The sequence below is a fragment of the Pseudophryne corroboree genome, chromosome 7 (genome assembly GCF_028390025.1).
Source record: "Pseudophryne corroboree isolate aPseCor3 chromosome 7, aPseCor3.hap2, whole genome shotgun sequence".
Lineage (NCBI taxonomy): Eukaryota > Metazoa > Chordata > Amphibia > Anura > Myobatrachidae > Pseudophryne > Pseudophryne corroboree.
The window spans coordinates 227,364,157-227,436,245 of record NC_086450.1 but is presented as its reverse complement, the minus strand read 5'-3'; positions in this window follow the sequence as shown (position 1 = coordinate 227,436,245).

Genomic DNA, 72,089 nt, shown 5'->3' with positions numbered 1-72,089 from the left:
ATAGTGCTTGAATCCTGCTACCGAGACCATCTGAACGATATTCCCATACCACCCCCTTAGTGGGTTATATATATGGGGGCTAAGTGAACAAAAGTACCCATATTTGGGGTATATTGTTACCCAAATCTCATTCGAACCAGGGTTAACTATTGATAATGAGACGGTGCCCTTGGTTGCTTTAGTGTTCCCTGACTCCCCTGGGGATAACGGAGAACTCCCGGTTATTGTAGGGACCAATACTAATATGTTTCGAAATTTGATACGATGGTGTGAACGGCAGGACCACCCTGTTCTGAGTGCCTCTACCGGAATGCCTAAAGGAAGCAACTATACTTGTGCTCGAGTGGAATTGATTCCTGGGCAGTCCGGTGGTCTGGGGGACAAGCCCATTAATGTTACTGCTACTCCAGTTTTGGACTTGGAACCCTGCTTTATAGGGAGTGATATTGGCCTTGACTTAAAGGAACAGTTACTCCTGCAATTACAACGGAGGGCTGGGGTCTTTACCAGGGGAGATTGGGATCTGGGTACTCCTTGGGGGTAGAACATCACATTAAGCTGGACAATGATACCACATTTTGTGAGAGGTCCAGGAGATTGGCTCCCGCCGATTTCGAGGATGTACGGTAACATCGCCATCATTTGCTAGAAAACCATGTCATCGCCGATTCCGAGAGTCCGTATGCCTCCCCGATAGTGGTCGCAAGGAAAAAGAACGTCGAGATCAGGTTGTGCATTGACTACCGGACCTTAAATAACAGGACCATCCCGGATCAGTACACTGTACCCCGAATTGATGAGGCCCTTGATTGTTTGCAGGGTAGCCAGTGGTTCTCCACACTTGACCTGGTGCGGGTATTACCAGATCCCCATGAATTCCGCTGATCGACAGAAAACGGCTTTTATATGCCCCATAGGGTTTTATGAATTCCTTAAGATGCCCCGGCCACGTTCCAACGTATGATGGAAAAGACAGTGGGAGACAAGGGGTATAGAGAAGTAATAGTCTACCTCGACGACATCGTAGTGTTCGGGAAAACGCTGGAAGAGCATAACACCAGGCTGCTAAAAGTGTTGGATAGGTTGCAAGCAAGGGGATTGAAGTTATCGGTGGATAAGTGTAGGTTTTGTCAACAGACCGTCAAGTATCTAGGACACATTGTCAGTAGAGACGGAGATGCAACAGATCCGGCGAAATTAGAGGTAGTTGATAACTGGCCTCGCCCCAAAAATCTTAAGGCGTTGCGGTCCTTTCTTGGCTTCTGTGGGTATTACCGCAAGTTTGTCCCACATTACGCCCGAATTGCCAGCCCCTTGACGGAATTAACCCGGGGATATCCTCCCCCTCGACAGAAGGAACCACAACCGCAGGTGCAGAGAGATCGTGAATATTATCTACCCCAGCAGCCGTTTGGAGAGCGGTGGAGTAGTCACTGTGAAGACGCTTTGCTACAACTAAATCAATGCTTGACTAGTTCACCCGTATTGGCCTATGCTGACCCAACGCTTCCTTATGAGCTCCATGTAGATGCCTCATTGGAGGGACTGGGGGGGGGGGGGGGTGCTTTATCAGAGACATGCTAATTCTCTAAAGACCATATCATATGTCAGCCGTGGGTTGTCAAGTAGTGAAAATAAGTACCCGGTGCATAAGATAGAATTCTTGGCCCTTAAATGGGCTATCGTAGAGAAATTCCACGACTATCTTTATGGTGCATCATTTATAGTACAAAACTGACAATAACCCCCTCACCTATATCCAAACCACTGCTAAGTTGGATGCAATGGGACATAGATGGTTAGCTGCATTATCTATTTATGATTTCACTGTAAGATATCGGTCGGGGATTAATCATCAAGATGCTGATGCGCTGTCCCGGATACCTCATACTAATGTAAGCTCTGAGGAAGAAAAGTGGATAGAGATACCAGCAGTTGCCGTGCATGGACCCTGTCGTCAGATTCATATCGGGTCAAGGCTGATGAATGCTTCGGTGAGTTCGTTAGGAGTGTCAGCCCGGGCTCTACCGTTGAAGTTTTTTTGGCTGAAGCGTACTGATCTGGGAGGAATGGATCCGGTGGAGAGTAAGCAGATGGCAAAAGATCAGTGGAACGATCCTACCATTTATCCGGTATTACAGCGCATGGTCAAGCATACGCCTAATTGGGAGCCAACAGAACCGCCTTTCTCAAGGGCACCTAGGATGTTATGGAGACAGCGAGGTAAGTTAACCCTGCGGAAAGGTTTACAATATCGGCTAACCAAGTCGCCTAACAGAATAAAGAAGAAACTACAGTTAGTCTTACCTGCTAAATTTAAGAGGGTGGTACTAGAATCATTGCATGATAGCCAAGGGCACCTTGGATATGATAAGACCCAAGGGTTGATAGCCGATAGATTCTATTGGCCTTTAATGAATGTTGATATTGCCCAATACTGTCAAACATGTGGAAGTTGTATCGTCCGGAAGACTCTACCTACGGCATCGGCTCCTTTAGTTAATATTAGTAGTACCGGACCGTTAGATTTAACTTGTATTGACTTCTTAGCACTACAAGGGCCTACGGGCAGGGATGGCCATATATTAGTTATTACAGTTCATTTTACCCGATATGCCCAAGCGTAATGTAACAAGAAACCAAACCGCGGCCATGGTCGCCAAGGTATTATGGGAGAAGTTCTTTGTCCATTATGGCCTCCCTGCTAGGATTCATTCGGATCAGGGAAGGGAATTTGAAAGCCACTTGATAAAGGAGTTATGCTTGTGTGGTGGAATTAGGAAATCCCGAAACACCCCCTATCACCCGCAAGGGGACCAACAGCCAGAACGGTTCAACCGCATGTTACTAAACATGATAGGAACGCTGAGTCCTAGTCGGAAATCGCGGTGGAATGAATACATATCCCATTTGGTACATGCCTATAACTGTACCAAGAATGAGGCTACTGGATATTCCCCCTATCTTCTCATGTTTGGCAGTGAAGCCAGACTGCTAATTGATGTGTGCCTTGGGCCAAAGACAGACACTCCATCCATGGTTTCACATACACAATATGTAAAACGTCTTCGCCAACATTTACAGGAGGCTTTCCACCTAGCACAAACGACTGCAGATAAATTAGGGTATAAGAATAAAACTCGGTATGATCTGAGAGTTAAAGAAAATAAATTGTTGCCCATAGGTCAGGAAGTGCAATTGGAGGGGTTAAATGATGATGTTATTCCCCTTGGCACGGACTCCCCTATGCCCCCAGCAACGCTCTTGGATTCAAACGAAACCCCTGGAGTAGATGATACTGGGTCGTCATCGGAGTATGGGCCCAGATGTTATTATCAAGAAGATGGGGAGGTTGATGTCGCAAAAGAGGAACCGGAACCAGCTGGAATAGGACAGGTCCCCCAGCCGGTTGAGGACTATGAACATGGTAGTGATGACGATGAACCATCTGGTGGTTGGTGGAACCCTGAAGGGGATTGGGGGAGTGATGGAAGTGAAAGTTTCCCTCGACCAGCTACAGATATTGGTTGTGAGGTGAGCAATCCCCGCTCCATACCTGAGGTTGAGATAACTAGGCCGAGACGGGATCGAAGACCTCCTAGGGTTCTTACATATGATCAATTAGGCCATCCCTCCTACATTCCCTTAGTGATTCACCCCAGTATAGTGCGGTCATGGCCATACTTTGAGTACAAACCTGGTTGTTATCAGAGAGCGTGGTAAGAAACTGGAATAGGTGGTGATGTCCACTATCACGTTACCACGTGAAGTGTACACACCAGGGGGAGAGTGTAGCTCTCTAGTACACGATGTCCACTTTAGTACCCCGTGGTATAGATATAAAATATATATATATTAGTTTGCAGGTGTACATATATGAGATGCATGTATATATTGTAACACTGTAGGGGTGCAAGGTGCCTTTTCCTGGGGAATATGGCAGCACGCAGCAGCTGAGGAACAACACAAGTCCAGTTTCTGGTACAACTGACCCCGGCCAGTTTTATTGAAACAGAAAATAAAACAAACCCCAAAATAAAAATACCTTGCCTGTCCGGCACTAACTAAACATAAGATGTTCCTAACTGTCACTAAACAAAACACAGAGTTCTTCAGTACATACTGTATAGCTTACTTGCATCAGAAAGCGTGTCTCTCACACACAGACCCTGCAGCCTTCCCAGGCAGTCTGCCCACACTAATCAGGTTAGAAGCACTATATCACTCTTACACAGCTGAAACCCTGATTAGCCCTCTGTGAGGCCAAAGACCCGAACTGGGCCCAATGTCTAGAACTCGCCTTATCTCTCTCTCAGAGCCTTTACCCAGCTTTTACAGCAAACTGAAAAGGTTCAGACAAAACAAAAAGCATTTTTCCTAGAAGTTAACATTTTCTAAAACATGTAAGACAAGAACCTGGGACAAATATACCTGCCCTCAAACACTATCCCAGTGTTCTTGTCACATATCCCCCTCCCCTGTTTCGACCTAGGGGCCGGAACACTTGTAGCCCCCAAACAGAAGATGCGAGACAATGCATCTGCGTTGGCCAATTGTGTTCCCGGTCTATGTTCGACAGTAAACTTAAAGTCCTGCAACGCTAGAAACCATCTAGTTACACGAGCATTCTTGCCTCTATTTACATACATCCATTTTAAAGGGGCATGGTCTGTCACTAGTCTGAATTGTCTACCCAAGAGGTAATATCTCAAGGTATCTAGTGCCCACTTAATGGCCAAAGCCTCCTTTTCCACAATGGCATACCTTTTTTCATGCTCATTGAGTTTCCTACTCAAATAAATGATAGGGTGTTCGTCCCCATCTCTGGTTTGGGACAGCACAGCACCTATCCCTACCTCTGAGGCATCTGTCTGTACCACAAATTCTTTTGAAAAATCTGGTGTTATCAACACCGGTTGTGAACACAAAGCCACTTTTAACGCTTGGAACGCCTTTTCTGCATCAGGGTTCCATTTCACCACATTTGACTGCTTCCCTTTGGTAAGGTCTGACAACGGCACCGCTGTGGTCGCAAAATTAGGAATAAACCGTCTATAGTACCCAGTAATTCCCAAAAAAGCCCTTACCTGTTTTTTATTCACTGGACGAGGCCAGTTTTGAATAGCATCAACTTTATTCAATTGGGGCCTAATCAGACCTCTGCCTATGGTGAAGCCCAAGTATTTGACCTCCTCCATTGCGAGGCAGCACTTCTTTGGGTTAGCAGTTAACCCTGCCTCTCTGATTGAGTCCAGTACTGCTTGTACTTTAACCAAATGTGACCCCCAGTCTGTACTGTGAATTACCACATCATCCAAATAGGCAGCTGCATATTTTCTATGGGGCCTCAAAATTTTATCCATCGCCCGTTGAAAGGTTGCTGGAGCCCCATGCAACCCAAAGGGTAACATCTTATACTGGTACAGCCCCTCCGGAACCGAAAAGGCTGTTTTTTCTTTGGCGCTATCAGATAAAGGTATTTGCCAGTAACCTTTGGTCAGGTCCAATGTGGTGAGAAACCTGGCTGTTCCCAGCCTTTCTACAAGCTCATCCACACGGGGCATGGGGTATGCGTCAAACTTGGACACCTCATTTAACTTACGAAAGTCATTACAGAAGCGTATGCTACCGTCGGGCTTCGGGATGAGCACTATGGGACTGGACCACTCACTGTTAGACTCCTCTATGACTCCAAGTTCTAACATGGTTTTAACTTCCTTAGAAATAGCTTCTCGCTGAGCTTCAGGAATCCTATATGGCTTTAAATGAACCCTGACCCCTGGTTCTGTGACAATGTCATGTTTTATTATGGTCGTTCGGCCAGGCAGCTCTGAAAATACCTCCCTATTTTGGATGAGAAATTCTTTAACCTGATTGTTCTGATCAGCTGATAATGTCTCTGACACCTTCACTGCGGGAAGCAACCGGGGTGAAGACACCGAAGGGCAAGGCTCCGCTGACAGAGACAACCTATCTTTCCAGGGTTTGATTAAGTTAACATGGTAGATCTGTTCGGGTTTTCTCTTTCCCGGCTGGTATACTTTGTAATTAACCTCATTCACTTTTTCCCTAATCTCAAATGGACCCTGCCATTTAGCTAGGAATTTGCTTTCCACAGTGGGTACCAAAACAAGAACTCTATCTCCAGGAGCAAATTCCCGTATCTTGGCACTCCGGTTATAGACCCTCTGTTGAGCACTTTGGGCCTGTTCCATGTGCTCTCTGACAACAGGTACCACGGCTGCAATCCTATCCTGCATTTGTGTTACATGCTCAATAACGCTTCTATAAGGAGTGGGCTGTCCTTCCCACGTCTCTTTGGCAACATCCAACAGCCCTCTGGGGTGTCTACCATACAACAAATCAAATGGAGAAAACCCCGTAGAGGACTGAGGAACTTCTCTGATGGCCATTAACAAGTAGGGCAACAAACAATCCCAGTTTTTCCCATCTCTCTCAACAACCTTTTTTAACATACTTTTTAATGTTTTATTAAACCTTTCCACCAACCCGTCAGTTTGGGGATGGTAGATGGACGTCCTGAGGTGAGTGACCTTAAATAACTTGCACAATTCTTTCATGATCCTTGACATAAATGGAGTACCTTGGTCAGTCAAAATTTCTTTTGGTATTCCCACTCTACTAAATACCTGCACCAGCTCCCTAGCTATCGCCTTGGTTGTGATAGTGCGTAAAGGGACAGCCTCAGGATATCGAGTGGCATAGTCCATAATTACCAGGATATACTGATGGCCCCGAGCAGACTTTAACAAGGGCCCCACGAGATCCATGGCTATTCTGTCAAACGGGACCTCTATAATAGGCATGGGAACTAGTGGGCTCCTGAAATGGGGTCTAGGGGCATGATACTGGCATTCAGGACAGGAAGAACAATATTCAGACACTTCTTTATAAACCCCTGGCCAAAAGAACCTTTGTAAAACTCTTTCAGTGGTTTTTTCTGCCCCTAAATGTCCTGCGGTAACGTGACTATGAGCTAAATCTAGTACCGTTCTCCGATAAGGCTGGGGAACTACCAGCTGTTCCACCACATCCTCACCCCTTTTGACAATGTGGTACAAGAGCTCATTACAGATGGCCATGTGGGGATACGTAACCCTGTCACCTGGTACCACAGGTTCCCCATTAACAATCTTAACATTCTCTCTAGCCTTTATTAAGGTAGGATCCTTTAACTGTTCAGACGCAAACAGATCCTTCTTTACCTCCAGGTCAGGCACGCTTTCAGTTCTAACTACTATGTCTCTGTTCCCGGCAAGAGGGTCCTCACTGGACTCCCCATCTGTCACTTCCCCTGCCAAACTAGCAAAAGGCAAAGTGCCAGAAAGTTCCGAAGACCCACGTACATCCATAAAATCACCGGTATTATCAACTGGCTTTTTACTTCTCACATCTGTTGATAACCGTGATTCCCACAGTTTCCAAAAATGAGGAAAATCCCTCCCTATTATGGCCTCATGCACCAAGGTAGGGACCAGTCCCACTTTAACCATTGCTGACCCACAACAAGTTTCTATATTCACCTCAGCAGTGGCATAATGTTGGGTATCCCCATGTATGCAAGTTACCCCAATAGGTATTTGCTGGACCTTTAAGGGGTTCACTAACCCAGCTTTCACGAGGGTAACTAAACTTCCTGAATCTAGCAAGGCCTCTACCCGGTTACCTTCTAAGAACACATCACACATTTGTTTTTCCAGCTCAGGTGAAGGTACCACAGTACAGGCTAACCTAGCAAAGAAAGACATTCTGCGACATTCAAAGGCAGCATCACATTGCATGGGTTCTTGCGTGACTGGGCAATTGGCAATAACATGACCTGGCATACCACACCTAAAACATTTAACCACACGATTATCAACCCACTTGGGCAGCATAGACCGTTCTAGCCCCATTGGCCTGTTTCCAGGGCCAGTGTTTACAGTCTCTCCAGCCTTGCGTTCTCTTAACCGCCCAGCAACGTTTTCCCACGGAACAGTCTTACCAGTCTTTACTGAAGGGCGCTGTCGAGGATCTATGGGTTGCTGGGTGGTCATCAGTAGTTCCTCTGCTGCCAAATACCTCTCTACCATGTCCACTAATTGGTCAGCAGTACCCGGGTTTCCATGGCTCACCCACTTGCGCAGGACCATGGGCAAAGATCTCAAGTAGCGGTCCATGACGACTCTTTCCACCATCTGGGGACCAGTTAATGTCTCTGGCTGCAGCCATTTTTTTGTTAGCTGAATAAGGTCGTGCATCTGGGAGCGCGGAGGCTTCTCCATGGCGTACAGCCAACGGTGCACCCGTTGTGCTCGTACTGACAGCGTGACTCCCAGGCGGGTCAGGATCTCAGTCTTTAGTTTATCATAGTCCCGAGCCTCAGCAGGGCTTAAATCAAAGTAAGCTTTTTGGGGCTCACCTGACAGGAAAGGTGCCAGCAGACTGGCCCACTGTGCTTTCGGCCAGTTCTCACGCTCGGCAGTCCTTTCAAACGTGGTCAGATAGGCCTCCACATCATCAGCCTCTGTCATTTTCTGCAGGAAGTGACTGGCTCGTATAGAACTAGAGCTGGTTGGAGCACTGACGGCCACATCTCCAACCCGAGCTGCAAGTCTCTGCACCACTTCTGCTAAGGCCTCTCTATCCTGACGCTGTTGCCTGTAAAGTTCATCAACAACTGCCTGCTGTTGTCTCTTATTTTCCTCCATTGCCACATGCTGCTGTCTGTTGGCCTCCTGCTGTAGTCTCCAATTTTCCTCCATTGCCACCTGCTGCTGTCGGTTGGCCTCCTGCTGAGCCGCTGTAGCTTGCAGCAAGGCTTTAAGCAGATCCTCCATGTCAACAGATTTTTCAGGCGGCTTTGCAGCTGCTTTCACCCAGGACATATATCAAACCCTCAGGGGTGAGTCTCAGTAACTTCACACTGGGCTGTATCTGCATAAACCACCGTTTTCTGCAGGCCTCACAAAGCTGCTGCTTTCACTTATGCGCAGAACGGCCTGCTCGCATTCTCCACCAAGTTGTAACACTGTAGGGGTGCAAGGTGCCTTTTCCTGGGGAATATGGCAGCACGCAGCAGCTGAGGAACAACACAAGTCCAGTTTCTGGTACAACTGACCCCGGCCAGTTTTATTGAAACAGAAAATAAAACAAACCCCAAAATAAAAATACCTTGCCTGTCCGGCACTAACTAAACATAAGATGTTCCTAACTGTCACTAAACAAAACACAGAGTTCTTCAGTACATACTGTATAGCTTACTTGCATCAGAAAGCGTGTCTCTCACACACAGACCCTGCAGCCTTCCCAGGCAGTCTGCCCACACTAATCAGGTTAGAAGCACTATATCACTCTTACACAGCTGAAACCCTGATTAGCCCTCTGTGAGGCCAAAGACCCGAACTGGGCCCAATGTCTAGAACTCGCCTTATCTCTCTCTCAGAGCCTTTACCCAGCTTTTACAGCAAACTGAAAAGGTTCAGACAAAACAAAAAGCATTTTTCCTAGAAGTTAACATTTTCTAAAACATGTAAGACAAGAACCTGGGACAAATATACCTGCCCTCAAACACTATCCCAGTGTTCTTGTCACAATATATATTTATAAGCATATATATATATTAACTGTGCATATGTATTGTATGGACTATATTAACACTGGGGAGCCAACTTGCACGAGCAGGCTGGAGAGACTCATGGAAGGAGCCCCCGCGCCAGCCAGGAGGGTGTGTGATCGCGGGCTGCAGGAAGAAAAAAACGGTTGGAGCGGTTGCAGGGGATGGTTAGCCATGCAGCCGCGGGAGAGGAGAAGTCGGAGTTTACGTGGAGAGAGAGAGGGACACTGGCGTGGTGCTTGAGATCAGAGCTGGGAGAAGAAATCCTGCAGAGCCGAGGGAGCGCCGCTGATACAAGCGATTCCAGACCTGAAGTAGTGGTTGGAGGATGGCTGAAGGCGGGGCAGGCTCCTGATTCCCCTCAGTTGGCCCGGCTGGAGTGTTGGCTGGCCGGATCCGCCCCTAAAAGGAGACTCATCGCTGCCGAGCGCAGCTGGGATCCACTGGCCAGCAGGAGAACAGACTAAAATACACAGGCAGTCAGCGCAGCTCCAGGGGAGCTGAACAGTCAGCTTAAATGGTGAGTGCCAACTCCTCACCCTCACATCAGCTCAGGGAGGCAGAGACAATTTAAGTGCACATACCCATCATCTCAGGGAGGCAGAGACAGTCTCAGTGTATCAGCAGCATCCCCATCACCTCCGAGAGGCAGAAACAGTTAAGTGCATCAGCAGCATCCCCCATCCACTCAGGGAGGTGGAGACAGTCTACATGCGCCCAGTGCATACCCATCCGTTCAGGGAGGTAGAGACAGTATAAGTTCGTCAGCGGAATACCCCCGTGGCCGAGTGACACCAAAGTCATCCCCCCATCCAATCTGTCAGCCAGCGCCAGCTACTATTAGGACAATACGGACATCATGCAGTCACACCTAGGAGGATGGATCGATTGTAGCGATTGATCAGGTGCAGAGTATCGTAGACTCCACGCTTTCCCCTTCTTGGGTGTTTTAATATCCTGCCTATAGTACTCCAGGGGCTGAGCCTGTATTCCCCAGAGAAGAGGATCAGAGAGCAGTTAGTGTAGCAATTGCTAGCAGGCTCAAGGCACCGATACCCCACAGTGAAGGGACTGCTAAATTAAGAGGAGCGTCACGTGGTAGTAATTGAAGCCATCTGACAGGGATAACAGGATAGTCATCCTTCTACACAGAATACCGACCCTTTTAAACTGCCAGCTACTCAGTTATTAACTTTACCACACAATGCTAAACCTAGACCCGCAATTATATATATAATCACTTTAAGGAGATTAGAGGCTAATGTGACTAACATCCACCCGGGGCATCAATATTACTCTAGGTCTCTCTCTGGAACTAACTTCATATTAGAGACTACTCACCATCGGGAATCTATTCATAGCCTCTTCTACTACGGGCCCCAGCTGTACACCAACGTGTTACGAACCTCCAGTATTCGGAGGTAATACCCTTGCATTGGACTACCTTGTGTAAGGCATACGTTCAAGCAGCCTAATGTGACCCCAGTATGAGTAAGGCTCTGTTATAGCACTAATTTTTTTATTTATAACCGGTTCCCTTAATTTTTTTTTGTACTGCATACACGGGAAAGTGTGTAGGGGTGGAAACTGTAGTAAAGTCACTGCTTATTATTTTCTGTAATTATCTGTAATGTGTTGTTACGTTGTACCCTACCCATTCTAACTTAACCTTGTGTGACTAACATTGTGTTTGGTGGTATAATAAATACTTACCGGAATACCTAACGTCCAGTGGAATACCTTGATAGGGAATCAGAAAACACCAGTGAACCATCGGAGGAGACAAGGTATGTGTTAACCTAATCCAAGAGTGAAGGGTAACCTTAGTTACTCTTTACTGGCTTTCCCAAGCAAGCCCTGAACTTGACTAGCGCTTGGGTGGAGGCACGCCTAATACAGCCCAACTAGTAACACACTTAATAGGGCCTAGAGAGGAAGAAAAGGTTACAAATGTAAACTAATAAAAGGTAAAAATGTGTTTTAAATGTACCGTATGTGCAGTACTGAGTTGTGACTGCAGGTCCCACACTGCAGTGCTGCAGTGGGTTAAAGCCTGATGCAGATAAAAGATAAAATGCATTGCCTTTCTTCCTGGTGGTCTAGGGGAATCCGGAGCTCTCTGTGGACTGTTGGGTCCCCTGACCACCTCCCATGGCCAGGAGACTCTGCCTGGGGATCCTGTCTGACCATTTTGGAGCTTGGATTCAGGCTAGAGATTTTGAACTTGGTCCCTTAACAGATTACTGGAAGTCATTTTGGAGGGAACATTTGTCCCTCCCCAGGCAAGTCAGCACCTGGGCTGTTCCTAACACCCCAGTTGGACCAAGGCACAGAGGAGTGACCACTCCCCACTGCCCATAGGGGACAATGTTAAATGTTCACATGCACTTAACTTGATTGAGTAAAAACAACAGGGCAGAACTACCTCCTGTAGTTTTGTGTGTTGGATTAAGATAAAAAGAAATCCTGCGTGCCTCAGAAAATATATACTTTCAGTGACATAAAGAAGTATTGAACTGCTGTAACGTCTTGTATGCTGTATACCCTTAGAAAAAGTGGAGGAGTCTTTTTAAGACTATTTGAGCAATAAATATCTTGCCTTCAAGATGACTACCTTTATCTTGAGACCAGCAGGAATGTGATCCACCCAGTCCTGTTCCGGGCTGAGCTCTGCGTCTCCAAGCTCTGCCCTCTGTCAGCTACCATGCAGGGCCTGGTGCAGGTCAGTGACCAGTAGGGATCAACCAACACCAGTCAGGAGATGTGGCAGTAGCGTATCTATGCATGCACAGCAGCAAGCGGTTTCAGGTGTCCATGGTAGGAGCCTGAGTGGAAATAGGCGGTTCCAGGTGCAGGTGGGAGGGGCCTGGTAGTGACAGCAAAATACCTGCCCACAGCGTACTGGGTGGAATTAGTAATAGGCGGTTACAGATTGGAGGAGGGAATCTTCTATTGATTCAGGTCCTATGAGACCCAAAACCAATCTGTGATCACTTTGCACATCCAGTCACAGTCCCCAAAAGGTAGCCTGTTTGTACTTTAAGTAGAAATTGAGGGGCAGATTTATTAAGCTCGGTGAAGTGATAAAGTGGATGGTGATAAAGGACCAGCCAGTCAGCTCCTAACTGTCATTTTTCAAACCCAGCCTGTGACATGGCAGTTAGGATCTGATTGGCTGGTCCTTTATCACCTTCCACTTTACCACTTCACCGACCTTAATAAATCTGCCCCTCAGTCTTGAAACTGACCAGTATCTTATGCCGGTAAGTAAAGTATTGCACTCAGAGCTCTATAAGTGGTATTCCCATAAGTCTTTCATCCTGAAAATGTGTGCCTTATTTGTAGGTCCCCATTTCCTTTCTGTAGCGTATTATATTAATGGCGTGCAAAGTCACATTCTTGTGCACAACAACATGTAGATGAGATACATTCAATTTGAAGTCTGTCGGGATCCCGGCGATCGGGATACCGATGCCGGAATCCCAACAGCTGACAATGCCGCCAGCCGGTATCCCGGCAAAACAGCACTATTCCCACTCGTGGGTGTCCACGACACCCATAAAGTGGGAATAGATCCTGTGGCAAGCGCAGTGAGCCACCGAGCACGCATCATGGTGAGCACAGCGATCCCGCAAGGGGGCTCTTTGCGCACACCGGCATTCTGGCAGCGGGATGCCGCTGTCAGGATATTGACAGCCGGCATCCCGGCCACCAGTAAATCATACTGAATCCCAGTAGATGACTGATATATACTTTTACATTACCACAAAGTTTGTAAAGCTCATATAAATTGTTCCATAACTTGAAAGAATGGGATAAAAATACACAAGAATGGGCTGTTTCCTGGTGGGGTTCGACTTGGAAGTCAGTTAAATTTGGGGGAACTTGCTGTGTCACAAACTCTGTGTACATTTTTCACTGGCAAGTTAATCTAACAAGAGTTGGTCACTCACTGGACATTCCTCTCCCAGATGATGAAGCAGAGATCTATTGAGTACTGAAGCGTCATTCACCCTCTTAATTCCCCTCCATCCAGCTGCATCTCCACTGGAGAAGTGTGACTGTATTTTGTATACAACACTTGAATTTGTTGCTATCTAGTTATCTTATTCTCATAGCTATGCGAATAAGATGCATTTTTGTGGAAAATAATGCACAGATGGCCAGCGTTAGTAAGTGCCCTCACAACTAGGCACGACTAGAAGGGCAATTTAACGTGACTGCTGCAACGCACATCTGTAAGTATACAATCAAAGAATATGGGCCTATTACATAGTATATTTTTTTTCAGCCAAACCTGGAGTAATTGTACTTTGAAAAAGACATATCAAAGATAATGCAACAGATCTGATGACACAAACGACACACAACAGATATGAAATCATTGTCTTCATTATGAAAGCACAGCTTTATTTTGCAGATGAACAAGTATTCACAAATACTCATTATATAAGTTTCTGTAACTATAGGACTATCTTTTCCATATAAAGTTAAATATAATCACACAAATATAGGTCTTTACCAGTTTGTTTACGTGACATGATTAAGACTAAAACAAGATGTGATAAATGGAAAATAAGCTTACTGATTTGTACAGCTGCTGGCAATCTATAAAGGAGATACCCACTAGCATTAAGAAACAAAAAATACCCATTTGTAAGATGTACACACACATACAGAGTAATGTGTGCTATAAAGCACACATTACTCTGCTATGACGTGCTCTTTCTAGAATAGATATTGGCCTGCCACACATCTTACTGACTTAAGTCGTCTCTTGACTCTATTATCATTATGATCCTTTATAACATGATAACCATTTAATCAGAAGTCATTTAACTGATCAGTTTGCCTTTGTGCAGAGGCGTAGCGTGGAGACATGACACCCGGAGCATGGCCATGTCACGGCGCCCCACCCACCACCACCACCACACATACATACATACATACATACAGTGGCGTCATCAGGCGGGTGCGGGGGGTGCGGCCCGCACCCGGGTGTGACACCTGGAGGGGGTGACACCAAATGTCAGCTCCCCTGTAGTGACAGGAGCCAGGTGCTGCAGTGTGAAATTCCGCTACAGCACCCGGCTCCTGTCATAGCAGAGGAGCCGACAGCACACTGAGACCGTCTCTGGGGGAAGCCCAGCATCTCCGGAGATGCTGGGCACGCCCCCAGAGTGACGATACCAGTATTCCCGCGAAGCCACGCCCCCTAGCTGTAAGGCCACGCCCCCTTTTTGCCGCGATCGCGGCAGTACATCAGGGGTGCACACCTGGTGACGCCTCTGCATACATACTTATATACATAGATTCACACACATTTAGGCACAAACATACATAAACACACACACATATACACAGATATATATCACATATACACAGATATATACACACACACACATAAATACACAAATATACACACAGATATACATAAACACACATATACACAGATATATACACACACAGATTTACACAGACATACATAAACACACACATACACAGATATTCACACACTTTATATATACACACACACACCCACATGAACACACAAATATACACACATACATAAACACACACATACACAGATATACACACACTTATACACACACACACACACACACACACACACACACACACACACACACACACACACCTACACACAAATATACACACAGATATACACAGACATACATAAACACACACATATACACAGATATATATATATACACACACACACACACACACACACACACACACACACACTGTATACAAAGATATATACACATAAACACACATATGCACACAGACATACTGTATACACACTTTTACACACACAAACACAGACATATACACATAAACATACAGTATACACAGACATAAACACATACACACACATATACATACAGTATACACACATTAATTCTCACCAAGTGGGCAGCAGCTCCTCATTCTAGCCTGGAGGGGCGGAGCTTCTAGGTGATTGACAGGTTGGGCCTCCGTGGGTAGAAGGAAAGGACTGAGGAAAGGAAAGGGGCGGACACCACACTGCCTGCATGTTCCAGATCACTGAATGCAGATACCCGACAGCCAGGAAGCTTCTTCTGACAAGCCTCCAAACCTCCCCACTTCCCTAACAACACACCACACTACACTGCACTGGACTCTCTGCACTGCAATCAGTGACATAGAACATGCAGGCAGTGTGGTGGCCACCCCTTCCATCTCTTCTAATCATCTCCTCCTACCTCGAGATCCCGGCTCTCAGCTGTGTTACAGGGAGTCGGCGCCTTCTGTCCCCAGCGGCACCTGGAGCTTGAGCTCCACTTGCTCCACCCTCCCTACGCCCCTGTCTTTGTGGAAAGAAGTGGAATGTATAAACCCCATGCAGACTGCACATTGAGAGGAATCACATTAAGAGGCACTCCAAGGCATCAACAACAAACTCTGCACCAGTGACTGCACTATATGATGAAATATTGGCCCTCATTCCGAGTTGATCGCTAAGAGTCATCGCATCGCAAATGTACGAAATGTAAGTATCTGCGCATGCGCAAATGCATGATTACGCATGCGCGACGACATACGTACGACAACTGTGCAAAATTACTTAGGAAAAAAAAAGCCGTAACTGCCAAACGAAAACGAGGAGTGGCGTGGGCGTGGCGGAGGCGAGACTTCGCAATGCTCCGACATGGGCGTGAAAGTGGGCGTACTGTGTGGGAGTATGCAACTAGCACTGGGCGTGGTTTTCGCAAATAAACATTGTCGCTGTTAAAACTAACATAGGAAACCGTAGCAACATTCACGCAGCAGCAGAGTAGGTCTGCAGTTACTCTACATTTGCAAAGTACTGGTACAAGTGTGTATGCAGTAATTAGCAGTTAATTGGAGAGCACATTCATCTGATGTCCAATTACTTGTTAATTACTGAGCACATGAAAGTTACCAACCACCAATTGACTGAACACACATTACATGTTTATTCTACTCACATATTAATCTCACACACTGTCAAATAAGGTTGTTATTTGTGTTAACCTTGGTGTGTAAGCATTTTGTAGAAATGTTTTAATGTGTGTTAGACTACTAAATACAAACAAGTTACATTTTTAGATAAAGTTAGAGAATTCTGCTACATTCTTATCAATTAACCAACACCCACATAATGCAGCATACACTATGATTTAGTTTTAAAAGTCACAATAATATATGTTTATAATATCTGTCAATGTTTTCAATGATGTCATGTTGACCAAAGATATTTAATCAAGTTGTCGTGTCTGTTTTATTAATATGGACATTAAAGTGTGGTGCAAAGCATACCTTTTTTTTTAAATTATTTATAATTTTAAGGAGAATTAGCAGATTGGTCATCAAGTGTCTATATGTTGACCTAATCTTTTGGTAACTAAGATTTTGCTAATGCATTACCTTCAAGAAATTGCACACATTTGTAATAATTTTTTTTTATTACGGTAATAATATTACACAACATTTAAACATGGCTCCACATGAGTCTCACAGGCAGAGATAGACCAAGCACCAAGCAGATGGCACTGACAATAATTATATAGCAGAACTCAGTACTCTGCAAATTTCTGCTTCTGACAAAAGTATCTTTTAAATGCATAAATTAAACATATTACACACCCTGCCACACACAAATTTGATACCAAATGAAAAAGAATTAGTATCCACCACACAAACACAACAATACACAGCACACTAGTGAGAGGAAGATGGCTCTGTTGTTTGTTCAAAGAAACTCACAGGCTACAATTCCTCCAAACAGAAAAAAGACATTTCACTAAGAGGGAGTGATCCATTCTGGCCACACAAGCCAACTCCAAAATAACATAGAGGCAACTACAAAAACATGGGTGCTGCCCATCTGGAGAGACATCACTTTCTTCTTTTTCTCCCCGCCTGAGGCTGATCTTCTTTGCTTGGTCTGCGGAGTGACCTTCGTTGGGCCTGCCCAGTGGCCTGTTCTTCCTGGGCAGGGGCAGGGGAGGGAGCCGATGTGGTTGGCTCTCTGCCACTGTGGGCAAGGGAGACAGCGATGGCCTGGAGCCCTTGCAAGATGTTATTTGCAAGGCTTTGGTTTGAGGAGGCCAGTTGTTCTTGGGCCTGCCTGATCTCTGCCAGACCTTGGCAGAGTTGAGCAACACCTTGCTCAACACAGGTTCGGATCTCAGTGAGCCGGACAGCTATCTGGCTTACCTCCCGGATGACCCCGTCTTGAAATGTGTTTAGGCTCTCACCATACCTAGCAATTTCAAGCAGGATCTCCGGGATAGCAGAGGGTTGGGTGGGGGGGCCAGTAGGAACCTGCATAGGTGGGTTTTGTTGGCCCACACTGCCAGACCCACTAGGTCCCTCCACCTCAGCCTCAACCACATAACCGGCCTGTGACTCAAACTGTTCACCACCCTGTGCTGTGTTTTGTGCCAAGCAAATAGAAGAATGTGTGGGGAAAAAGTTGGAGTATAAATTAGTAAAAGATTCTAAATACAGTTCAAATTACAGACAAATAAATGTGTAAACTTACCTTCCAAGTCATGTCCCGTCAGAATCTCAGGCAGGTCCGTGTCCATATGAGACACCCCTTGGCCCTCCTCATAACTGACACAGTCCATCGCCATCTCCTCCAAGTCAGTATACTCCACAGCGACAGGTGGTCCACCCCCTGTAGCCCTTGAGGCATTCCACTCCGCAGCCCTCTTTGCCTTCAGGCGGGATTTGAAGTCGGCCCACCTACATATGTATTGTGAAAGAGGGACAAAGTTGAGTATTATTATTGGTTGTAGAAAATATATAGCACACATGTTCTGCTTGTGTTTGCTAGACAGAACATGATATGTAACTATATTTTTTGATCAACTTAGCACAGAAAATGGATTGTCAAGATGCACTTACCGTCGTCTCACTTCCTGTGATGTTCTGACGACAGAGCCAACTTCATTCACAGATTTTGTGATGTCTCTCCAGATGCGTTCTTTTGAAGCAGCACCCATGTTTTTTGGCCCTCTATGTATTTTGGCCATGGCCTGCGTGACCAAGACACGCAACTCCCTCTTAGTGAATGCAGGCTGTCTTTTTTTCCGTCTGGAGGTAGCCTGTGAGGTTTCTTCTGGTTGGTCATCTCCATCTTCCTCCTCACTAGCAGCTTCTGTCTGCTGTGTTTGTGTGGCTAAAGTCAATTCTCCCTCAGTTTGCTCACTATGTGTGTGTGGCAGGGTATCCCCACTCAATTGTTGAGGTTCAGAAGCAGAAATTTGCAGAGTACTAGGTCCTGCCTCAACATCCGCAGAGGCGGATTCTAACAAGCGCCTTTGCCACTCTAAGCGTTGTTTCTGCAATGCCATCTGCTGCTCTGCAATGCGGTCTATCTCTGCTGCGATTTGCTCACGAGAAGCCATGTTTGTGATGACGTGTGTACGCCGAGGTGTGTGCGCTTATATACCTACGTGCGAATCGTTAATTCACACAGGTGTACACTATTAATCTGGTGAATGATTGCACTGCTTATTTAAGGGCCGAGTTTGCACGCTGTGAGTGTAGGTAGTTTGGAGTTTCATTTGTTTGTTGGCTTGTGCGTGAAGGTGCTAGTGGAATTTGCAGAGTGAGTAATTGTCAAGCATACCTTTGTCCTTTCGTTTGCGTTTGGAATATAGACAGTGTTGCATTTTTTATGCAATTTTTCGTTTGTGAGTATTGTGGAAATGTTATTGTTAATTTTTGGAAGTCAAAGTGTTTTATTAATGTTTTTTTGTTTAATTATTTAATCCCATATATATTTGGCAAGTCCATTTGTGAAAATAAACCTGTGCTTATTATTTGTGACTATCATTTGTGTTCTCTTGTAGGTGCTTGTTTTTGGGTCATATAACCCTTTGATATTTCTTTGGATTGGTGTGCTAGGGAACACCAAGTTTTCCTTTCTTTTTGAGCAGGTAAGTGTCCTTGGCCTGTATTGGTGGCTGTTTGTTTTAATGGTCTGTATGTTATTTGTGACTATCATTTGTGTTCTCTTGTAGGTGCTTGTTTTTGGGTCATATAACCCTTTGATATTTCTTTGGATTGGTGTGCTAGGGAACACCAAGTTTTCCTTTCTTTTTGAGCAGGTAAGTGTCCTTGGCCTGTATTGGTGGCTGTTTGTTTTAATGGTCTGTATGTTATTTGTGACTATCATTTGTGTTCTCTTGTAGGTGCTTGTTTTTGGGTCATATAACCCTTTGATATTTCTTTGGATTGGTGTGCTAGGGAACACCAAGTTTTCCTTTCTTTTTGAGCAGGTAAGTGTCCTTGGCCTGTGTTGGTGCCTGTTTGTGTTTTTTAAAATTGTTGAGCTTATGTTTTTTTTCCTTTTGGCTAAACCAAATTTTTTTTTACCAGGATTGATCTGCAAAGTAGTGTTTGTCTTTCCTGGTCTAGCTACTAAATGCCTATTATTTTTTGTTTGTGGTTTTTTATTGGTGTTTGTGAAGTTTTTTATGCAGAGAAATGTACCCAAAATTTTTTTTTGGGAATTGTAAAAATAACATATGTATTTTTAATTAAATTTGTTCTTTATTTTTTATTTGCAAAATTGTTTTACATTTTGGACATGAATTCAACACAGAAAAAATGTACGCTCCTGCAGTAAGTTGACACCACATTTGTAAAAACATTTTATTGTAGTATATTTGTCAAACTTTAGTTTTGTATTCTTCATCTTTGTTTTTTTTTTTTTTTTAAAGTGTGTGATGTCAATATATATTGCAGCAGAAGCCCTACCTCCCCAACCCACGCCAGCACTCCCACCCCAACCGCAAGCCCCACAACCACAGCCGGCTCCTCATCAACCAAGGCAACGGAGGCGTGCTAGGCCACCAATTTTCCGAACCCGTGTCCTACTTTTTGGGATGCCAGATGATGTGGTGGTGCGTAGATACCGGCTGCCACCACATCTAATCCTAGACACTCTCTCCATAATAGAGAGTGATCTGGAGTCTGAAATTCGGTATCCTACAGCAATACCACCATTGACACAATTCCTTGCAGTGTTACATTTTTTGGCTACAGCCTCATATCAGCATGTTGTGGGAGACCTGGTTGGCATGTCGCAGGGCCAGTTCAGTAAGGTCCTGCGGCGTGTCTGCCAGGCTTTCCTAAAGCGGGTGAAGCAGTTCATTGATATGCCTTTGGATGTTGGTGCCCTAGATGTGGTGAAGCGGCAATTTGCGGAAGGTGGTAGTCGCTTCCCACATGTTATTGGGGTTGTGGATGGCACACATGTTGCTATTCAGCCACCAAGACATAATGAAGAAATTTATAGAAACAGGAAACTGTTTCATTCTCTGAATGTAATGGTTGTTTGTGGGCCATCCCTCCAGATCCTTTCCCTGAATGCAAAGTTTACTGGAAGTTCCCATGATGCATATGTCATTAGACAATCAGGGATATGGCAGAGATTAAGATCAAGTCAACGAGCAGACATGTGGTTATTGGGTGAGTTTTTGCTTTAATTTTTTAAACAAACAAAAATAACTTGACAAATATACTATTTTGAAATATTGGATTATCTACCAACAGGAGACCGTGGATATCCTTGCACCCCCTGGCTCATGACTCCTTACCGTAATCCCAGGCCAGGACCACAGATGGCATTTAACTCCGCGCTTACTGCCACTAGGCAGCTGGTGGAGCGCACAATTGGTGTCCTTAAAGGGCGGTTTCGTGTGCTCCACCGCACTGGTGGCGACATCATGTATTCGCCGGAGATGGCAAGTAAAATAGTGGTCCTGTGCGCAATACTACATAATATCGCGGTAAGGAGTAGTGTAGAGCTTCCTCAGGCAGAGGAATTGCCTGATGAGGAGCCAGGGGTTGGTCCACGCTTCGGTGGGGGGAGTGTGACACGGAGGGGGAGCCAAGTGAGGGCAAGAATTGTTGCAGAATATTTCAGGTATAGTGTTTTTATATTTTATATTTGCACAAATAATACAACACAGTATGCTTATGTTTTTTAAACCATGATTGCATTTTGTATGATCTTGTAAAGTGATTGGGTAAGGCTTTTGTTGTGTTGGAATGGGTAATTGTTTTTTTTAACAAAAACCAAAAACACGTTAAGCTTACAATGTTTATTTAGAAATTTAAATACTGTAATGTTAATAAATAGTGTCCTTATTTATTTTATATCCTCAAATCCTGATTATGTAACCAAACACACAAACAAATGATACTCAATGTTTCACACTTTGTGACTGTCCAGCTGAATGATCACACGAACTGTGGTGAGTACACAGATATGTATAGTAATTTTATCTAAAGTCTGTGTCTCTGTGTGTGTTTTGTTTTCTTAAATTTGTGTTCAAAACATTTTCGCTTCTGCTAATGCGAATTTCCGCTCGTGCCAAATAACACTCTGCTCTTCACAGCATTGCAAAGATCAATAAAGTTATTAGAAATGACAACATAGATTTTTGACCAATCACATGCTAACAGACACTATAAATATATGCCCAAATAAGGAAAACGCCATTGCCATGATGCGTGCAGCACCGTTCACCAGGCGGGAGCTCCGCGTGCTGGTTGCGGTGATGGACCGCCGCGTAGGCCGCGTTGGGCGCTTCATCCCCAATCGGGTGAAGCGCGAGGCCTACGCGGAGGTCCGCCGCCTGCTGCGGACTCGCGTCCGCAGCAGGCGGACAATCATCCAGCTTGAAAGGAGGTGGAGTGATCTCCGTAGGCGGACTCCCGATTTGTTGGCGGAGATCCGCCAGCAAATTCGTGCGCTGCATACACGAAGTAAGTTACCTTACATAAGTTTTTAGTCCTAAATTGTGCTAATGTGTGATTTTCCAAGTTTTGGGCTTCCGGAATTTATGTAACAATTGTTCAATACAATGAGCACTGCAGGGGAAGCATATGTAACATGTGCAGAGAGAGTAAGTTTTGGGTGGGGTGTGTTAAATCAGGTACAAAAATTTGCATTGCTAAAATAAAGCAGCATGTATTTACCCAGCCCATAATTTAAAAAACATACAAAATCTAACTCTCTCGGCACATGTTATATCTGCCACCCCTGCACTGCACATGCTTTTGGCCAATTGCAAACTAAATTCCTGCTGTAATCCCCTTGGATTTGCAGACATTTTACAGTAAGTGGTAGGCTAATTGCAACCTGCAGTGCCCTTTTATGGAAATTAGGACACTGTGTGTGGTTAGGTAAAACAGTACTGACTGTAGCAAAGTAACACCAAACAAGTGCATGTTTACAAAAAATAAGAAGCAGGCAGGAAAATATTCCAAAATACTTGATCAGTGCTGGCTATCTAATAAGGTGCCTTGAATAGTAATCTGGTGATGTTGCCTAGACCAATCACTATGACTCAATTGCCTAGATTAAGGAATGAGCTTCAAAGTAAAAGTTTGGACTCATTTTTTTTGCTGTGGCCAACATGAAGAGGATCTTAACATGTTTGCTTTTCTTTGAAACAAAACAAAGAATTTAACAATGAACAGAACATTGAGAAAACAAATTGATTACTATGTAATTTCTCATGTTTAAACAATTTGTACAATATTATCATTCTAGGACAACAACAACGGCAAAACTCCCCACCCCCTTCCCCTTCTCACTCCCCCTCCCCTTCTCACTCCCCCTCTCCTTCTCACTCCCCCTCCCCTTCACAGTCCCCCTCAGCTTCCCAGTCCCCCTCAGCTTCCCAGTCCCCCTCAGCTTCCCAGTCCACCTCAGCTTCCCAGTCCACCTCATCTTCCCAGTCCCCCTCATCTTCCCAGGCCCCATCAGCTTCCCTGGCCCACTCCACTTTCCATTCCCCTTCTCACCACACCTCTCCATCTCTTTCTGGGACCCCTTCTCCTCCTTCCCATACCCCTTCTCCTTCAAATTCAACATCCCAATCTGAACCCCCCTCACCCTCTATTGCTTTAACTTTTTCTCCGCCCCCCTCGCCCTCTCAATCAGACCCCCCCTCTGAAATTGGCAAACAAATCCAGCCTCCTTCCCCCATCCAGCCTCCTGCCCCAATCCCTCCTCCTTCCCCAATCCCTCCTCCTTCCCCAATCCCTCCTCCTTCCCCCATCCAGCCGCCTTCCCCCATCCAGCCAACATCCCCACCCAGTGAATGGGCAGAGGAAGCCCCTGCAGACCGTTCCGGGAGTCTGGATGTTGCCGTGGAAAGTAAGTTTATTTTAATTTATAAAAAAATGATTACCCACTTACACTTACAATGCCAAAACATGCAGTGTTGTAGTGTTTGAATTCTTGGACCCTGGACAAATATTTGAAAATTTCAGCATGGTGTACATGTTGCCTTTACATATTTGTGAGTGTCATTATATGTACAGTGTGTATGTGTGCAATGTTTTGTGTGTCCACTCTAGGTTGACACTCATTAGGTAGCCAGGGTTGGCAGGACAACAGGGTTTATATGTGTTATTTTGTATGGTAAACAGTTAGACCTGAGTGGACTTTAGTATGTTGTTGGGCTTTTACACTTGGGCCTGTGTAGTCTGAATATTTACACTTACAAATCACATGCTTCACTTTGTTATGCAGCCTAATGACACACTGATTTGTTGTGTGAAAGTGACATTCTCAAAATTACTAATTGTTCTAGTCAAACCGGTTTGCACTTATTTAGTAAGGGCAGCTTTCATGGAGTGTGGGAATGCTATGATATGTTGGCCTTCTGAAGATGTTGATATGCAGTGTGAGGAGGCAGGACCAAACCCCTTTAAAATAATCTAAAAACATAAAAAAGGTAATGAATGCCAACATGGTGTAACAGTGACGAAGATAGAACATAACTTTAACATGGGATGTCGCCCATAACAACCAATACAAAAAATCTTTAGAATTGTGGAACCACTTCTACAAGATATTAATTATTTTTTGGCTTGTTTGCTATGGGCAACGCTACTTCTTAAAATGAACTCACGTAGTAGCAAATGTAGCCCATGGTCTTTAAAATTGGACTAAGTAACCAAAAAAGACTGAGCAGGCTTGCCTTTTTTTAAGCTAATGATTGTACCATAAAACAGTCATGATGTATCAACTTTGCCATTAAGCAGGCCTGTCCAAACTGCGCAACTGCAACTGTTGATAAACTACACATCCCAGCATGCCCTTACACAGGTTTGGCATTCCCTGGCCCCAAAACTGAGTCAACGCATGCTGGTATATGTAGTTTCACACAAGCAGGAGGAATGCAGTTTGGACCTCAGGCATTCCCAACCACGGTCCTCAAGGCACACTAACAGTGCAGGTTTTTGTGATATCCAGGCTTCAGTGCAGGTGACTTAATTAGTAGCTCAGTTATTTTGACTTAACCATCTGTGCTGCAGCCTGGATATCACTAAAACCTGCACTGTTGGTGTGCCTTGAGGACCGTGGTTGGGAATGCCTGTTGGACCTGCATGCATTAAAGTGTGCTTTGTGCCTTGCTTGGATAATAAGCAATGTGAGTAAGTTATTAATGTTTATGTTATCTCTTAATTTCAGATGTTGCCGTTGGAGATCCAACATCAATACAGTACATTTGTACACATATGAGGCAGCATCTCCAGGCCTTGTTGGAACTTGTTGGGGACCTGGAAAAGTTATGTTAAATTTTATTTAGACAACAAAAAACAAAACAAAAAACAAACAAAACAAAAACAAAAAAACTTTGTTAAAAAAATAAAAAAAAACATTCTTATACTTTTGCGGCTCCTTATTATTTATTAATGCAATAAAGGAACACCAGATTGCATAACAAACATTTCTTACCTTAAACATTTCAAACATCTAACGTAACTTATTTTAAAAGACCAACTAAAACATGTTATTGGCAAAATAAACATGCAAACACCTTCATTCACAAACAAAAACTCAACTTTAATAAATTCAGAAAACACATTAGAACAAGCACATTGCAAACATCTATATTTATATTAAACATGTTAATAAAAGGAGGCTCTTTTATGGCTACAAAGTGTTCTTCAGGTATTTAAACAAATACTTAATTGATCATGAACATTTCCATTCATTCAATAATTGTATTTGTGATTGATGAGGGCTTGTGGACTTTTAATTGGAAGGTGTTAGTCCACGAAATAGTAAAAAAACAAATTCTGCTGCGTTTCTCTGCAAAAGTGAGCACTTTAACAGAAAAATGTGTAAATCTACTACAACTTAGTATTTTTACGAATAAGTATGTGTTAATGCGATGGGTTCGCATTGCTGCGACGATTTTGCATTGCTGCGATGTCATTTGGCGTACGCCAACGTGCGAATTAGCAAAAATAAGTTGGGGGCGGATGTTCGCACATTTACTACATTAACGCAACTTTAATAATAAGTTGTGCGAACGAAAAACTTAGCGATCAACTCGGAATGAGGGCCATAGTACACTAATACACAATGTACATGTACAGGGTGCACAGGGATACAAGCAGCCAAACTGTCACAGAGAAAGCATTGGACAGCCTGTAAAAAATTTTAATAACAATATATTACAAAATAAATTGTCATTCAAAAGACAAGGGATTTTTTTTTCTTAATGCGGCATGGCTTTACCCTTTAAAGTTATAGAAAGGATTCATGTTTGCAGCTAGAGATCTATTGAACACTGCAGACTAGCATAAAAGGGGTGGTCTTCAGTATGCCGGCTGTCGGGATCCCGGCGCACAGTATACCGGCGCCGGAATCCCGACAGCCGGCATACCGACACTTATTCTCTCTCGTGGAGGTCCACGACCCCCCTGGTGGGAGAATAAAATAGCGTTGCGCCACCGTGCCCGCAGCGTGGCGAGCGCAGCGAGCCCGCAAGGGGCTCATTTGCGCTCGCCACACTGTCGGTAAGCCGGCGGTCGGGCTCCCGGCGCCAGTATGCTGGTTGCCGGGAGCCCGACCGCCGGCCTACCATACTACACCTGCATAAAAGGCATAGAGAAGCAACATCAAGGCAAAGACATGGAGCAAGATATTCACAGTAACCTACCAGTATATTTTTGGAGTGTGGATGGAGTGGAGACTGGAGTATCCCGAGGAAACCAACGAAGACACGGGGAGAATATACAAAGTACATACAGTTAGGGCTGTGATTGGAATCAAACTCAGTACCCATTTACTAATACATCCAGTGGATGAACACTATTAACTAGTACATATTATGTCTTCAAGTAAAGTTTTAGAGCTCAGTAGGGGCTACATAAGGCAGTTGTAAAGCAGTGCTCATGGGACTACACAACTGAGTTCAGGATTATTGAAGATAGAAGTCACAGATTTATCAAGCCTTGGAGAGTGATAAATTGCATGGAGATAAAGTACCAACCAATCAGCTCCTAACTGCCATGTTACAGGTTGTTTGAAAATTACAGAAGCTGATTAGTTGGTACTTTTATCACCGTGCAATTTATCACTCTCCAAGGCTTGCTAAATCTGGGACTTAGGGGGTAATTCCAAGTTGATCGCAGCAGGAAATTTTTTAGCAGTTGGCCAAAACCATGTGCACTGCAGGGGAGGCAGATATAACATGTGCAGAGAGAGTTAGATTTGGGTGGGTTATTTTGTTTCTGTGGAGGGTAAATACTGGCTGCTTTATTTTTACACTGCAATTTAGATTGCAGATTGAACTAACCACACCCAAATCTAACTCTGTCTGCAAATGTTATATCTGCCCCCCCCCCCATGCAGTGCACATGGTTTTGTCAAACTGCTAAAAGATTTCCTGCTGCTTCCCCCTTAATATCTATGAATCCTTTAAAAAGACACCAGATTAAAAAAAACAAAAACAAAAAAAAACAGTGTTTTTTTTTTTTACTGGTTGACAAGTATATTCACATTTTTAAAGTTTTTTTTTTTCAGAATATATATAAACGTGCTTAATTGTCTATGGTCGGAGTTTAAAAGTCTGCATGAGAGCACATATAAAATAATTAGCATTCAAAAGTATATACTTATGTTTCAAAAACCTAACAGATCTGTGATAATGAGCCTTACATATATATATATATATATATATATATATATAAAATAATAATAATAATAATAATAATAATAATAATAATAATAATTTTATTTATATAGCGCTCTTTCTCCAGTAGGACTCAAGGCGCTTAACAGATACATAGCATAATATAGTACAGAAAATAATGAAGTACATTTTCATAAAATACAGAAGCATGAAGATACTAAAAGGGACATTATGGAAATGCTTGAGTAAACAGAAAAGTCTTGAGTCTACTTTTGAAGGATTCTATAGTTGGGGCCTCTCGCACTGTGCGGGGAAGTGAGTTCCATAGAGTCGGAGCCGCATGACTAAAAGCTCGACCCCCAGATGAATTACGGTAGATTCTAGGTACTGCTAAAAGTCCTTCATCTACAGATCGCAGTAATCGAGTGGGGCAGTATGGGGTCAGAAGCTGTTTCAGGTACCTTGGGCCTTGGTCATGTAATGCTTTGAAACTCAGTAAGCCAATCTTGAAGATGATTCGCCATCGTACAGGCAGCCAGTGAAGGGAGTAGAGGATGGGTGTTATGTGGCTAGAACGGGGCTGGTTGGTTAATAGCCTGGCAGCTGTGTTTTGCACCAGCTGTAAGCGCTGCAATTCTTTTGCTGGTAGACCAAGGTAGAGGGCATTACAGTAGTCTAAACGAGATGATACAAATGCATGTATGACTTTTGGCATATCATCTGAGGGAATTAAGTGCTTGATTCTGGCTATGTTCCTCAGGTGAAAGAATGAGGATTTGATTGTGGCTGATATCTGATGTTTAAGTGTCAAGCCACCATCCAGGACAACGCCAAGATTCCGCACACGATCACTGGTCTGTAATTCTGAATCCCCGAGTGTAAGTCCAGTTGGTTGGATATGCTGCAGTCTTGTCCTTTGATGTTGCGGTCGTATCATAAGGACCTCTGTTTTATCCGGGTTCAGTCGCAGCCAACTGGCGCTCATCCACTCCTGTAGTTCAGCTAGACAGCCATTTAGGGTTGCTATTGGGTTATCAGTGCCTGGAGCAAAGGACAAGTACAGTTGTGTATCATCTGCATAGCAGTGGTAGACCAGGCCATGGCGCCTGATTATTTCGCCCAATGGGAGCATGTATACTGCAAAAAGCATGGGGGATAGTATAGAACCTTGTGGGACACGACATGGCAATGGCACTGGTGGTGATGAGTATAATCCAGATGATACTCTCTGTGACCTGCCTGTGAGAAATTATTTGAACCAGCTTAGGACTGTGCCATCCAGACCACAGAAATGTATCAGTCGCTCAATCAGAGGCCCATGGTCCACGGTATCAAATGCTGCCGAGAGATCCAGAAGGATTAATATTGAACAGTCACCTCTGTCTCTTGCCATCAGAAGATCATTTAACACACACACCAGGGCTGTTTCAGTGCTATGTCTTCTCCTGAATCCTGATTGAAATGGATCATAAATATCATGGGTTGTCAGGCGGGTTTCCAGTTGATTTGCAACGACTTTCTCAATAACCTTTCCTAGGAAAGGAAGGTTTGATACCGGTCTGTAGTTGGTCATGCAGTCGGGATCTAAATTAGGTTTTTTAAGAAGCGGTCTAACAATTGCTTCCTTTAGGGGTCCAGGAAAAATGCCTGTCTGCAAAGAGCATTGAACAATTTTTGTAAAGACAGGACCAATTATATCCATACAACCTATTAGAAGCTTGGTTGAGGCTGGGTCCAGATCACAGGTGGTGGGACGCAAAATCCGAGCAATTTCAGCAGTGTCCTTTACATCCACTGGATCAAAGCTGGTCCATGAAGGCAGGTAGCTTATATTGGCAGGCTTTGTAGTTTGGCACTCCTTTGATGGCACTGTGGAGATTCCAGCCCGGATGGTGGATATTTTATCTGCAAAGAAGTTGCATCTTGCCTGGGAGAGGGTCTCAAAAGAGGAAGAAAAAGGAGATTCCCTATATTGGGCACACTCGGACTGTGTTATTTTCATAAAGTCAAATATCTGTCATGATAGATGACCACTAATCTAAAATATAACTTTTATTGAAATCTTTAAAACATAGGCGAAATATAGTGCATGTGAATAAATTGTGAAAACATAATAAAGTGAATTAAAAAGCTTGGTCACTGTAATTGTTGTGTTTCTTCACTGTCTCCAGTATCTGAACAATGTTGCAATATCTGTAGCAATGCTAGTTGCCTTATGTCTGATAATGATACCTTTGTATCTAGGAGTGAAATGCTCCTGTTACAATTTCAATATGCCACCACTATTATGATTTTTATCCCATACTTGCAGTGTGCGCATCACTGACTAGTTATACTTGGGTGGTGGGTCATACTTTAAGTGCCTCCTGTTGTTAGGAATTTGCTGCTCCTAGGAGAATTCCCTGTGCTGCTGCTCTCTATATATGAAACCTGAATTTGTGAATTTATTCAGGATGCTTTACTCTATATGTCATTAAACCTTATTCATAATTTGTGTATCACCACCAAATATACATACATGTGACGTATGGGGAAGTTTTATATATCACATCCCACATAAAGTTTTTTAATGTACTGCTGACATTAGAGCACTTGTTTTTTTATATAAAATAATTTTTATTGTTAGAATTGCAACGCTCTTTTTCTGTGTGGTTATAATCCACACTTATTGATTTACCTGTCAGCACCTATCGCACACACATGTGTAATATGTATTAGGGGTTTTATGACACTTTCATATATATATATTTTCTCCATAGAGTTTGCATTTACTGCACGCAATGGGAGATTCATTCATAAACACTATATGTGTTGTCCTTTCTCTTACATATAGTGTAACATCCCGTTATAGTATATCCCCTCAGTATCGCACTGATCACTATTCCCACACTTGGATGTATATATGGGTATATGCCCAGTTATCGGGGCCCCACATTTGATATCTGCAGAATGCAGCTCTATTGTCCCACAGCGTTCTATTCAGTAACGCCGCGCGTGTCAGCTGGAAGCCGCTAGCCGCGGCTCTCCTGTGTGGAAACACCCGAATGACTCAGTGCGGTGGGAGGGCTGTTTGCAGTGCAGTATGCACACGGTTATACCCTACGCCAGGAGCAGCACCTAATCCAATACACGGCGTACACTGCTCCTGGCGTAGGGTATATACACATGTATGTATATTTGGTGGTGATACACAAATTATGAATAAGGTTTAATGACATATAGAGTAAAGCATCCTGAATAAATTCACAAATTCAGGTTTCATATATAGAGAGCAGCAGCACAGGGAATTCTCCTAGGAGCAGCAAATTCCTAACAACAGGAGGCACCTAAAGTATGACCCACCACCCAAGTATAACTAGTCAGTGATGCGCACACTGCAAGTATGGGATAAAAATCATAATAGTGGTGGCATATTGAAATTGTAACAGGAGCATTTCACTCCTAGATACAAAGGTATCATTATCAGACATAAGGCAACTAGCATTGCTACAGATATTTCAACATTGTTCAGATACTGGAGACAGTGAAGAAACACAACAATTACAGTGACCAAGCTTTTTAATTCACTTTATTATGTTTTCACAATTTATTCACATGCACTATATTTCGCCTATGTTTTAAAGATTTCAATAAAAGTTATATTTTAGATTAGTGGTCATCTATCATGACAGATATTTGACTTTATGAAAATAACACAGTTCGAGTGTGTCCAATATGGGGAATCCCCTTTTTCTTCCTTTTTTGACCTCCTACAGTTATGATATCCCTGGAGCACCTCCCAATAAAAGGCATATACATGCATCATTGAATAAAGGGAAAGGACATAAAATAATACATGAACATAATTAATTAAAATAAATGTCTGTGCGACCCCTCTCTCTTCCTTGAAATTTGTATTACTGAGGCCTAACCTCGGATTCAGGGTCAGCACGACCAACCTAATAATAATCTATTTAAGAATAGACAATTTAAACGACAAAGAGGGAACCTAAATATGACCAGTTTCAGTCTACAGGCTGAATTGCTTAGTAGAAGGGATAATTGGCATAGTGAGGTTGGGACGGTCTTCTCTGATAAGGGTGACAGCTCCTCCAAACACAGCTCAGATTGGAATGAAGATCTCCAATCCCTTAAATATATATTGACTAAACAGATGAAAACATGGTGGGAAATGACCACCTTTGAGAACTATATTAAACAAAAAATTACGCCTAAGGGCTTGCGACCGAGACTATATCCAGCATATGAATTGGTCACGGAAAATCTCAAAATAGAATGGGAAGACATTCTCAAAAAATGTTCACATGATCTCATGTTGACATTGGTCAAGCATGATAACTTACTTTTGGAACAATATAGCAAAGATATTGAAACACTGACTGAGAAACTAAAAGCTTATGAACAGAAAGTTCAATTTCAGCAAACCTTTGAAAAATATAAGGCAGAATTAAGTAAATTAGAAACTGAAATAATAGAACGTAAGAAAAGTAAATTTGCAAGGGATAGGCGGGATTACGCCCAAAACCAGGTATTTAAATGTAATTGGAAAAAGGGTCCCTCACATCAAAATCCCAGAAGAAGACCGTCACAAAGTTGCACATCTACGGATCAGGACTCCTCGGAGGCAGAAGACGGCCATCAATCCTTCCAATTAAAAGACAATTTGCCATCAATTTCCAACAGAGATTTTTTAGATTTAGGCCCAGGAACATCAGGGGACAACATAGGAGGAAGATCAGGAGAGGCAAGAGACACCCGGAACAAAGGACGATGGAAAAATCAAGGTCCTCCCCGCTATCAGAAAAAGACGCAGAGGAAAAGATAGGGGGTGATACAATAGAGGAGGATAGGCTGAGAATTATAAATCTCTCAGACATTGTTCTTAATGTGTCACACATTTCTGTATTAAGCAAAGGCCTCACATTCTCCCCAAAGAGGAATTTTGATAGGTTCAAGTGGGAGAAAGATCTCCATTTGTTTGGAAGAAAATTGCTATTAAAGAAGTTCTACTCTCTCAAAAAATGTAGGACTGAAGAATATAGTGATACACAGCCCAATTTAGAATTAACAGTGGATGATTCGGATGCCATCCGGATGTTGCAAGAACTAATGGACCAGGATGAGAGCCCTAATTCAATGGTTAGACCTATATGCAAAAGAAAGGGAACCTTTTTCCCACAAGGAAATATTTGCCCCAAAGTAGGTACTTTTATGGAGCTGGTATCCAAGGATTTGGATACATTGTGGAAAACAACAAAGTCACGGTGCCATGTGAACGAAAATATGACTAAAGAAGAAAGGAAAGCCCTCCATGAAATAGAAGCCTGGGAGAATGTCCAAATAAAACCTTCTGATAAAGGAGGTAACTTAGTCCCTTGGGATAAAGACCTTTACCTCAAGGAGGCCAGAAAACAACTTAATAATGTACAGTGTTATAAACGTTTACCATCAAATCCCATGGAAACATATAAAAAACAATATGAACGGATAATAACAACAGCATATGACTCAGGCATTATAAATAAAACTGAACTAGAATTCCTTGAGGTAAAGGAACCTAAGACCCCCACATTCTATCTTCTCCCAAAGGTCCATAAGGATGAGCGAACACCACCAGGCCGCCCGATAGTGTCAGGGATTGACGGTCTGACAGAACAAGCCAGCAAATATCTGGACACTCATTTGAGAACATTTGTGAATATACTCCCATCATACACCAAAGACACAACAGACGTTTTATGCAAACTGAATGAAATACATGTGGACGAAGGAACCCTCCTTGCAACCTGTGATGTAGAATCACTATATACAAGTATACAGCATACGGAGGGTATTTCTTCAGTCAACTACTTTCTTCAGAAAGAGGGGAATACTCAATTTGGAGAATTCCTACTGAAACTTTTGACCTTTGTCCTCCAGAAAAACTTTTTTGTCTTTGATGACAGATATTATCTGCAGGTGCGGGGCACAGCTATGGAGGCGGCTTGTGCCCCCACCTATACAAACATATATCTGGGATGGTGGGAGGAGACTTGCGTCTTTCATGAGACGATGGACAACTACACCCAATATATCCTAATATGGCTGAGGTATATAGATGACCTGCTGATTTTGTGGAATGGTCCTAAGGATAAATTCATAGAGTTCGTCAACATATTAAACAACAATAGACTTAATCTAAAACTCACGTATGAGATTAGTGACTCAGAGGTGACTTTCCTAGATTTAAGAATAAAGAAGATGGAAGATGGTCGAATTGGCACTATACAATTGACTTGTATAGAAAACATACAGCGACCAATAGTGTCCTACATAAATCCAGTGCACATTTTCCCCCGGTACTCAAAGGAATCCCCAAAGGGGAATTCCTGAGGATGAGATTTCGATCAGAGAGCAACGGAACTCAGTGATAGACTTCTCAAAAGGGGATATTCAAAAAGAGCGATTAAAAAGGCAAGATACCAGGCAAAACAGCAGGACAGGAATCAACTCCTATATCCAAATCATAATGAAATAAAAAACCCAGAAGTGATTAGATTTGTGGGGGATTTCTGCTCAGAGTGGGAAGAAATACAGGGAATCCTGAACAAACATTGGCCAATTCTGAAATTAGATCCCGATTTGGCAAAAGAATTGGGACCCAAAACATCCATGAGTTGGAGGAGAGCAAATAATCTCAGAGACAAAATAGTTCACAGTCACTATAGCTCAAAGAATAAAATCATGAGAAGAGAGAGAGTGATCACAGGATCACATAGATGTGGGGAGTGTAAAGCATGCGAATTTATGGTGAAGACAACTGAGATCAGGGACAAATATGGTAAAATGCATGCAAACAAAGATTACATAAACTGCAAGACATCGGGAGTAGTATATTGCCTTGTTTGCACTTGTGGCAAAAAGTATGTCGGTATGACGACGAGACATTTGAAACAGAGAGTGTTGGAACATGTGGGTTCTATAAGAAACTGTCTAAAAGATCATAATAAATTGAAACAATTAACAGTGGCCAAACACTTCCATGAGAGACACGCAGGCAACACAACAGATCTAAAAGCTTTTGGAATTGAACGAGTCCAATTGGGGATTAGGGGAGGCAGTTTGACTTCAGAACTGCTCAAGAAAGAAAGTCGTTGGACCTTTTTATTGGATGGACTCCAACCGAATGGACTTAATGAACACATCAATTTTTCGGCCTTCTTGGAAGGATAGGACAGCAGAGAATAATTAATAAGAAATTATGGGCGGATGAATAATGGGTAAAAGGATGAAATATCATAAAAATATAGTGGTAGGGATGATCACTTTAATTGATCACGGGGTCGGGTAAAATGACCAAGATACAATTACTTTGTATTTAATATCACTACTTATTCTCACTTCTTACATAATATCATTATATACCTTTTATTCGTTTGATAATTTTCACTTTCACTTGAAATTGTTTGCAGTTTCACATCAATTCACTTTTTATGTACAGTATATGAATGATATTCACAAGAATATACCAAGAGAAAACTTGCACTATTAAGCAAGTAACAGCTTAACAAGAATTATTAGAGACATGTCACAATAAGGAACAATCAATCCCCCTCATCACAAAGCACATATGTCACAATTCACTAATTTATCCCACCACTACATTGACCAATTAAGAATTTATGAAAGGGAATGAAAGGTTCTCTAAGCAATACAAACCCAATATTAGGCATCTATAGCCTAAGCATAAAATCTATGAATAATAAACAGAATAGATATATCTTCCCATAAGCCTACCAATGATACAGAAAACAAAAGATCTCCAGATAGAGAACTAGGCACGGAATGAGAGCACTGATATACAACCAAAATAACATCTCTTGCTCAAAAATTAATTTAAATTGACACATCTGAAACAAGGGATAAATAGCAATATGCAGATGAGGTATGGCTCCCTGTGCAAGTGAGCTATAATAAGCTCTATACCAATTAATATCATCTTGAATTGTATACAGAATGATAAAATCTGCACAAATGGAGATAATCTCCAGCTAAAATAATTAATTTAATAAGTCCATATTTGACTACATTAGAATCCAGATTAATTTGAGTTACATCATACTGTATTTCATTTGTTTTGAATATTTTAGAAATATTTTAGAAATATCTAGAACCTTCTAATAAAATAAGAGGGAATGGGAGAGTATGAAATATAGATGGAAATTATCCAAAGAGAGAGAGGATTAGCCTGAGACCACTATGCTCCAGCAACTTCGATTTTAGAATTAGCAAGTAAAAATAAAACCAGAATATTGAGGTATTTTACATCAAAAACTATGGATAGGCCATTGGACCTGTCAATCAAAAATGGTTGGCGAATGTGAGACTGAGACAGGGGATATATTTCCTTCAAACCCGGAAATTGGGTTTCCTATGATTAAGCAGATGCAAAACGATCGTTAGGGGATCGGACACAACCATCATGTGTCCTTTCCATCATTTAGCTTAGCCACTGTATATATATATGTATATGTTGCTAGTCTGTTAGAAAATTGTGCCCGTGTATTGGATTAGGTGCTGCTCCTGGCGTAGGGTATAACCGTGTGCATACTGCACTGCAAACAGCCCTCCCACCGCACTGAGTCATTCGGGTGTTTCCACACAGGAGAGCCGCGGCTAGCGGCTTCCAGCTGACACGCGCGGCGTTACTGAATAGAACGCTGTGGGACAATAGAGCTGCATTCTGCAGTCATCAAATGTGGGGCCCCGATAACTGGGCATATACCCATATATACATCCAAGTGTGGGAATAGTGATCAGTGCGATACTGAGGGGATATACTATAACGGGATGTTACACTATATGTAAGAGAAAGGACAACACATATAGTGTTTATGAACGAATCTCCCATTGCATGCAGTAAATGCAAACTCTATGGAGAAAATATATATATGAAAGTGTCATAAAACCCCTAATACATATTACACACGTGTGTGCGATAGGTGCTGACAGGTAAATCAATAAGTGTGGATTATAACCACACAGAAAAAGAGCGTTGCAATTCTAACAATAAAAATTATTTTATATAAAAAAACAAGTGCTCTAATGTCAGCAGTACATTAAAAAACTTTATGTGGGATGTGATATATAAAACTTCCCCATACGTCACATGTATGTATATTTGGTGGTGATACACAAATCATGAATAAGGTTTAATGACATATAGAGTAAAGCATCCTGAATAAATTCACAAATTCAGGTTTCATATATAGAGAGCAGCAGCACAGGGAATTCTCCTAGGAGCAGCAAATTCCTAACAACAGGAGGCACCTAAAGTATGACCCACCACCCAAGTATAACTAGTCAGTGATGCGCACACTGCAAGTATGGGATAAAAATCATAATAGTGGTGGCATATTGAAATTGTAACAGGAGCATTTCACTCCTAGATACAAAGGTATCATTATCAGACATAAGGCAACTAGCATTGCTACAGATATTGCAACATTGTTCAGATACTGGAGACAGTGAAGAAACACAACAATTACAGTGACCAAGCTTTTTAATTCACTTTATTATGTTTTCACAATTTATTCACATGCACTATATTTCGCCTATGTTTTAAAGATTTCAATAAAAGTTATATTTTAGATTAGTGGTCATCTATCATGACAGATATTTGACTTTATGAAAATAACACAGTCCGAGTGTGCCCAATATAGGGAATCCCCTTTTTCTTCCTTTTTTGACCTCCTACAGTTATGATATCCCTGGAGCACCTCCCAATAAAAGGCATATGCATGCATCATTGAATAAAGGGAAAGGACATAAAATAATACATGAACATAATTAATTAAAATAAATGTCTGTGCGACCCCTCTCTCTTCCTGGGAGAGGGTCTCATCAGTCTGCAGGCATGCTGGCTTGCAAAGCATCTCCACTGTGCGGAAAATTTGAGCTGGCCTATTGTTTGCTGCTGTGATCTCATTTGACAGGAACTGTGCTTTCTTACGAGTGATTGTCGATTGATATTCTTCGTTATGCTTTATTAGTTTTATTTTGTCATCCACTAGGTTAGTCTTCCTCCATCGTCTTTCCAGTCTGCGCCCCCTTTTCTTGAGCTCACTAAAACTGTTGTCGAACCATGGAGCTTGACGTTGTGGTTTACGAGGTCTTAAACGCACAGGGGCGATAATATCAATTGCAGCCATAACATCCATATTATAATAACGGACTAGGGAACAGGGATCTTCACAGGCACCCAGTATAGCAGAGAGATCCAAATTTGCTGCAAGAGCCTGGGGAGTCATACCCCTCCTTGGACGATACCTGGTCAACTCCACGGGCAGAGATCTTAATTGAGGGGTTGCAACTGAGAACCAGAGGGACTAGTGGTCTGACCAGATGACTGGGTTTATTTTTAGGTCAGTGACTTCTAATCCAACCTGAAAGACAAGGTCAAGAGTGTGACCACTTTTATGTGTGGCAGAGGGAATGACCTGTGTGAAGCCCAGACCATTCATTGTGCACAGGAGGTCTTGGCCAAGGCGTGAGAGCTCATCATCCACCCATGCATTGAAATCCCCAAGGATGAGCCATCTTTGATGTTCCAGAACCAGGCCAGCAACAGTGTCTGCAATTTCTTGTAGAAATATCTTTCCATCTCCAGGTGGCCGGTAAATGAGAAGTACTCTGAAACCTAATCCTGTCGAACTCCGGGCAGCAATGCACTCAAATGAGCGAGTAGTTTCAATAGGGTGGACCCTAAGTTTAAGATCTTTTTTTAAGCAGATAGCCACCCCGCCACCCCTGCGGTCCAGTCTTGGGTTGTGGATGACATAGTAGTTTGTTGGGACTGCAGCCTCCAATATAGGTGCTGCATTTTCATCTAGCCAGGTCTCTGTAATACAGGCTAGATCTGCAGATTCAATAAGGTCAGCAATTGTTGCAGTCTTGTTTCTTATAGATCTGGCATTACAAAGGACTGACCTGATTGGGCATACCAGAGGGCCTTCAGTTTTCTTTATGTTAAGTGCAGGAGCTCTGGGTATGGGGGTCACAAAGTGAGAGTTGACAGTTCTGTCCTTCCAAACACAGGGCCGTCTTTTGGGTATCACTTCTATTTGATTGTTCTTTGAGTATGGGGGTGAGCAGGTGGGCAAAGGACTTGGAGGGTTACCGGGGGAAATACATTTCCGGCCTGCTCGCTTCCCACGAATGCGCCTGTGTTTTCTTTTTAAAATGCCAAGGGATTGGAGAATAGAAGCCTGTGATGGTGTGATAGGAACTGCAGAACGTGGTGGGCGGAGTGAAAGAATGAAGCTGGAGCAATATGTATACATTTGGTCATCAATGACAGATTACTATAAATTTGAGCTGCATATGATGATGAGAGAGGGAGAGAAAGCAGCGGTTTTTTTTTTGTTCTTGTTTTTTTTTCTTTTTTCCTGTTTGTGTTTTGTTTTCCCCCAATTCGGTATGTGATCCAGAATTATAATGGGATTATGAACAAAGTTATTGCTATAACATATTGTGTATATTTGAAGCAAGTAATAAATAAAACAACTGCTGATTTAGTCAATTATCCTAGGATAGGCAGCCTTTTGGAAAGGTGTTAGAAGCCAATTCCTACTGTGTAGGTGTGAAAAGTCTCAGTATGAGAGGCCTTTGAAGTAGATTTTTTTTGTGGGGGTAGTGATAACGTGTCCTGGAAATGGATCCTGAATTTTAAACAGTGAGCCTTCAGCAATTCAGAGCCTGAATATACTGATATTAGTAGATTAATGCAATAAGTCAGTTATTTGTTGCTCAGAGAACAGAGGTGGATGATGTCTAAGTGAGGGGCTGGATGTAGCCAAAGATAGGTTGTAATCCACAGTACCTTATCTGGGTAATGTCCAATGCAGAGTACAGCAGCTGCTAAACTGAAGGATTTCTCAGTGGAGATATGCAGAGAATTCAGTCCAGGATTCAATCCAGTGTGTATCTCAGCGCAGGAATGCAATCCGTTGGTTTTGATGAAATGTCCGCGTAGAGTAGTACAAGTTCAAGGTAAGTCCTTGGATATTTATGATGATTCATAGGTCAGTTGTGGTGAATTTAAGCTGTTTTATGGAGATGATCAGGAGCATACAAAAGGTGAGGCAGCCATTTTGGGCGCCATAGCTATATATATATATATATATATATATATTTATTTAAATGTTGCAAGCTAAAAAAATATATTGGATACAGTTGTATTTTAGGGCTAGTTGCAGGGGCGTAACTAGAACTTTGTGGGCTCCGTCATGGTCTTTACAATGCCCCTTATGGGAGTAGGAGAGAGAGCGTGAGAGACACAGGAGGTGTCAGGGGAGGGGGAGAGAGAGAGAAAGAGGAACAAGAAAGAGGGAGAGAGGGGGGACAGGGAAAGATAGAGAGGGTTTCATGAAAAAGAGTGAATGAGAAAAAGAGACAGAAGCGAGAGTTGGTGTCAGGGGAAAAATATAGAGAAAGGGATGAAAGGGGGGAGAGAGGACATCAGGGAGAAAGGATTTCAGAGAGCGAGCGGGGAGGAAGAAGAGAGAGAGAGGGAGGAGAGCAAGCTAGCGTGAGAGTGTCAGGGAGGGAGGGAGAGAGAAAGAGGGAGCTAGAGAATAAGTGAAAGATGGTGTTAGTGTCAGAAAGATAGAGGCAGTGTCAGAGAGAGAGAGAGAGGGAGAGACAGGGAGGAAGGGAGAGTGTCAGGGAGAGAGGAGCAAGTGAGAGCGTCAGACAGAGGGAAGGGGAATGAGCAGTGTCAGTGAGAGAAAGTATCAGGGAGAGAGAGGGAGAGTGATAGTGACAGAGATACAGTGTCATGGAAAGAAAGGCAGTGTCAGGGAGGAAGAGAGAGAGAGAGAGTGGAGGGACATTATGAGGATGAAGAAGTGTCAGAGAGAGGGAGAGACCGTGTCAGGTAGTGAGGGAGAGAGTGTCAGGGAGATAGAGGGAGGGGAAATGAGCAGTATAAAGGAGAGAGAGAAAAAGTATTGGAGAGAGAGGGACAGTGAGAGATACAGTGTCAGGGAGAGGAGGCAGTGTCAGGGCGAGAGAGGGACAGTATCAGGGAGGGAGGGAGAGTGTCATGGAGAAAGAGAGGGAGGCAGAGTGTCAGGGAAAAAGAGAGGGACAGTATCAAGGAGAGTTGCAGTGTCAGAAAGAGAGAAGGAGAGACAGTGCCAGGGAGGGAGGGAGAGAGTGTTAGGGAGACAGAGGGAGGGGGAATAAGCAGTGTCAGGGAGAGAGACAGTGTCAAGAAGGGAGAGAAAGTAATAGGTAGAGAGAGGGAAAGACAGTGACAGAGAGAGATACAGTGTCAGGGAGAGAGAGAGGGACCGTATCAGGGAGAGAAAGTGTCGGAGACAGAGAGACAGTATCAGGGAGAGGCAGTGTCAGTGAAAAAATAGGATTTTAATTACCTACTGGTAAATCCATTTCTCATAGTCTGTAGAGGATACTGAGATCCATTTAGTACCATGGGGGGAGGGGAGGGGGGGGGGGGTGTATACACGGGTCCATCAGGAAGCCATGGGCACTTTCTTTGAAAATGTGATAGTGTGAGCTGGCTCCTCTCTCTATGCCCCTCCTACGAGACTCAGTCTAGGGAACTGTGCCCGAGGAGACGGACATACTTCGAGAGAAGGATGGATAAGGATAGTGGTGAGATTCCAAACCAGCACACAAAAAAAGAGGAAAGCCAAGCTAACCAAACTTGAAACAGGAACAGCAATGGCTGAACCAAAATTACTTAACCAAGTAACAGTGCAGGAAGTACAAAGCACTGGGCGGGCACCCAGTATCCTCTACGGACTACGAGAAAAGGATTTACTGGTAGGTAATTAAAATCCTATTTTCTCTTACGTCCTAGAGGATACTGGGGTCCATTTAGTACCATGGGGATGTACCAAAGCTCCCAAACTGGGTGGGAGAGTGCTGGGGTTCCTGCAGAACTGATTGACCAAACTGAAGGTCCTCAGACACCAAAGTATCGAACTTGTAGAACTTTGCAAACGTGTTTGAACCTGACCAAGTAGCTGTAAAGCCGAGACACCTCAGGCAGCTGCCCAGGAAGAACCCACTGACCTAGAAGAGTGGGCCTGTACAGATTTTGGACATGGCAAACTTGCCGTGGAATAAGCATGATGGATAGTAAGTATGATCCAGCTTGCAAATGTCTGCTTTGAAGCAGGACTCCCTATCTTATTGGGATCATAAAGAACAAATAGCGAGTCAGATTTTCTGTGATGAGCTGTTATTTTCACATACACCTTCAAAGCCCTCACGACATCCAAAGACTTTGAAGCAGCAGAGGTGTCGGTGATAACCGGAACCACAATAGGTTGGTTGATGTGAAACGCAGACACCACCTTAGGAAGAAATTGCTGATGAGTTTCGAGTTCAGCTCTGTCCTCATGGAAAATTAAATAGGGACTTTTATGAGACAAACTCCCCAGCTCCGACACACGTCTTGCTGAAGCCAAGTCCAACAGTGTGACGGTCTTGCACGTAAGATATTTATGCCCACCTCCTGTAATGGCTCAAACCAGTCCGATTGGAGGAAATGCAGCACCACATCGAGATCTCAAGGTGCTGTGGGAGGCACAAAGGGAGGCTGGATGTGCAGAACACTTTTCAAGAACGTCTGGACCTCAGGGAGAGAAGTCAATTGTTTCTGAAAGAAAATGGACAAGGCCGAAATCTGTACTTTTATGGAGCCCAGACATAGCCCCACTTCTACTCCTCCTTGTAGAAAAAGCAGGAAACGTCCTACATGGAATTCCACCGCAGAAAATTTTCTGCTCTCACACCTAGAGACGTATTTTTTCCAAATACGATGGTAATGCTTAGACGTTACCCCCTTCCTGGCTTGGATCATAGTCAGGATAACCTTGTTAGGGATCCATCTCCTGGCTAGAATCAGCTGTTCAACTTCCATGCCGTCAAATGTAGCCGCGGTAAGTTCTGATAGACGAATGGGCCCTGTTGCAGAAGATCCTTGCGAAGAGGAAAAGGCCACGGATCTTCGAGGAGCATCTCCAGAAGGTCCACAAACCAGGCCCTTCTTGGCCAGTCTGGAGCAATTAGAATTGCTTGAACTTTTTCCCTTTTTATTCTCTTTAGAATTCTTGGGATCAGAGGAAGTAGAAGAAACGCGTACACCATCTGATAGACCCATGGAGTCGTCAGGGCGTTTACCGCCACCGCCTGTGGGTCTTTCAACCTGGAACAATACTGCTGGAGCTTCTTGTTGAGATGAGAGGCCTACATGTCGATCTGTGGATATCCCCATCAACTTGTCAAGCACCTGAACACTTCCGGGTGAAGGCCCCACTCCCCCGGGTGCAGGTCATGTCTGCTGAGGAAGTCTGCTTCCCAGTTGTCCACTCCCGGAATGTAGACCGCTGACAACGCCACAGCATTTCTCTCTGCCCAGAGGAGAATTCTTGACACCTCTGAAATTGCTGCTCTGCTTTTCGTTTCGCCCTGTCAGTTTATGTACGTTATTGCCATCACATTGTCCGACTGGACATGAATGGCCTGATCTTGAAGAAGATGTGAAGCCTGCAGAAGGGCGTTGTATATGTCCCTGAGTTCCAGAATGTTGATTGGAAGGACAACTTCCTGACTGGACCATCTACCTTGAAACTGCACCCCCTGAGTGACTGCTCCCCAACCTCTGAGGCTTGCGTCTGTGGTTAACAGAGTCCAATCCTGAATTCTGAACCTCGACGAGGTGAGAAGTCTGTAGCCACCACAGAAGAGAGATCCTGGCATTTGGCGACAGTGAAGATGCGATCCAGACCATTTGTCCTACAGATCGAGCTGGAAGGGTCTTGCGTGAAACCTTCCGTATTGAAGTGCCTCGTAAGAGGCCCCCATTTTCCCCAGAAGGCGAATGCACAGATGCTTTGATATCCGGGTTGGCTTCAGGACATCCCAAACCATCGACTGGATCACTAATGCCTTTTCCAACGGAAGGAACACCTTCTGCGACTCCGTATCCAGTATCATTCCCAGGAATGGAAGCCTCCGTGTTGGCTCTAGGTGAGATTTCTGAAGATTCAGAATCCACCCATGATCCTGGAGAAGTTTGGTTGAGAAAACAATGCTGTCCGGCAACCTTTACCTGGACGGTGCTTTTATCAGGAGATCGTCCAGGTATGCAATAATGTTCACTCCCTGTTTGCGGAGTAGAAACATCATCTCTGCCATCACCTTGGGGAACACCCTCGGTGCTGTGGAGAGAGCAAATGGCAGGCCTGGAACTGGTAGTGACAATCCTGCAATGCAAATCGGATAAGCCTGATGAGGCGGCCAGATCGAAATATGAAAGTACGCATCCTTGATATCCAGAGGCATTAGGAATTCCCCCTCCTCCAGACCTGAGATCACCACTCTCAGAGTCTCCATCTTGAATTTAAACACTTGTAAGTACAGGTTCAATGACTTGAGATTCAAAATTTGTCTTACCGAACCGTCCAGTTTCGGTACTACAAACAAGTTGGAATAGTACCCCTTGTTTAGCTGATGAGGTGGAACTGGAACAATGACGTGAGTCTGTACCAGTTTTTGGATGGCATGTTGTAAAGTCATACTTGCCTCTTGTGAAACTGGCAAGCCTTATTTGAAAAATCTGTGAGGTGGGAGCTCTTGGAACTCCAGTCTGTAGCCCTGGGAAACAAGATTTATGACCCAGGGATCCTGGCACGAATTTGACCAGATTTGACTGAAGAATTGTAGGCGAGCTCCCACATGACAGCCTTCCAGGTATTGTGGTCTACCGTCATGCTGAAGTCTTTGAGGAAGCAGAGCCTGAGCTCTGTTCCCAAGCACCTGTTGTTGCTGGTTTGCGTAGTTTACCTCTTGCGCTGCTGGAGGACGTAGAAGCACCTCTGGATTTGCCCTTGAACTTGGCCGTCCGAAAGGACTGTAACTTAGAAGCTGAATAAGTCTTCTTGGTTGGGGGAACTGCGGAAGAAAGATACGTAGACTTACCCGCAGTAGCTGTGGAGATCCATTTGTCTAATTCATCTCCGAACAAGGCCTCTCCTGTGAATGGTAGGTCTTCCACGCCTTTCCTGGAATCCGCGTCAGCAGTCCTCTGGCGTAGCCACATGCCTCTGCGTGCTGACACTGCCATAGCGGTGCTGCGTGCGTTAAGGACACCTATTTTCTTTATGGCTTCCACCATAAAGTTCGCAGAGTCCTGTATATGTTGCAGGAGTAAGACAACATCCCCCCTAGATAAGGAATCTAACCCCTCAGTTAGGTTAACTGGCCATTTTGCAATGGTTTAGTGATCCACGCACATGCAATAGTGGGTCTTTGGGCCACCCTTGCAGCTGTGTACAATGATTTGAGTGTAGTCTCAATTTTTTTATCAGCCGTGTCTTTCAGGGAGGCTGCTCCAGGAAAAGGCAAAACGATTTTACATGACAGCCTAGAGCATAGGTCTGCAAACTCGGTCCTCATTACCCCACACATTGCATGTTTTGCAGGTAACCCAGCGGGTGCACAGGTGTATTAATGACTCAGAGACACATTTTAAAAGGTCCGCAGGTGGAGTTAATTATTTCACTTGTGATTCTGTGAGGAGACCTGCAAAACATGTGGGGCATTGTGTGGGGTAATGAGGACTGAGTTTGCAGACCTATGGCCTAGAGACTGATGCATCCACTATCGATTAATTTTCCCATTTTTTCCTATCCTCCAGAGGAAAAGGAAAAGATGAGAGCAACCTTTTAGGAATCTGAAACTTCTTATCAGGATTAACTCACGGTTCTTCGAATAGGGTATTCAATTCTTTGATGCAGGAAAAGTGACTGAGGACTTCTTTTTTATATTAAAATAAGATTCCTCACACTCCTCTGACACCTTAGCAAGAATATGCAGAACATCTCTGATAGCCTCTCTAAGAGCCTTTATTCCCTGTGACCAGTAGCGGCTCTTGCCACGGGCAAGCAGGCTTTTTGCCCGGGGCGCCACTACCCTGAGGCCGCCGCCGTGGCAAGAGCTGCTACTAATGATCCTTCCTTGCTCCCCGGCTGCAGCGAGCGCCGTGACTCACACTAGAGGTCAAAATTGACCCCTAGTGTCAGTGGCTGCGGCGCTGCTATGGGAGAGACGTCATGACGTCTCTCCCATAGAGAGGAGCCAGCGCCCGGAGACAGCAGCAGCAGCGGTCCAGATGCAGGAGCGAGGCAGGTAAGTATTGTGATTTTTCTTTTAGGGTTTCACAGCGGCGCTACTACAGGGGGCACATACTGGGGGCACTACTACTGGGGGCACAGCTACAAGGGGCACTACTACTGGTGGCACATACAGGGGGCACAGCTACAAGGGGCACTACTACTGGGGGCACATACAGTGGGCACATCTACAAGGGGCACTATTACTGGGTGCATATACAGTGCTACAAGGGGCACTACTACAGGGGGCACTGCTACAAGGGGCACAGCTACTAGGGGCACAGCTACAGGGGGAACAGCTACTGGGGGCAAATTAACTGGGGGCACGGCTGCTGGGGGCACAGCTACTGGGGGCAGATCTACAGGGGGGCACAAGTACAGGGGACACAACTACTGGGGGCACATCTACAGGGGCAAATCTACTGGGGGCACAACTACTTGGGGCAAATCTGGGGGCACAGCTACTGGGGGCATAACTATGGCCACGACCCTCCCCTATGAAGCCATGCCCCTGTTTGCCGCGTGGGGGGGGCGCCAGTGGAAACTTTCGCACTGGGCGCCACAAGATGTAGAACCGGCCCTGCCTGTGACAGAGCTGCATCATCCCCCCTCTGAGTCCACCTCCCCCTCCTCCATGTCTGACCTGTCAGTGTCAGAGTCAGACTGCAGGATATGGGCCAGAGATCGCTTTTGCGGACAAATGGGAGGGGATCGAGACGCTGTCTTGGGGATTGAGTCTCTGTCCATAAACTCATCCACAGTCTGTTTAAAGTATTGCGGCTCTTTCTCATTGCGGGACAATTTTGTAGAAAGAGTTGAGATCATTCCCTTAAGAGAACCCATTCCAGTTCAGCCCTGCTAGTCTGTGAACCCTGAGTACCCAGTACTGAGCCCCCTGGTGAAGAGGAACACTCTGTGGTACAAGACACACACTCTTTGCCTGCATAATGTAATGTGACAACACACACACACATACACACACACACACACACACACACACACACACAAAAGGTTATGCACAATTAACCCACAAAGAGCCCTTCAGGGAGACACAGATGTTTGGAGCTAGCCCCCACCGCACCCTTATCGCTAATGCCAAGCTTAGCCAGGTCGCAGACTAAGTACCCTGGTAGGAGACTTAGTACACTAGTAATCGCTTTCCCCCTGCTATGACCCCCTGGTACCGCTGAGGTAATTTGGAGCCACACTGAAGGAGCTGCGCGTCCCTGTCCTGTCAGCTTCTGTGTCCACTGCAGAGGGAAAATGGCGCTGGTGAGCTGCTGGATCCTCTCATAGTGAAGCCCCTCCCCTTCAATGCCGCGCGATCTTCCCGCTTTTTTTATACTGGCTGAGGAATCTGGTGCTTAAAATGGAGGAAACCGTTTTAAGGCTGTTGAGTCAGTATGGGTACTTTGTACGGGAACGCAGTTGTGTACTGTGTCTGGAGACGCATTCCGTCCATTTAGAAGCCGTGTGTCTCCATACCCTCATGCCGCCATAATGGCCGGCACCTCGCTAGCCGGCACACCGGCTCAGTACTCACCACTCTTCATTCTTCTGGCTCTGTTAGGGGTGGCGGCATGCTGCGGGACTGTACGCTTGCTGTGATGGGCTTGCAAATCGTTCCCTCAGGAGCTCAGTGTCCTGTCAGCGGGGAACGGGACCATTAACCCTTCAAGAGGTTAGGCCACCCCCCCCCCCCCCCCCCAAGTCACACGAAGCAGGCAGGCTGGTGCCATCCAGCCCTGCCTGAAAATAACAAACATAAAATAAATGCAGAAAACTCTTCAGGAGCTGCCTTCAGCGTGACCGGCTCCTTCGGGCACATTTTCTAAACTGAGTCTGGTAGGAGGGGCATAGAGGGAGGAGTCAGCTCACACTATCAAATTCTTAAAGTGCCCATGGCTCCTAGTGGACCCGTCTATACCCCCACATGGTACTAAATGGACCCAGGGCTGTTTCTAGCCAATTTGGCTCCCAGTGCGAGATTTAAAAATGCGCCCCCCCATGACATAAAAAAATGTGCGCCCCCCCCCCCACACCTAGATGGGAAAAAAAAAACACTTGCGCGCGCACCCGGCAAGGGGGCGTGGCCTCATCTAAATGGGTGTGGCCTCATTTAAATGGGCATGGCCTCGTCTGAAAAGACTACCTCACAATCCAGTTTTTGACCCTGCTCCAACAGATCACGACCACCACAGGAAAAAAAAATTCTACCATATTAAGCCCCACACAGTAATGCCCCCTGCACAGAGCCGGACATAGGCATAGGCAAACTAGGCAAATGCCTAGGGCATTTGGTATGCCATGGGGCACAAGCAGCTTCTGCTGATTAAAATTATATGTGGCATGCCTATATTCTGTTTGTGACTGCGGCTGTATCTGCATACAAAGTGCTACATTACAGTGTATTCCTGGAAATCACTGTAACGTTGCATTTCATATGCAGATACAGCCGCAGTCACACACAGAATATAGGCATGCCGCATTTCATTTTAATCAACAGAAGCTGCTTGTGCATCCTACCCACGTGGTAATGCAAATAAGACGCATTTTCATCAGAAAAGGCGCCCAACGTTAGCAGAGCTGCCAGCTGACTCACGCTAGGCATCTGCTGCTGCATAGGGTATTGAGGCAAGATGTATGAGGACATATCTGTATCCAAGCAGAGGCAGAGGTCACAATTCAGTGTAATGTAATGTGAATAAGGGGCACTACTGTGAGGAGTGACGTATATAAGTTACTACTGTGTGATGTAACGTGAATAAGGTGTCACAACTGAGGGCCTGAGCTGACGGGAGGCAGCCTCAGTTGTAGGGGCTGAGATGTACCGGAACCTGGGAGGTTGTATCAGACTTCTGGACATGTAAGTAACATGAATAATAACTGCCCGAAGGCGTGACCACGACAACTTGGATAAAAGTCAATGATGTTTATTATGACAACTCCGCAACACAGCAGCAGTAAAAGAAAACGTAAAAGTCAGCAAATAATAAATACAGTTCCTGGGTACTACAGGATGGCAGGAGCCACAGGGCACTGGTAGTGTGAGATAGTTCTTATGATCTTCTAGATGGAAAGTCCTTACCAGGCCCGACTGTAGCAATGGAGATAACCCAGGATTGTGCCAGCTGGTGTTCCAGGAAAAGCTGGGTTGCTGAAGGTAAAACAGCTGCTGTGGATACTGGCTGGAACCAGACTGTTGTTAGCACGGAGTGGATACTGGCTGGAACCAGTTAAATAATAGATGAACTTGGGAGCGATGAAATATGAACTGAAATGTAGAACTTGAGAGCGGAGAAATAATAATACCGGTGGAGAGTGGTAAAGTGTAGAAAGGACACCGGCCCTTTAAGGGAAGCTGTACTCTGCTGAAAGCTGAGCTGGAAGCAGGTAATGTTGTAGCTGGAAACAGATGAATCCACAATGGATTGGAGAGTCAGGCTACACCGCAGGTGGAATGCTGGTGCGGGTCTCTATGGTGGAAGTCTTGAGACAGGAGCTGGAACCTGGAAGACAATCACAGGAGAGAGACAAACAGGAACTAGGTTTGACAACCAAAGCACTGACGCCTTCCTTGCTCAGGCACAGTGTATTTATACCTGCAGCAAGGAAGGGATTGGCTAGGCAATTATGCAGATTATCAATACTGAGAACAGATTGGTGGAAATGATCAGCTGACAGAATCCAAGATGGCTGCGCCCATGCAGACACTTGGAGGGAAGTTTGGTTTGTAATCCATGTGGTAATGAAAACAGTAATGGCGGCGCCGGCCACCGGAGACAGGAGGCGCCAGGCTGACAGATGCACATCCAACCACGCGGACACAGCGGAGGCCGCGGCCGACGCAATCGCCACTCAGACACTCTGCATGCAGAAGTTCAGGGACGGCGGCGGAGGCCGCGGGAGACGCCATGCCAGGTGCAATATGGCGTCCACTGCGACAGCGTCCCCTTCTTTGGCTTTTGAGGAAACTTGGAATGGAATCTCCGGACCAAGGCAGGAGCATGGACATCAGAAGCATTGGTCCATGAACGTTCCTCAGGACCATAACCCTTCCAGTCAATAAGATATTGTAGTTGACCGTAACGGTGACGTGAGTCCAGGATCTTGGCCACTTCATACTCAACGCCTCGTTGAGTTTGGACTTTCGGAGTTGGAGGAAGTGAGGAATGAAACCGATTCAAGATCAGCGGTTTCAACAGGGAAACATGGAATGTCCTGGGTATTTTTAAGAAGGGAGGCAACTGGAGTCTGTAAGCAACAGGATTGATGACTTGTTCAATCTTGAAAGGACCGATATAGCGAGGTGCAAACTTCATACTGGGAACTCTTAATCTCAAATTCTTCGTGGATAACCATACCCGATCACCCACCTTGAGAGCAGGAACTGCTCGACGCTTCTTATCCGCAAACTTCTTGTACCTGAACGATGCCTTGAGCAGAGCTGATCGTACGCTCTTCCAGATATTGGCAAACTGATGCAAGGTGATATCCACTGCGGGAACAGAAGTTGCTGGAAGCGGTTGGAACTCAGGGACTTTAGGGTGGAATCCAAAGTTAGTGAAGAATGGTGTTGAAGCAGATGAAGAATGATACTGGTTGTTATGACAGAACTCGGCCCAGGGAAGTAATTGAACCCAGTCATCTTGAGAGGAGGACACATAGATGCGGAGGAAGGCCTCCAAGTCCTGATTCACCCTCTCGGTTTGACCATTGGTCTGAGGATGGTAAGCCGTGGAAAACTTTAGCTTGACTTGGAGGACTTGACATAAACTTCGCCAGAATTTGGCTGTGAATTGAACTCCTCGATCTGAGATAATTTCTTCAGGAAGACCGTGGAGTCGGAAGATCTCTTGTATGAATACTTGAGCCAACTTGGAAGCTGACGGAAGACCGGTGAGAGGAATGAAGTGTGCCATCTTGGTGAACCGGTCAACTACCACCCAGATGGTATTGAACTTGTTGCACATGGGTAAGTCTGTAATGAAATCCATCGACAAGTGGGTCCATGGTCGACGGGGAACGGATAGTGGAACCAGTTGCCCCGCAGGCGACTGGCGGGATACTTTATGTTGGGCACACTTTGGGCAAGATGCAATAAACTCCAAGACGTCCTTTTTCAGAGTTGGCCACCAATAGGACCTAGAGATAAACTCCAGGGTTTTTTGGATACCTGTATGTCCGGAAAAACGGGAAGCATGGGCCCAATGCATGAGCTTCTTCCTTAGCATCGGCTTCACAAAACTTTTCCCTGATGGGGGCGTAGAGTCCATCCCTACCGTGGAGAATGCCAACGGATTTATAATAGGATGCTTGTCTGAAGACTCTGACTCATTTTCTTGCTCCCATGAGCGGGAAAGGGCATCGGCCTTGCGATTCTGAGAGCCCGGACAGAACTGGAGTTTAAAGTCGAACCTGGAAAAGAAAAGTGCCCATCTGGCCTGACGAGGGTTGAGACATTGTGCGCCCTTCAGGTATAAAAGGTTCTTGTGGTCTGTAAGTATGGTGATTGAATGAGAAGCTCCCTCCAACAGATACCTCCACTCTTCTAGAGCGAGCTTGATGGCTAGCAACTCCTGGTCGCCAATGGCATAGTTGCGCTCAGCTGGGGAGAACTTCCGGGAGAAGAAACTGCAAGGGTGTAAATGGCCATCTTTAGCCCTCTGAGATAACACCGCTCCTACTCCAACGGAGGAGGCATCCACCTCTAAGATGAAAGGAGAGTCGATGTCAGGCTGTTTCAGAACAGGCGCAGAGATGAACCTTTGTTTTAAAAGATGAAATGCTTGCATGGCTTCTTCAGACCACTTGGACGGGTTAGCACCCTTCTTAGTGAAAGCAGTAATAGGCGCCACAATGGTGGAAAAGTCTCGTATAAACTTTCGGTAATAGTTGGCGAACCCTAAGAACCTCTGGACCCCTTTGAGGGTTAAGGGTACCGGCCAATTTTGGATTGCTTGTAGTTTCTCAGGATCCATCTCTAGTCCGGAACCGGACACAATGTACCCTAGAAACGGAATGGACTTGACTTCAAAGACGCATTTTTCTAATTTGCAATAGAGATGATTGACACGGAGACGGGACAGAACCTCTTTAACCCAGAAACGATGTTCCTCTAAATCGTTGGCAAAAATGAGGATATCGTCTAGATAGACCACGACATGACGGTATAAAATGTCTCTGAAGATCTCATTGACAAAATGCTGGAAGACAGCTGGAGCATTGCTCAATCCGAAGGGCATGACGAGGTACTCATAATGTCCGTCACGGGTGTTAAAGGCGGTCTTCCACTCGTCACCCTCACGGATCCGGATGAGATTGTATGCACCTCGCAAGTCCAGCTTTGTAAAGATGTTAGCTCCGCTAACTCTGTCAAAGAGCTCAGTAATCAGAGGTAAAGGATAACGGTTCTTGATGGTAATGTCGTTCAAACCTCTGTAGTCGATGCACGGCCGCAGACCACCATCTTTCTTTTTTACAAAAAAGAAGCCTGCGCCGGCTGGAGAAGAAGAAGGTCGAATGAACCCCTTTGCTAGGTTCTCTTTAATATATTCCTCCATAGAATGCGTCTCAGGCAGAGACAACGGATAAGTTCGGCCTCGAGGTGGAACCTTCCCTGGAACGAGATCAATCGGACAGTCCCATTCTCTATGAGGAGGAAGGATATCAGCAGAAGCTTTACTGAACACATCCGTGAAATCTTGATATGGAGGAGGTGGAACATCAGACGACCTGGGGGAGGAAGAACAGACAGGCAATACTTTAAACAAACATGTTTCAGCACAGGAGGAACCCCATGCCAGGATTTGCGTAGTCGTCCAATCAATTGTAGGATTGTGAAGACGGAGCCATGGAAGGCCCAGGACCACAGGATGTGTGGCTCTTGGAATCACTAAAAAAGAAATAAGTTCGGAATGAAGAACTCCCACTCTCAGACGAACTGGTAGAGTCCTTAAAGAAATAACTGCATCAAAAATTTTGCTGCCATCCACGGCAGTTAAAGAAATGGACGAAGGAAGTCTCTCGGTGGGTAGGGACCACCGTTTAACATAGGCTTCGGTGATAAAGTTCCCAGCTGCTCCGGAATCAAGGAGGGCAATGACGTTCCGATAACGTTGAGCAACTTGAAGCGAGACTGGGAGATTACAATCTTGAGGAGATGGAGAGGAGATCATTACTCCTAGCCGGCCCTCTCCTTGGCGAGCTAGGATTTGGAGTTTCCCGGACGCTTGGGACAGGCATTAATGGTGTGAGACGGAGCTGCACAATAGAGACAGAGAAACTCGAAGAGACGTCTTCGGCGCTCAGCAGGAGTTAAACGGGAACGGCCAAGTTGCATGGGCTCATCTTTAGATGGTGACAGTTGACGAGGAGGAGCAGAGGATTTTGGAGCAGATGATCTTCCACGCTCAGTTGCTCTCTCTCTGAAACGTAAATCAACTTTCGTGCAGAGTGAGATTAGCTCATCTAACTTAGAAGGTAAGTCTCTGGTAGCTAACTCATCTTTAATACGCTCAGATAAGCCATGCCAGAATGCAGCATACAGGGCCTCGTCGTTCCATGCCAGTTCGGATGCCAGGATCTGGAACTGTATCAGATATTGTCCTACAGTACGTGACCCCTGGCGTAAACGGAGAATCTCGGATGAAGCTGAGGTTACCCGGCCTGGCTCGTCGAAGATGCGCCTGAATGTTGACACGAAGGCAGTGTAGGAAGATAGCAGGGTGTCGGACCTCTCCCATAACGGTGATGCCCAATCAAGGGCTGAGCCACTGAGAAGAGAAATAATGTAGGCAATTTTTGTACGGTCACTGGGAAAATTGCCAGGTTGTAGCTCAAACTGAATCTCACACTGGTTGAGAAATCCCCTGCAGAATCTTGGAGATCCGTCAAATTTTGCTGGCGTTGGAAGATGAAGACGTGGAGCAGAAATGGGTAAGGTGGGTGAGGTTATAGCTGGAGTCACTGTGGTTGACGCACCAGACGCGCCTGATCCACGGAGAGTTGTCTGAATCCCATCCAGCCGAGTAGAGAGATCCTGGAGACAGCGGATGATGTGGCCCTGTGCAGCCTCCTGATGTTCTAGTCGGGCTGCCAGTTCTTGCATCGGCCTGGCCGCTTGATCCTGGTCTCCGGCTGGATTCATTAGGTCAGTGCTTACTGTCACAACTGAGGGCCTGAGCTGACGGGAGGCAGCCTCAGTTGTAGGGGCTGAGATGTAGCGGAACCTGGGAGGTTGTATCAGACCCCTGGACATGTAAGTAACATGAATAATAACTGCCCGAAGGCGTGACCACGACAACTTGGATAAAAGTCAATGATGTTTATTATGACAACTCCGCAACACAGCAGCAGTAAAAGAAAACGTAAAAGTCAGCAAATAATAAATACAGTTCCTGGGTACTACAGGATGGCAGGAGCCACAGGGCACTGGTAGTGTGAGATAGTTCTTATGATCTTCTAGATGGAAAGTCCTTACCAGGCCCGACTGTAGCAATGGAGATAACCCAGGATTGTGCCAGCTGGTGTTCCAGGAAAAGCTGGGTTGCTGAAGGTAAAACAGCTGCTGTGGATACTGGCTGGAACCAGACTGTTGTTAGCACGGAGTGGATACTGGCTGGAACCAGTTAAATAATAGATGAACTTGGGAGCGATGAAATATGAACTGAAATGTAGAACTTGAGAGCGGAGAAATAATAATACCGGTGGAGAGTGGTAAAGTGTAGAAAGGACACCGGCCCTTTAAGGGAAGCTGTACTCTGCTGAAAGCTGAGCTGGAAGCAGGTAATGTTGTAGCTGGAAACAGATGAATCCACAATGGATTGGAGAGTCAGGCTACACCGCAGGTGGAATGCTGGTGCGGGTCTCTATGGTGGAAGTCTTGAGACAGGAGCTGGAACCTGGAAGACAATCACAGGAGAGAGACAAACAGGAACTAGGTTTGACAACCAAAGCACTGACGCCTTCCTTGCTCAGGCACAGTGTATTTAAACCTGCAGCAAGGAAGGGATTGGCTAGGCAATTATGCAGATTATCAATACTGAGAACAGATTGGTGGAAATGATCAGCTGACAGAATCCAAGATGGCTGCGCCCATGCAGACACTTGGAGGGAAGTTTGGTTTGTAATCCATGTGGTAATGAAAACAGTAATGGCGGCGCCGGCCACCGGAGACAGGAGGCGCCAGGCTGACAGATGCACATCCAACCACGCGGACACAGCGGAGGCCGCGGCCGACGCAATCGCCACTCAGACACTCTGCATGCAGAAGTTCAGGGACGGCGGCGGAGGCCGCGGGAGACGCCATGCCAGGTGCAATATGGCGTCCACTGCGACAGCGTCCCAGAGCGACAGGAGAGGATACAGGAATGTACACATCAGGATAACAGATGGGATCCGGTCCTGGAGCGCTGAGCCAGCCTTAGGAGGCATCTGATGGGTAAGAAATGGCGTCCAGATACCCGGATCGTGACATAAGGGACACTATCACATGATAAAATGTGAATAAAGTTGCACTACTGTGTGGTATCATTTCAACTGGGGTTACTATTGTGTGGCCATGCCCCTTCCCAGCAAGAACACGCCCCTTTTTGGGCTGTACAGCGAATGTGTGCACTGTTCCTTTTTAAAATATAGGCGGTAGGAGCACCAAAATGAGGACTGCTATGGGTGAGGTGTGATGGTGCTGGGAAAGGGGTGCAGGGTCAGAAGCAGAACTAGCGGCGGTGCTAGGGGGCACCAGCCAAAATCTTGCCTAGGGCATCACATTGGTTAGGCCCGGCTCTGCCCCTGCACCATATTATGCCACACACCACAATGCCCTTGATGCATTAAATCCCCACACTACGACAGGCAAGAGTCCCCATTTCACACATTACGGTAGGTGTCCCCATTTTACACATTGAGAGAGAATACTTACAGAGGCGATTACCGCTCTTCGGCCCGCCTCACCAGTCGCTCCTCGCGCTGGCCTTTCCCTTTTTCTAACTTGGATCTCCCTCTGTACTCCGCTCGGGGGCTGGGGGGAGTTTTGCGGAGTGACGGGGTTGCGTCGTGACGTAACGACGCAACCGCGTCATTCCGTGAAACTCCGCCCCCCGAGCAGGTTACTCGGGGAGAAATAGGAGGGGGAAGCAGGGAGCCACAGTTAGTGCCGCAGCGGGCGCCCAGTGCGGTTGCACTGCTCGCCTGCCCCAAGAAACGGCCCTGAATGGACCCCAGTATCCTCTAGGATGTAAGAGAAACAGGGAGAGAGAGTGTCAAGGAGACAGATGGAGGGGGAATGAGCAGTGTCAGGGAGACAGTGTGGGGGAGAGAGAAAGTATCAGGGAGAGAGTGACAGAGAGAGTGTCAGGGAGAGAGAGAGGGACAGTATCAGGGAGAGACAGAGAGGAAGTGTCAGATAGAGTGAGTAGAGTGAGTGTCACTGAGGGAGGAAGGGTGTGTGTCAGGGAGAGAGGGAGAGAGACATTGTCAGGGAGAAAGATGGACAGTATCTGGGAGAGACAGTGTCAGAGAGAGAGAGAGAGAGAGAGAGAGAGGAGTGTGTCAGGGAGGGAGATAGGAGCAAGAGAGATGGAGGGGGAATGAGAAGATACATTACCTGTCCTGAATACAGCAGAGGTCTCTGATGGGGGTGGGCACTTCATGGCATTAGGCCTGCCCCCTAGATACCCGCGGATCACAGCACTGGTGTCTGCTCTGTTCTCTGCAGCTGGGATTCAGACCCTGCGAGGTAGGGACCCTGCTACCCCCTCTACATCCTCCGTGTGGCTGCAGCTTATGGGAGAGGGGGGTGTTGCTATTGGTGGCCATACTCACTGTGGGCGGTGGTGATTGGGGAGAGTCAGGCCTTGGAGGTAGCCCATGACTGGGTGCAGAGGAAGCAGTGGGTCCTGGAAGCAGCTCGGGCTCCATAGCAGCTGCACCCATGGTAGTTACGTCACTGGTTAGTTGTCCTGTTGGCATAAACCCCTACTGGGAATGTAGCCAATTTCAACATTTATAATGATGACATTGTTGAATTGTTTACATTGAGCATATCAGCATCTGAGAATGTTGACATTCTGCATCCGCATAAACCAGCAGGAAAGGGTTAGGGTTATGCTGCTGGAGAGTAGTTTAGGGTTAGGCACTAGGGGGGAGGGTTAGGGTTGTGCTGTGGGAGTGGTTAGGTACTTGGGGGAGGTTAGGCATTAGTGGCAAGGTTAGGGTTGTGCTGCGGAAGAGGAAGTTAGGGATTAGGGGGAGGGTTATGCTACAGGAGAAGAGGATAGGGTTAGGCACTAGGGGGAGGGTTATGCTGCTGGGGAGGTTAGGCATTAGTGGCAGGGTTAGGGTTATGCTGCGGGAGAGGAGGTTAGTCATTAGAGGGAGTGTTTTGTTGTGAAAGAGGTTAGAGTTAGGCACTAGGGGAAGGGGTTAGGGATATGTTGCGGGAGAGGAGGTTAGGCACTGGGGGAGGGTTAGGTTTATGCCACAGGAGAGGTTAGAGTTAGGCACCAGTGGTGGGGTTGGGAATATGCTGTGGTAGAGGTTAGGTTTAAACACTAGGGGGAGGGTTATGCTATTGTAGAAAGGAGGCTAGAATTAGGCACTAGGGAAAGGGGTTAGGAATATGCTGCGAAAGAGGAGGTTAAGCACTAGGGGGAAGGTTATGCTATTGGAGAGAGGAGGCTAGAATGGGACACTAGGGGTAGGGGGAGGATTATGCTGCGGGAGAGGAGGTTAGGGTTGGGCACTATGGGGAGGGTTATGAATATGCTGCGAGAGTGGAGGTTAGGGTTGGGCACTAGGGGGAGGGTTTAGGAACATGCTGCGGGAGAGGAGGTTAGGGTTGGGCACTAGGGGGAGGGTTAGGAATATGCTGTGGGAGAGGAGGTTAGGGTTGGGCACTAGGGGGAGGGATAGGAATATGCTGCGGGAGAGGAGGCTAGGGTTGGGCACTAGGGGGAGGGCTAGGAATATGCTGCGAGAGTGGAGGTTAGGGTTGGGCACTAGCGGGAGGGTTAGGAATATGCTGCGGGAGAGGTTAGGGTTGGGCACTAGGGGGAGGGTTAGGAATATGATGCGGGAGAGGTGGTTAGGGTTGGGCACTAGGGGGAGTGGGAGGAATATGCTGCGAAAGAGGAGGTTAGAGTTGGGCACTAGGGGGAGGGTTAGGAATATGATGCGGGAGAGGTTAGGGTTGGGCACTAGGGGGAGTGGGAGGAATATGCTGCGGGAGAGGAGGTTAGGGTTGGGCACTAGGGGGAAGGGTAGGAATATGCTGTGAAAGAGGAGGTTAGGATTGGGCACAAGGGGGAGGGTTAGCAATAAGCTGCGAGAGTGGAGGTTAGGGTTGGGCACTAGGGGGAGGGGTAGGAATATGCTGTGAAAGAGGAGGTTAGGGTTGGGCACAAGGGGGAGGGTTAGCAATAAGCTGCGAGAGTGGAGGTTAGGGTTGGGCACTTGGGGGAGGGGTAGGAATATGCTGTGAAAGAGGAGGATAGGGTTGGGCACAAGGGGGAGGGTTAGGAATATGCTGCAGAAGAGGTTAGGGTTGGGCACTAGGGGGTGGGTTAGGAATATGCTGTGGGAGAGGAGGTTAGGGTTGGGCACTAGGGGGAGGGCTAGGAATATGCTGCGAGAGTGGAGGTTAGGGTTGGGCACTAGTGAGAGGATTAAGAATATGCTGCGGGAGAGAAGGTTAGGGTTGGGCACTGGGGGAGGAATATGATGCGGAAGAGGAGGTTAGGGTTGGGCACTAGTGGGAGGGTTAGGAATATGCTGCGGGAGGGGAGGTTAGGGTTGGGCACTAGGGAGAGGGTTAGGAATATGCTGCGGGAGAGGAGTTTAGGGTTGGGCACAAGGGGGAGGGTTAGCAATAAGCTGCGAGAGTGGAGGTTAGGGTTGGGCACTAGGGGGAGGGGTAGGAATATGCTGTGAAAGAGGAGGATAGGGTTGGGCACTAGGGGGAGGGTTAGGAATATGCTGCAGAAGAGGTTAGGGTTGGGCACTAGGGGGTGGGTTAGGAATATGCTGTGGGAGAGGAGGTTAGGGTTGGGCACTAGGGGGAGGGCTAGGAATATGCTGCGAGAGTGGAGGTTAGGGTTGGGCACTAGTGAGAGGATTAGGAATATGCTGCGGGAGAGGAGGTTAGGGTTGGGCACTAGTGGGAGGGTAAGTAATATGCTGCGGGAGAGGAGGTTAGGGTTGGGCACAAGGGGGAGGGTTAGCAATAAGCTGCGAGAGTGGAGGTTAGGGTTGGGCACTAGGTGGAGGGTCAGGAATATGCTGCGGAAGAGGAGGTTAGGGTAGGGCATTAGGGGGAGGGTTAGGAAAATACTGCGGAAAAGGTTAGAGTTGGGCACTAGGGGGAGGGTAAGGAATATGCTGCGGAAGAGGAGGTTAGGGTTGGGCACTAGCGGGAGAGTTAGGAATATGGGCCCTCATTCCGAGTTGATCGCAGCAGTTAATCGCATCGCAAACGTAAAAAAAAATCGCAAACTGCGTATGCGCGATAGCAGAAATGCGTGTGCGCAAAGGGAGCGATATGACGCTTGTGCAAAATGACTAACTGAAAATCAGTTCGTACTACATCACCGAAAACAGGGAGTGACGGAGGCGTGGCAGAGGCTCGGCTTCGCTATCTAACGAAATGGGCGTGAAAGTGGGCGGCTAGTGTGGGAGTATGCAATCGGCAGTAGGCGTGTTTTGAGCAGAAATGCGTATCCGATGGTAAAAAGTACACAACAAATGTTCGCTATCTTAACGCAGCCGAGGAGTAAGTCTGCAGCTACTCAGCACTTGCGAAGTATTGTTACAAGTGTGTCTGCCCTATTTAGCAATTAATTAGCAAATGAATTCACCTGTTCAGCAATTACTTGCCAAACACTGCAATTACAAATGACTCCAAACAGCAATTGTATGCCCACATAACAAATGTACATTTACCAGGTCTAAATCTGACACACTCACAAATAATGCACTGTCTTTTAATTATTTGTTAAAATACTTTGATGTTAACTGCATGTTTAAATTATTTGCTGAATACTTTGCAATTTAATCAAGTGTGAATAAACCAACTTATAAACTACATCAGCTGAATGTTCTCGACATAGACATATTCCTTTGTACATACCAAATGACATGAGCGACATAATGCAGCCTACACTTAATGTTACTTAATAACACTTTTTTTTTTGTTGGAATATGTGTCCATATCTAATACTATGCCATGTTGCCCCTAGTAACCCAAGTTCAATTCCAAGTTTTTTTTGTTTTATATGCCCAGTTAAGTGTTGTGCAAGGCATACATTTTATACATTATAATATTCAATGTTTGTAAGAATATTCTGATTGTTCCCTTGTTCCACAAATGTAAATATGCCATGTTAAAGTTTACAGTGCACAGTTTTCCAGAGTGCGTAACCTTTAATAAAACACACAAACATTTTTTTTATTTTTTTATTTTACTTCAATAAATAAAGTAAAGCAGCAACACAACATGGCTACAAATGAGCATCACATACAAAGATGGACATAGCAACAAGCAGATGCCAGTGCCAAATTTGACATAGCAGAACCCAGTACTATGGTAACCCCATCTACTGGCAAAATATGAAGTATAATATTTACTAAGTATATGTTGTGAACCCCCAGCCAGACGATACTTTTAGGGGAACTGAGGTCGATTCTGGACCCAATACACCAGCCGTAACATACACAGCACGCTAGGAAGAGGAAGATGGCTCAAGTGTACAGGAAAATAACTCACAGGCTACAAATCCAAAAATAACACAACCCCCTTTCACCTTGAGGGAGTTGTACATTCTAGCCACACAAGCCCAAAAAAAAACCCATAGAGGCAACATGTCAAACATGGGTGCTGGGCATCTGGAGAGACATCACTTTTTCTTCTTTTTCCCCGCCTGATGTTGTTCTTCACGGCTCGGTCTGCGAAGTGACCTTCAAGGGCCCTGCCCAGTGGGATGTTCTTCCTGGGCTCGAGGGGAGGGAGCAGATGTGGCTGGCTCTCTGCCACTGTGGGCAAGGCAGCCAGCGATGTCCTGGAGCCCTTGCAGAATGGAATTGGCAATTTGTTGGAACGAGGAGGCGAGTTGCTCTTGGCCCTGACTGATCTCTGCCAGACCTTGGCAGAGTTGAGCTACACCTTGCTCCACACTGGTTCTGTGCTCAGTGAGCCGTACAGGTATCTGGCTTACCTCCCGGATCATCCTGTCCTGAAAAGCATTCAGGCTCTCACCATACCTGGCAATTTGAGACAGGATGTCCGGGATAGCAGAGGGTTGGGTGGAGGGGCCAGTTGGAATCTGGACCAATGGAATATGTGGTCCCACACTGGCAGAGACACTAGGTCCCCCCACCTCAGCCTCAGCCACATAACCCACCTCTGACTCTACCTGCTCACCCACCTGTGCTGTGTTATGTTAAAATCAAATAGAAGAATGAGTGGAAAAAGGGCAGAAAAAATCAACATTAGACTTTTGGAACCACTGAATTAGATTTTTAGGAATATGTGTGTAAACTTACCTGGCAAGTCATGTAGATAAACTATTTTAGGCAGGTCCGTGTCCATATGAGACACCCCACCCGCCTCCTCGTAGCTCACACAGTCCATCGCCAGCTCCTCAAGATCTGTGTATTCCACAGTGGCAGCTGGACCTCCCCCTGTTGCCCTCGAGGCATTCCACTCCGCAGACCTCTTGCCCTTCAGGCAGGATTTGAAGTCGACCCAACTACATATGTGAGTAGAATTAGGGGTAAGGGACATAAAAGTTATGAATACCTGTTTTTATTGATATTACACATGTTATGTATTTGGTTGCTATAGGCAACATCACATCTAGCTAAGTTTGTAATAATAATTATGTTAGAAAATGGTGTGTCAATATACACTTACCATCTTCTAACTTCCTGTGAGGTGCGGACAATTGAGCCGACTTCATTAACAGAATCAGTGATGTCCCTCCAGATTCGATCTTTGGTTGCAGCACCCATGTTTTTGCTGCCTCTATGAATTTTTTCCATGGCCTGTGTGACCAAAACACGTAACTCCCTCTTAGTGAAGGCGGGCTGTCTTCTTCGTTTTTTGGATGTAGCCTGTGAGCTATCGTCCTGTCCCTCCTCACCATCTTCCTCTTCACTAGCTTGCTGTGTACTTTGGGTTTGAGATGGAAGTCCAGAATCGCCCTCAGTTTCTCCAGTATCTATGTCTGGCAGGGGATTCACACCTAACTCCTGGGTATCAGAAGATGGGGTTTCAACAGTACTGGGTCCTGCTATTTCCACATCCGCACTGGCAGCTTGCAGCATCTGTCTCCACAGCGCTAGGTGCCTAGCTGTCAATGCGGACATCTGCTGCTGCACCATGTCCATTTCTGCTGCCATCTGCTCACGTGTAGCCATGTTGCTGGTGGCATGTGTGTTTGCACAGCTGTCTTGCGATTTATAGCTGCGTGTGATTTCCAGTGCGGTAATTCGCACAGGTGTCAATTATGCAAATAGGTCCAGTAATTGTTGTACTGGCTATTTAAACGCCTTGTCTGCAGCCTGTCTGAGTGGGTGTATGGTGAAAAATACTGAAGCAAGACAGAAGCAAGGTGGACGTGGTGCATAGCACATTTCTGAGTGAGTTTTTATTGCAGTATATTGCATAAAAATGTGCATTTGTTAGCTTGCACATTTCTTACTGTTGTGTTGCGGTTGGTGTTTTTAACACAACTGTTTTTTAAAAAAAAAATAGTATATTACAAAACAAAGTATGTATGGGTGTGCAATGCTCCTTTGTAGTGGTTTATAATTTGTTCATTTTGTATGGTGTTTAATGTTTATTTTATTATCTGTGTTTACATGTAGTATCTCATAGTTATGTTACATGTAATTTGCAGTGTGCCCGTTCTAGTGCTGACAGTGTGTGTGTTGCTTTTCTTATTGGCCTTTTCTCTCTCTTGTAGGTGGCTCTATTTTCTTTCCAGAATCTATATTTTTTGCCGAAGTAGGCCTTTTTTTGTATCAGTTTTGGGCCAAAGTTTCCATTTATTTTCTGAGCAGGTAAGTGGCCTGTCCCTGGGTGGCATGGTGTGGGAGTGCTGACAGTGTGTGTGTTGCTTTTCTTATTGGCTTTTTCTCTCTCTTGTAGGTGGCTCTATTTTCTTTCAAGAATCTATATTTCTTGCCGAAGTAGGCCTTTTTTTTGTTTCAGTTTTGGACCAAAGTTCACATTTATTTTCTGAGCAGGTAAGTGGCCTGTCCCTGGGTGGCATGGTGTGGGAGTGCTGACAGTGTGTGTGTTGCTTTTCTTATTGGCCTTTTCTCTCTCTTGTAGGGGGCTCTATTTTCTTTCCAGAATCTATTTTTCTTGCCGAAGTAGGCCTTTTTTTGTTTCAGTTTTGGACCAAAGTTTACATTTATTTTCTGAGCAGGTAAGTGGCCTATTATCTTACTCTTTTTATTTTTTTTAATTTTTTCATACTTAGTAGGTAATTCATATCTTGTTGCAGTAATTATATGGGTACTTTTTCCCTGCCTGCATTCCATCAGCGGCAGTGACGGGCGACCACTCATTTGCACACAATCGAACTGTGGGATCTGCACGGCGGCAATTACTGGCCCTATCATCTTCCATACTGCTGACTGCCAGCGGACGGGGCACGTCCAGGCAGTCCGAAAGGAAATACCACAGTGTGGCCTGATCTCTGTGGACGGCTTATACTCGAACGGCTACACGTCCGCCGCCTGCCCTTGTCTGCACGGCATACAGTACACTGGATGCTCAATTATCAGGTCAACTGAGCAAAATTCAGCGGCTAGTGGATATATTCAGATACATCACGTACCCTCCAGTTGCACAATTTATAGGGCAAAATTTTGACTCACCCGGGGACGCTCAGGTTCACCAGCCACTTTGGAGAGGTAATTCTTTCATTTCCACACCGTCAATTTATGCCATTAATCCTTATTGAAGCTCAGGTCTTAAACGTGCAGCCACTGTGACATATCCTGGAACTATATCCAAATTTTAGCAACAGTGTGTCTAAAGGACTGTAACACACTGTTACATTGTGAACTTTTAAATTATCTAGTTCAGTGGAAGTTTGAATACTATACATAATAATGGTTATAGTTTAGTTAATTTATGTAATTTTATATACCTATAAACATATGTATGTGGTAATTTAGAGAGTTATTATTAATAATTATCTATATTAGAAGGTATTTTATTAATTATTGTGAAAAATAAAAATATATATACCCTTTATTTATTTAATTGATTCTTTGGTTGTTTTTTGAAACTGTGAAAACATGGTGTGTGGATTTCATGAGCGCCTCTATTAATTCTTTGTATCTAATTATATGGGTATGTTTGTTCTTTTATTTTAATTGTTATTTGTGATGGTAACCTATGTTGTAGCTACGTAGCTAACTGTGGCTTAATGTTTTTTTGGGGGGTTTATTGTTCCGTATTTTTATCATGAAGATATGGATTACGCTCCTGCAGTAAGTGTTTGAACACCCATACACTTTGTTTTTTTTTTTGGGCAATGTGTGTTGCTGATTGTGTGTTTTAATGATTCTTACCTTCATTTGAAGTTGGTGATGTCCATATATGTGGCAGCGGAAGCCCTCCCACCCCAACCTGCGGAAGCACTCCCACCCCAACCTGCGGAAGTCCTCCAACCCCAACCGGCTCCTCATCCTCCAAGGCAACGGAGGCGTGCAAGGCCACCAATTTTCCGTACCCGTGTCCTCCTTTTTGGGATACCTGATGATGTTGTCTTGCGCAGATACAGACTGCCACCTCATCTAATCCTAGACACTCTCTCCATAATAGAGAGTGATCTAGAACAATCCATTAGGTATCCTACAGCAATACCAGCATTGACACAATTCCTTGCTGTGTTACATTTTTTGCCCACTGGTTCGTACCAGCATGTTGTTGGTGATCTGGTTGGCATGTCGCAGGGCCAGTTCAGTAAGGTCCTGCGGCGTGTCAGCCAAGCATTCATAACCAGAGTGAAGCAATTTATCACAACGCCTTTGGATGCTGGTGCCCTGTTTGTGGTGAAGTGGCAATTTTAGGAAGGGGGTAGTCGCTTCCCACACGTTATTGGGGTTGTGGATGGGACACATGTTGCCATTGTTGTGCCAAGACATAATGAGGAAATCTATAGAAACAGGAAACTGTTTCATCCTCTGAATGTAATGGTTGTTTGTGGCCCATCCCTCCAGATCCTGTCCCTGAATGCTAAGTTCCCAGGGAACTCCCATGATGCCCATGTCATTAGACAATCAGGGATATGGCAAAGATTAAGATTGATGGAAGGCCAAGACATGTGGCTATTGGGTGAGTTTTTAAATTTTTAGTATTGTAACAGTCATATTGTTTGAATTACATTCTTTAATGTTGCTTTTATCCTTTTTCTCTTATCATATTATCAAACAGGAGACCGTGGATATCCTTGCACCCCCTGGCTCATGACTCCTTACAGTAAACCCAGGCCAGGACCACAGTCGGCATTTAACTCTGCGCTCACTGCCACTAGACAGCTGGTGGAGTGCATGATTGGTGTTCTTAAAGGGCGTTTTCGTGTGCTCCACCGCACTGGTGGAGACATCATGTATTTGCCGGAGATGGTAAGTAAAATTGTGGTCCTGTGCGCTATCCTCCATAACATCACTGTAAGGAGTCGCGTAGAGCTTCCCCACACGGAGGAATTGCCGGATGAGGAGCCAGGGGTTGGCCGGACATTCCGTGGGGGGAGTGTGAACCGCCGGGGTAATGCTGTAAGGGCTCGAATTGTGCGTGATTATTTCAGGTATTTATATTTTTTGTTTTGTCTCCCCAAACTGTCTGTACGTATTTACCTTTTTGGACTGATGGCATTTAGGTAGCTTGGTAAAGTTCAGAGTGTGTTGCTTGTGTTTTATGATTTTTTTTATATTGTTTCAGTACAGAAGTTATCTGTAATGTTCTCCTTATCATGTTTGTTGTGTAAGATTGTTGAATACAATGGTATTACTGTTGTTGTTTTTTTAATTTGGGGTAATTGTGTTATTAAACAACAATAACAGCATTTTTTTCTTTTTTTTCTTTTTTTTTATGTTTGGCTTGTGCATCTGCTTACCATAAAAATTACACAACATCTGATCGAAAAAAAAAAAAAACTTTGTGACTTTGTGTAGCTGATTGTTCCTGCAAAATGTGGTGAGTAAACAGATTTTTACACTTAGTTGTGTTTTTTATTACCACAAAAATAGGCCAAAAAAATATGTGTGTTTTTTCCCCCTCTCTCTCTCTCTCTCTCTCTCTCTCTCTCTCTCTCTCTCTCTCTATATATATATATATATATAGATATATATTTAAATATATATATATATATTTCTCTAACGTCCTAGTGGATGCTGGGGACTCCGTAAGGACCGTGGGGAATAGACGGGCTCCGCAGGAGACAGGGCACTTTAAGAAAGAATGTGGATTCTGGTGTGTTCTGGCTCCTCCCTCTATGTCCTTCCTCCAGACCTCAGTTTGAATCTGTGCCCGGACGAGCTGGGTGCTACTTAGTGAGCTCTCCTGAGCTTGCTATAAGAACCTGCAGTTACACGGTAGAAGAGGGTAAAAAGAGAGGGGGGGCACATAATTAGGCACAAAAATTAATATAAACAGCAGCTACTGGGTTAACATTAAGTTACTGTGTTATTCCTGGGTTAATAGCGCTGGGGTGTGTGCTGGCATACTCTCTCTCTGTCTCTCCAAAGGGCCTTATGGAGGAATTGTCTTCAGATGAGCATTCCCAGAGTGTGTGGTGTGTCGGTACGTGTGTGTCGACATGTCTGAGGTAAAAGGCTCCCCTAAGGAGGAGATGGAGCAAATATGTGTGTGAGAGGGTGTCTCCGTCGACAACGCCGACACCTGTTTGGATATGTGTAATTAAGTGCTAAGGTGAAATTATTGCACAAAAGATTAGAGAACAGACAGGGAATCTACCCATGTCTGTCCCTATGTCGCAGAGACCTTTAGAGTCTCTCAATGCTCACTATCCAAAATAATAGACACTGATATCGACACGGAGTTTGACTCCAGTGTCGACTACGATAATGCAAAGTTACAGCCAAAATGGCAGAAAAGTATTCAATATATGATTATTGTAATAAAAGATGATTTGCATATCACTGATGACTCATCTGTCCCTGACACAAGGGTACACATGTGTAAGGGGAAGAAAGCTGAGGTAAATTTCCCTCCTCTCATGATGAAAAAGAGCGGGAATCTCCAGACAAGAGACTGCAGTTTCCCACAAAGAATTCTCAGGCAGTATCTTTTCCCCACTAGGGCAAGGATATGATGGGAATTTCCCCTTGGGTGTCACGTTTGCCCAAAAGGTAGCCCTGACGTAACAGCTATTCTCAGGGATCCTGCAGATAGCGTGCACATTCTGGTACACTACTCAGCCCGGCGATTGTGTCGGCATGGGTTTATAGCGCTGTGGCAGCGTGGACAGGTACCTTATCAGCAGAGATTGAGACCCTAGTATGCATATAGATATATATGTATATATATATATATATATATATATTAAAGATGCTATCTTAAGAGATATGTATATATAAAACATGCCCAAAGAGACATGAGTATACTGGGTCCTAGAGTCAAAGCTATGTCGATTTCTACTTGACGAGTCCTGTAGAATATGCAATGGACAGATGATGCCGACTTAAGAGGCATATGGAAGGCTGAGTATTGTGTGGAGAAGGGTTCTCGGACCTGGTCTCCACAGCTTTAGCTGGTAATTCTGATATTTTGCCTTATATTCCTGCACAGCCTAGGAAAGCACGACATTATTAAATGCAGCCTTTCGAATAAAGAGACAAGAAAGTCCGAGGTGCGTCCTTTCTTGCCAGAGGCGGGGGTAGAGGAAAGAAGCTGTACAACACAGCTAGGTCCCAGGAACAGAAGTCCTCCCTGGCCTCTACAAAAATCCACCGCATGTCGCTGGGGCTCCACAGGCGGAGCTAGGCCCGGTGGGGGCACGCCTTCGTAAGTTCAGCCACAAGTGGGATCACTCCCTGTTAGATCCTTGGGCAATAGATATTGTGTCTCAGGGATAAAAGCTGGACTTTGAGGAGATGCCCCCTCACTGAAGGCCCTGCCGGCTTCCCCCCACGAGAGGGAAACACTGTTAACTGCAATTCACAAATTATATCTTCAACAGGTGGTGGTCAAGGTTCCCCTCCTTCAACAAGGAGGGGGGTATTATTCGACCATGTTGTAGTCCCGAAACCAGACGGTTCGGTCAGACCCATATTGAATTTAAAATCCCTGAACATATACCTGAAAAGGTTCAAGTTCAAGATGGAATCGCTAAGAGCGGTCATTGCAAGCCTGAAAGGGGGAGAGTTTATGGTGACTCGGGACATAAAGGATGCATACCTTCATGTCTCCATTTATCCACCTCATCAGGCGTACCTCAGAATTGCGGTACGGGATTGTCATTACCAATTTCAGACGTTGCCGTTTGGTCTCTCCACGGCCTTGAGAATATTCACCAAGGTAATGGCGGAAATGATGGTGCTCCTGCGGAAGCAAGGTGTCACTATTATCACGTACTTGGACGTTCTCCTCATAAGCAGTTGCTGAACAGCGTATCACTTTCTCTGGAAGTGTAACGGCAACACGGCTGGATTCTATATATTCCAAAGTCGCCGTTGGTTCTTACAGCTCATCTGCCTCTCCTAGGCATGATCCTAGACACAGACCAGAAAAGGGTTTATCTCCTGATAGAGAGAGCTCAGGAGCTCGTGACACTGGTCAGGAATCTATTAAACCAAAACAGGTGTCAGTGCATCACTGCACTCGAGTCCTGGGAAGGAGGGTGGCATCATACGAGGCCATTCCCTTCGGCAGGTTCCATGCGAGGACCTTCCAATGGGACTTGCTGGACAAGTGGTCCGGATCACATCTTCAGATGTATCGGTTAATCACCCTATCCCCCAGGGCCAGGGTGTCTCTCCTGTGGTGGCTGCAGAGTGCTCACCTTCTCGAAGGTCGCAGATTCGGCATTCAGGACTGGGTCCTGGTGACCACGGATGCAAGCCTCCGAGGGTGGGGGGCAGTCACACAGGGAAGAAATTTCCAAGGGCTGTGGTCAAGGCTGGAGACTTGCCTTCACATCAATATCCTGGAACTAAGGGCCATATACAACGCCCTAAGTCAAGCGGAGACCCTGCTTTGCGACCAACCAGTTCTGATTCAGTCAGACAATATCACCGCAGTGGCTCATGTTACCGCCAAGGCGGCACAAGGAGCAGGGTGGCGATGGTAGAAGCCACCAGAATTCTTCGCTGGGCGGAGAATCACGTAAGCGCACTGTCAGCAGTGTTCATTCTGGGAGTGGACAACTGGGAAGCAGACTTCCTCAGCAGGCACGACCTCCACCCGGGAGAGTGGGGACTTCATCAAGAAGTCTTCATGCAGATTGCAAGTCGGTGGGAACTGCCACAGGTGGACATGATGGCATCTCGCCTCAACAAAAAGCTGCAGAGATATTGCGCCAGGTCAAGAGACCCTCAGGCGATAGCTGTGGATGCACTGGTGACACAGTGGGTGTTCCCGTCGGTCTATGTATTTCCTCCTCTTCCTGTCATACCCAAGGTGCTGAGAATCATAAGAAAAGAGGAATGAGAACAATACTCTTTGTTCGGATTGGCCAAGAAGGACTTGGTTTCCAGATCTGCAAGAAATACTCACAGAGAACCCGTGGCCTCTTCCTCTAAGACAGGACTTGTGCAACAGGAACCCTGTCTGTTCCAAGACTTACCGCGGCTGCGTTTGACGGCATGGCGGTTGAACGCCGGATCCTAGCAGAAAAAGGCATTCCGGGTGAGGTCATTCCTACGCTGATAGAGGCTAGCACGGATGTGACTGCTCAACATTATCACCGTATATGGCGAAAATATGTTGCTTGGTGTGAGGCCAGAAATGCCCCTACGGAGGAATTCCAGCTGGGCCGTTTCATTCACTTCCTACAGTCGGGAGTGACTTTGGGCCTGAAATTGGGTTCCATTAAGGTCCAGATTTTGGCTCTATCCATTTTCTTTCAAAAAGAACTGGCTTCTCTTCCTGAAGTCCAGAAGTTTGTAAAGGGAGTGCTGCATATTCAGCCCCCTTTTGTGCCTCCAATGGCACCTTGGGATCTTAACGTGGTGTTGAGTTTCCTGAAGTCACACTGGTTTGAGCCACTCAAAACGTTGAGTTAAAATTTCTCACGTGGAAGGTGGTCATGCTATTAGCCTTGGCGTCAGCTAGGCGTGTGTCAGAATTAGCGGCTTTGTCACATAAAATCCCTATCTGGTTTTCCATATGGACAGGGCAGAATTGTGCACTCGTCCACAATTTCTGCCAAAGGTGGTGTCATCCTTTCATATGAACCAACCTATTGTGGTGCCTGTGGCTACTCATGATTTGGAGAATTCCGAGTCACTAGATGTGGTCAGGGCTTTGAAGGTTTATGTAGCCAGAACGGCTAGAGTCAGGAAAACTGAGTCGCTGTTTATCCTGTATGCATCCAACAAGCTGGGTGCTCCTGCTTCAAAGCAAACTATTGCTCGCTGGATCTGTAACACGATTCAACAGGCTCATTCTGCGGCTGGATTGCCGCTTCCAAAATCAGTAAAAGCCCACTCCACAAGGAAGGTGGGCTCTTCTTGGGCGGCTGCCCGAGGGGTCTCGGCATTACAGCTTTGCCGAGCAGCTACTTGGTCAGGTTCGAACACTTTTGCAAAGTTTTACAAGTTTGATACCCTGGCTGAGGAGGACCCTGTATTTGCTCATTCGGTGCTGCAGAGTCATCCGCACTCTCCTGCCCATTTGGGAGCTTTGGTATAATCCCCATGGTCCTTACGGAGTCCCCAGCATCCACTAGGACGTTAGAGAAAATAAGATTTTACTTACCGGTAAATCTATTTCTCGTAGTCTGTAGTGGATGCTGGGCGCCCGTCCCAAGTGCGGACTTCTTCTGCAATACTTGTATATAGTTATTGCTTAAATAAGGGTTATGTTTGGTTGCATCAGGGTTGATCTGATGCTCCGTTGTTGTTCATACTGTTAACTAGGTATGTTTATCACAAGTTATACAGTGTGATTGGTGTGACTGGTATGAGTCTTGCCCTGAATTCTAAAATCCTTTCCTTGTACTGTCAGCTCTTCCTGGCACAGTTTCTCTAACTGAGGTCTGGAGGAGGGACATAGAGGGAGGAGCCAGAACACACCAGAATCCAAATTCTTTCTTAAAGTGCCCTGTCTCCTACGGAGCCCGTCTATTCCCCATGGTCCTTTTGGAGTCCCCAGCATCCACTACGGACTACGAGAAATAGATTTACCGGTAAGTAAAATCTTATTTTATATATATATATATATATATATATATATATATATATATATATAGACTTATATGTTTAAGAATTGCGGCCAAATATTAATGGTATATGTATGTGTATGTATCTATAGAACTATCTAGAGACATATATCTAAACATTGTCATGTATGTTTGATTTTGCTTTTATCCTTCAAACCTACAATGCTATTAATTTAGAAGCATGACTTTGGAATACAAATTGTAAAGAATAAGTGTGTGTGTGTGTGTGTGTCCGCGGGTGCGAATCTCCGCAGATGCGAACTGTACACACTGTCCTGCACATTAATGTACACATATCAATAAAGTTTAATACAGATGACACCATAAAATGACAACCAATCAAATGCCACCACACACTATAAATATATGCCCATGTATGGAAAACGCCATTGGCACCATGCGCGCAGCTGCCTTTACACGCCGGGAGCTGCGCGTGTTAATTGCAGTGATGGACCGCCGCGTAGGCCGTGCAGGGCTCTTTATACCCAATAGGGTTAAGCGCGAGGCCTACGCGGAGGTCCGCCGCATACTGAGGACCAGCACCTGGATACGGCGCACTATTATCAAGCTCGAGCGGCGGTGGACTGACCCCCTCCGTCGCACACCGGAGCTGTTGGCGGAGCTGCACCAACAAATTCGCAGTCGCCGCAGACGCAGTAAGTTAAACGCATCACAATAAACATGTTCATTACACTGAGATCAGTAGCAGAAAATTTTAATGTAAAAACTGCACATTTTCACTAAGAAGTGCTAGAGTGAGAAAATTAGCAGACTGTGTAATTACACTATTGTAGCACAAACATGACAAGTTTCCACATTGTGTGTGGTTATGGCTTGCAGTACTGACTCTGTAGCAAAGTGCTTGTGAAAAAGTTAATGTTGTTGTACTGAG